This window comes from Sapajus apella, unplaced genomic scaffold (genome assembly GCF_009761245.1).
Source record: "Sapajus apella isolate SASKATOON/1434 unplaced genomic scaffold, GSC_monkey_1.0 scaffold67, whole genome shotgun sequence".
Classification (NCBI taxonomy): domain Eukaryota; kingdom Metazoa; phylum Chordata; class Mammalia; order Primates; family Cebidae; genus Sapajus; species Sapajus apella.
Window position 1 is genome coordinate 9,157,181 of NW_022437007.1, and position 72,089 is coordinate 9,229,269.

At 38.4% G+C, this 72,089-nt stretch overlaps 2 protein-coding genes and 1 pseudogene across 3 annotated transcripts; 2 read left to right on the forward strand and 1 right to left on the reverse strand.

The window, feature by feature from the left end:
* Positions 1–16,240: 16,240 nt before the first annotated feature.
* On the forward strand, positions 16,241–46,555 carry CTSO (cathepsin O). The gene is made up of 8 exons (XM_032248591.1): positions 16,241–16,426; positions 29,213–29,321; positions 29,919–30,058; positions 32,751–32,918; positions 34,733–34,854; positions 42,533–42,696; positions 43,565–43,657; positions 45,913–46,555. The coding sequence occupies exons 1-8, from the start codon at positions 16,301–16,303 to the stop codon at positions 45,945–45,947; spliced, it is 957 nt and encodes a 318-aa protein (XP_032104482.1). The 5' UTR covers positions 16,241–16,300; the 3' UTR covers positions 45,948–46,555.
* LOC116530496 lies at positions 24,755–26,122 on the forward strand (annotated as a pseudogene). The gene has a single exon (XR_004260030.1). The product of XR_004260030.1 is annotated as a probable ribosome biogenesis protein RLP24 pseudogene (transcript).
* Positions 46,556–52,752: 6,197 nt separating the features above from the next.
* On the reverse strand, positions 52,753–69,902 carry TDO2 (tryptophan 2,3-dioxygenase). Its single transcript, XM_032248590.1, has 12 exons — positions 69,791–69,902; positions 69,461–69,566; positions 68,134–68,224; positions 65,510–65,580; positions 64,092–64,219; positions 62,997–63,183; positions 61,445–61,552; positions 58,483–58,594; positions 56,871–56,928; positions 55,649–55,728; positions 54,902–54,992; positions 52,753–53,318 (listed from the first exon to the last, which is right to left on the reverse strand). Exons 1-12 carry the CDS (start codon positions 69,823–69,825, stop codon positions 53,165–53,167), a joined length of 1,221 nt encoding a protein of 406 aa, XP_032104481.1. The 5' UTR covers positions 69,826–69,902; the 3' UTR covers positions 52,753–53,164.
* Between the last annotated feature and the right edge of the window lie 2,187 nt (positions 69,903–72,089).

Consider the following 72,089-nt stretch of genomic DNA (forward strand, 5'->3'; position numbering starts at 1 on the left):
AACTGGAAACAAAGACAGGATTCATTTAAACAAAAAGTCTTTGGCCAGGTCTGTAATAGCAAAGTGGAGAAGAGAGGCAATCAGCAACAATGACTTAATACTTAACTTTCCACAAACCTTTCTAACATGTCCCATGGATAACTTTAAAGAGAACAACAGTCTCTGCCTTTATAATATTGAAAATTAAATAGAAAATTTAAAGAAAAGCATCAAGACACATGAATAAAATGCCAGCAATTTGAAAACATAGGCAAATGCAGCTAACCTAGCCTTTATTTGTAGCACACATGCTTCCTTTTCCTTTTTTTTTTTGAGGCAGAGTCTCATTCTGTAGCCCAGGCTGGAATGCAGGGGCACGATCTCGGCTCGCTGCAACCTCCGCCTCCTGGATTCTAGCAATTCTCCTGCCTCAGCCTCCTGAGTAGCTGGGACCACAGGCACCTGCCACCACGCCTGGCTAATTTTTGCATTTTTAGCAGAGACGGGGTTATGCCATGTTGACCAGGCTGGTCTTGAACTCCTGATCTCAGGTGATCCACAGGCCTTGGCCTCCAAAGTGCCAGGAGTTATAGGCATGAGCCACTGCAGCCAGCTAGCACACACGCTTTCAAAGATAAGAATATTGATCTAATTCTGTACCCGTTTAGAAAAGACAAAGTCTAATAAAGAAGAATTTAGCACAAAAAAATCATAGAATCTATTTTTTATAATACAGAGGAATAACGAGAGGCTTTCCACATTAGAAGAATCAACAGTTTCACACCTAACTTTGTACATGGGACATGTGCTGTTCTAAAGAGCTCACTGGAAAAATCCAATTCTGTGATCACACTGTTAAGGTACCAGTGTCCTGGTATGTTTTACTTATCTACCCTTTCCTAAAACAGAATCTTGCCGCAGAATTGCTTTCTGACATTAAAAATAGTAATAATAATAATACAGCAGGCGAAAGACCAGAGTCGCCCCCATCCAACCTGTTTGTTTTTAGACATTGCCACCGGTAATTCTTAGAGTCATCCTGTAGGGCTCTAGCAGGTTATTTAAATAAACACGTAATCATTATATCACTTTTGTCAATAATATTCGACATTATTTTCAATTCCTATAAGCACTCTTTCTATTAGTCATTTCATCCTTTCTTCAATAAATTCACTATGTTATTCATGGTACTTGATAGGTTGGTGAATTAATAAGGTTTCTTCTGAATTAACCAGGTTTCTTCTGTGATCAGGTTTTTCCGGGGATTACATCAGGTAACATCCATGGGTTATGGTAAAAACAATCCTTTCTCCACACTCCAGTATCAGGGATCTGCTACCGGGCTTGCCTAGGCTCAGCCCTAGCCTGGGTCACAGGCCTCAGATGGGCTTGGGTTTTCATTTCAGCACCCACGCTGAGAAAACAATAATTCCCTGAGACTTGCTTCTCTTACGGCAAAGGGCGGATATCACAGGAGCGTTGGGGGTAACTTGATGTGTCTCTCAAGGCATCAGTTTGGTACAAGCACATAGTCATTTCTGGTCACTATTTCGTTAACTAAAGGAGGTATCGCTTGGCCAAGCCCAAAGTCAATGGGGTGAGGAAATAGACTCCACCCATAGGGAAGCTATGGAAGACAGGGGAGAGAAGGGAAAATCAGGGACTCATAATTCCACGTACCCCAGGTATGTAAGGAAAGAGAGGGAGAATAAAACCTAGTCTCTCGTAATAACTTATAAACACTACGCTTAGAAAATCATGATTGCAAAAGCGGTCACAATGTAGCAATTTAAATTGCTTAATAAGGATGACTCAAGCTCATCTGATCCAGGCCGGGGAAGCCCCATGACTGTTCCGTGACTTCTTTCAGGCACGGAAAGGGATGCTTCCACGACTCGATTACGTGGCACACCCTCTTGGCCTTCATTTGATTCAGTATTCTGGCGATGATTTACCAAACAGCAGCTTTTCCCCTGGGTTTAGCTCTGGCTCTCCCTCACATATTCACTCTTACCAAACGCTTTATTTTCACCCACTCGGCCTGGGTCAGGTGCTTCCAATAGCCAAGCTCTCACCGTCGGCATCTGGCACTGAGAACCTGGCAATCATGACTCCAGAGTGTTTTCTGCCTTTAAATTATCCAGCTTCTTATGGAGGATAATATTTATTCTCAAAATAGGAAAGCCATAAATCAGCAAAAATGTTATGAATCTAGACTACTTACCCAGTATACTTAAAAGTATATAATCTGCTTTTATATATTACATTTTTATTTAAGACAAAGGGTTAGTATAAGCTGTGGGCTGTGTAAATACCAGAGAAGTCATGAAATATTGTAGAATAAGACAGGTTATGCTCTTATCGTGGCCTCTGTCATTAAGATTTACAGTGACTTTTCACATGACATACACCCCTGTATTTGATACCTGGGTATCCTCACTCAAATGATGGCAAATATGAGCTTTAAGGATTTTTTATAGTCCTATTCAACTGATATTAAATATTTGAGACTTTATAAAATAATCTTTTCAAATTAAACACATGCATATATTTTATTCATAAGGAATCCCAGTACCATATACATATAACTCTTCTCATTTGAAAGTGCAGAAATTCCATAAAAATTTAGCCAACAAATTTAAATAAGAGCAGTACCTGATGTGTTAGGCATTGAGTAGTCAAAACGTAAAGGTCAGCAGTAGAGACAGCTTCTGTCATTATGGACAATATAGTTTGCAGATATTGCCTGCCAGTGATATAGACAGAAAGAGCAAACCAAATGAAAAAGAAAGGCTGGGTGCAGTGTCTCATGCTTGCAATCCCAGCACGGGAGGCTGAGATGGATGGATCACTTGAGCCCAGGAGCTGGAGACCAGCCTGGGCAACATGGCAAAACCCAGGCTTTACAAGAAATACAAAAATTAGCTGAGGGTGGTGGCACATGCCTGTAGTCCTAGCAACCCAGGAGGCTGAGGTGGGAGGATAATCTGAGCCGAGGGAGGCTGGGGCTGCAGTGAGCCTTAATCACACCACTGCTCTCCATCCTGGGTGACAGAGTGAGGCCCTGTCTCAAAAAATAAAATATATTTTTAGGTAAAGTTTTAAGAATAATATAAACACGGAAACAGGATAGAAAATGACTCGCAGGTTGTGCACCACTTGAAACAGGAAGGCGAAGGAAGACATCTGGGTGAAATCTACAGGAAAAATAACAGAAGAAGCCAGCAATGTGGGGTACTGCGAAGAGATTTCTAGGTACTGTGGAAAAGAGGAAAGAGGCCGTCATGTATAAATGAGCCTGTGGTGTTCAAGAGACATGGGGAAATAAAAGGCAAGACACTGACACCTACTGAGCAAGGGTGACCGTCGTACTTGGGGTTCAGGGGAGTGAGCAGGGGCCGGGTCCCTGAGGGAGTGTTGACATAGATGAGGGCAACTTCCAGGGGGTGGTGTGTGCAGGCCGTGAAAGAGAAGCAGTGTGCCCACGAAGAAATAGCAAACACTGGGCTTCTGAGGACCACTCCGCCATTCACTAACTATGCATACTGGGACGAGTAAACCACTCTTTGGGTCTCATTTTTATAAGCTGTAAGATATGGGCATCTTTACTGTCATGGTACCAATATAGATTTTAATACATTTATTTGAACAAAAATCTCAAGATCTAACATACTAACTGAAAACCAACATTATTTTATGTTTATCAGACCTGGAAGTTGTGTTGTCCTTTGTCCTGAAACTGTCATCTGCATAGCTCTGTGGCTGGACAAAGCGGTTTCCTGGCAACAAAATGGTAAGCGCTTTGTTTGCAAGAAACTAATCACCTTAATATAGATGGAAGGAAAAACACAGGCACTCCAGGAGAAACAAAAATTCTTTCACAAGGTAACTGATGGAATGTAGGTATTCACCCATTCAACACATACTCACTGAAAGCCTACTAACCTCCAAACACGATGACGGCTGTTGAGAAGGAAAGGTAGCTCCCAGCGTAATGTAGGGGCTACATATTTTATAGATTATTTGTTGAATTAGTATATAATCCTAATTCATAAATCATTGTACAAATGGCATTCTAGTTTCAAATGAAAATATATTGAAAACAGTGTAACAGTCCCTATTAGGGTTCCCCAGAGAAACAGAACCAATAAGATATTTACATATAGGTAGAGAAAGAGATTAAAAGGAATGGCCTCATATAATTATGAAGATCTGGAGGGTAGGTCAGCAAGCCTGAGGCCCAGGGGAGCAGAGGGTTTAGTTCCAATCTCAGTCAGGAGGCCTGACAACCAGGACAGCCCATGGTAAAGTTCTAGTCCAAAGGCCAACAGGCTAGAGACTGAAAAAGAACTAACGTGTCAGTTGGAGTGGGAAAGCAGGAAGAAAGCTGGTATCCCAGTTAGAAGGCAGTCAAGGGAAGGTCAGTTTTTTGTCAGAGTCAAGCCTTCAACTGATTAGATGAGGCTGACCATATCATCCAGGGCTATCATCTTTGATTCAAATGTCCCATTCAAACCCACCCTCACAGAAACACCTGGAATAATGTGTTGTCAACTCTCTAAGCATCCGATGGCCCAGTCAAGTTGACATAGAAACTACCCATTACAGCATCCGATTTCTGAGGCTGATGGAATAGTACAGATGAGTGAATAATTATGGTAGTAATAAGGGAAGATCTGGGCCAGGCACAGTGGCTCATGCCTGTAATCCCAGCACTTTGGGAGGCCAAGGTGGGCACATCATGAGGTCAAGAGATAAGATCCTCCTGGCCAACATGGTGAAACCCTGTCTCTACTAAAAATACAAAAATTAGCTGGACATGGTGGTGTGCACCTGTGGTCCCAGCTACTCAGGAGTCTGAGACAGGAGAATTGCTTGAACGTGGGAGGCGGAAGTTGCAGTGAGCTGAGATCACACCACTGCACTCCAGCTTGGGTGACAGAGTGAGACTCCATCTCAAAAAAAAGAAGGAAGGAAGGAAGGAAGGGAGGGAGGGAGGGAAAGAGAGAGAGAGAAAGGAAGGAAGGAAGGGAGGGAGGGAGGGAGGGAAAGAAAGAAAGAAAGAAAGAAAGAAAGAAAGAAAGAAAGAAAGAAAGAAAGAAAGAGAAAAAGAAAGAAAGAAAGAAAAAGAAAAAGAAAGAAAGAAAGAGAGAGAGAGAGAGGGAGGGAGGGAGGGAAAGCAAGCAAGCAAGCAAGCAAGCAAGAAAGAAAGAAAGAAAGAAAGAAAAAGAAAAAGAAAAAGAAAGAAAGAAAGAGAAAGAAAAAGAGAAAGAAAGAGAAAGAAAGTCAGACAAAGAAAAGGAAGGAAGGAAGGAAAGATCTACAAAGAATGAAAAGACATTAAGGAGGTAGAGAGAGATGGAGAGAGTGGTATTGCAGAGTAAGCATATTCTGTTTATCCAGATCTTCTGTTTATTTGAACTTTGAAAAGGGTTATGTATGAGAAAGACTGCAGTTGCAAAGTTAAAGCATCCCTCCCTACAAGGCACTCCCACTGTGGTGCTGCCAGGGGAGAGTATGGATTTGTTTGCATGATTCTGGCGAATATGTGTATGGATTTGCTTGACTATGGAACTGGTGTGGGAATGATGAGAAAAAGTAAGTTTAAAAAAGCTGGAAGATTTCTAGCCAAAACCAGTAGGTGCATCCTTCTCTTGATTGCCGCGACTTCTTGGAGACAGTGTTGCAGTTTCAAGGCAACTCACAAACGCACGGTTGTGAGCAAAATGTTGGTAACCTTGAAAAGTCATTCCGTTCATGATTCTGCCTTCAAGAACATACTTAAGTCCTTTCTAGAAATAAGATTCTATCTTTTAATTTTTCTCTTTCTTCAGAAAGGAACGTTCCCCTGGCTAATTCATTATCAGAAATATTCAACTGCTCTAAAGTATTGTCACACAGAATATTAGTGCTTAATAAAAAGTCTCTTAAAGTAACTAGGTGCTCCAATAATGCAATTATTATTGCTACTATTAATGCTGTTGAATGGTTCTTTGCTCCACCATCAAAAGACATCAGTTGTGTGATTGGACTTGCTAATTGGCCTCCTTAGTCCTCAATTCTTTCAATTGTAAAATTAAAGTTTGAATAAGAAGATCATTATGGAGACTTCTAGTTTTAATTTTGTACCCATGATTTTTACAGTTTTAATACTAGATTTTTTTTTCCTCCGCTCAGGCTATGCTATTTGTCTTAAAAGGTACCATGCTGCCCTCATGTGGCCAGGCTTGAAATAACACACAAATGATTACTGCAACCAGTAAACGCATTTTTAAATTTTGTTTTAATGAATGATGAATGAAATCTTATATTTGAGCCCAAAATTTACAAACAGTCAGCACTCAAATCAATTTGAATCATCTACTTATAAAAATGCCAAGTTTATACTCACAGTGATGCAAATTTTTCATGTAGAAATAATATTACAAATATAAACACCAATATTAGTTAATTTTAATGAGCACTACTATGTGTTAGGCACCATACATATTTTACATATTTCATCACATTTGATTTTTCTAAATTAGGTTTTCTTTTAATCTATTATTTTTCAGATGAAGAAATTAAGCCCCTTTTGGGGAATGTGCCAAGACATGACGATAAATAAATGGTAAGGCCATCATGAAACTCAAGTTGTGTGACCCCATAGCCCAGACTTTGTCCTCACTAGCTTCTCACTCAAGCATTTTCTATTTATAAGAGCTTGTTCTCTAACAGGACACGTTCCTGTTTCCCGGACACATTCACAGGAAATGCATATAAAAAACTTGAAAGTGTGATGAGGTAATTCATGTGAAAACTACTTTAACATAGTGTCTGATATAGAATTAGGAGCTCACAGAATGTTCACTTATTTTTTAATTATGCACAATACTCTTTCATTTAACAATTAATATTCACCATGTTTTCAGGCTGGTCTCAAACTCCTGACCTCAGGTGATCCACCCACCTAGGCCTCCCAAAGTGCTAGGATGACAGGCGTGAGCCACCGCACCTGGCCCTATATTCACTCTTAATCATGGCATGAATAAAAAGATAAAACATGTTGTGAAAGAAGTGAGTCCCAGTTTTCTAAGCAGTTCTAATCTTATCACTGGTGAATGTGAATAGATCTATTGGAAGTTTTGTAATTCAGGAAAATGTTTTCAGGTTTATTACTTTATGGATGACTTCCTGGGACAGATGAGCAATGGCTGTGTTTTAAATTCCAGAAAGGAAAATACATGGAGTCAACTCTAGTTTTAAAAGTGAGACGGGCTTATCCACTCAAAAAGCTACCGTAGGATATCAGAAGGAGGTGAATGGTAGGAGGTGGGATACCATGTCAACCCCTGACTTTCCAAGTGCCAGCTCCGTGACTGAGTATGTCCATCTTATTAGGAAACTTCACATCTTCAAATTAAAGAGACGGACTATAGGATTTGTGCATGCTCTGCTAGCTTCCACATTCCATATTTCTAGTAATCCTAAAAGTCTCAGATTCTGAGCCTCGTTCTTTCCTTGGCCAACTTTGTTGAATTATACCACAGTCACTCCCTGGCTGTGTGGATTAAGTTTCAGAAAGCCCCCATGGGAAGAGGACTCATGCTTGGGTAGGCTTTATTTAACTTACTTTGCTATTTCTTAACCACCTCTGTAAGACTTGAGGTTAATGGTCTTACCTCTGCCCATTATAACAACGCCAGAGCGTGTGCCATTAGACCCTCTTCTTCACGCACTGCACAGATACGGGGAGCTAGCAATTCCACTCATTAGCATTCTCTCTCCCCAAATTCCATGGCAGAAATCATACTTCCCTCTCTGCCATCCACAAAACCTGTCTTTTCTATTCCAAATCCCCAAACCTTGTTTCCCTAAACATCTTTAACCTTAGAAACATAACCTTAAACCAGAATTCTCTGAGTTTTCTGGATCAGCGAGAATATCTAAAAAGAAATTATGGCTAGTGAGGAATTACTGTATTTATAAAACCTGAACAAGTAAAGCCCTTAGAAAATTACCATATTCCTCCAGTAATAATGATAGCTACGTCTAATAGGATATAATTATTAATGCTATGTTGAGGTTAGTAAAGAAAATCATTAGGAAGCAGAAAAGACATGGAAGGGTTACGATCCTCAAACAGAAAATTATTTTGTCCAAGGACTTATCAATGAAGAGAGTAAAGTCTAATAATGTTGGTCCTAAATCTTTCCCACAAAAGGAAACTTTATCACCAAACAATTGTAGCTGTCATTATGAATGAATGAACTATGATCCAAGCATTCTGTATTCATTGTCTCTGATCTTCATAACACTGCCAGAACCAGAAATTATTATTTCCAATTTACAAGTAATTAAATAGAAGCTCAAGAAGGATAATTAACATTACTGGCTTTGGCCAGTAAATGACCAAGCAGAAGAACCCATGTTAACTGGACTCCAAAAATGTGTTGTATCTACCATATTATGTCATTGGACATTACCTAGAGTCTTAGCCTGAAGATTACCTTAGAGGCTATCAGGTAGACCTATATGATATTTAAAAATGATGATAAAATAAAAGTCATTTAAACCAAATAATTCTTCAAAGCAATAAAACAAAATTTGTCTTTTTTTTTTTTTTTTTAACAGTGTCTCATTCTGTTGCCAGGACTAGAATGCAGGGGCGCAATCTTGGGTCACTGCAGCCTTGATCTCTTGGGTTTAAGAGATCCTTCCACCTCAGGCTCCTGAGTAGCTGGGACTGGAGGTGTGCACCACCATGCCCTACAGCGCACTGCCTCTGTAGCTCTCTTTCTTATATACTGCCTGAGCTGTGGGGCTTTCTGTAATCATTAGTTGGAAGTGAGGATTTACAATTAGGATGGGTCACCTTCTTTTATATGAATTCCATCTAAAGACAGTTTTTTCTGTGTTTATGTCTTCCTGTGAGTCTTGCTTTCTCTTGCATCCCTCCTTTGGGATAAGGTGATTTTTGCTCAGGCAATAGAAATCAAAAAGTATAATTCAGGCAGGCTCCATCTAACTTAAGGGAAGTGGAGAGCTGTTAAAGCAGAATGGAGAATTAGCATTAATGACATGCATTAGTGTTAATGACACATTAAAGATACTGGAGTTATTTTCTTAGATCATGAACATGACACAATTTTGCTCTTTACAATTTTTACATGAGTAGGAAAGGAAGTTTCTGGAGCCTACAAAACAGTAGAGTCATGGCAAAGGTGTTTTTGCCTAGTGATTCCAGATTTTTCAGAAGTACTTCAGACTGTGGAATAGTGTAAGTCGATGAGGAGAGAACTGATATGATTTGGCTGCCAGTAGTTAATAATGGTTCTAAGATAAACCCATTAGTGCTGTCTCCACCGTGTGTGTAAAGCGACCGAGCTAAAGCATGCGTCGGCTCACATTTATTCAAATGTCAGCAGGATAGAAATGGATTGAGGTTTCCATAGAAACTGCTCTTGAGTTCAGGTGTTTCTTGGGGCTTTTTGTTCCATTACCTGTTTGGAGAAAGAGGTATGCATTATGGCTTTTCATTTATGCTATTTGCTTTGTCATTAGAAGTTGGTTGGTGGAGTTACCACATCCTTCTCTGTTTCATGGCATTCTTGCCCACCCCTCTTACAGCCTTTCCCCTCCAGGTGAGAAACGAAACGGGAATGAGCAATTTCTACGACCTGACAAATTCTGCCCGTTAGCAGTGGCTGTTCAGACAACACGTCTTAAATTTCAGCCAGAAAGGAAGTTTGAACATTTCTTACCCAGAAATTCATGTAACTCATTTTCTTAATAAAGATTTACATTATACTTATGGAATGTCACCATTATAAGAAGTTAAAAACAAAGCAATGACTATGAACTTAATTAACAACCACAATACAAAAAGGATTTTCTGGCATTAGTAAAATTTTCAAGTGTAAAATCTAAGATTAAAGATAATCAATTTTTTCAACCCACACACAAGTCAATTTGTTTCCTGGAGAAATAATATCCCTTCCCATAGTACAGGAAAAAAATTAAAAAGGAAAAAACAAAAAAAGAAACCCGAACAATCCAACTCAGAGGGAATGCAATGACTCATGTCTATTACCGAATGCCACGCTTGCCTGTAAGTTAAACTAGAATGTGAAAAGCTCACAGTGTACTACCAAAGGTATGTAAATAAAGAAAAGCCAGTATAAAATAGAATAGTAATGACAAGATAGCAAGGAGTTCCTGAGAGCAGTCTGGCGTATAAGAAAATGCAAGCCCGCCCAGGCGCTGTGACTCACACCTGTAATCCCAACACTGGGAAGCTGAGGTGGGTGGATGGCCGGAGGTTGGGAGTCTGAGGCCAGCCTGACCAACATGGAGAAACCTCGTCTCTGTTAAAAATACAAAATTAGTTGGGCATGGTGGCGCGTGCCTGTAATCCCAGCTACTCTGGAGGCTGAGGCAGGAGAATTGCTTGAACCCAGGAAGCGGAGGTTGCAGTGAGCCTAGATCGCGCCATTGTACTCTAGCCTGGGCAACAAGAGCGAAACTGTCTTAAAGAAAAAAAAAAAAAAAAAAGGAAGAAAGAAAAGAAAAGAAGAAAAAAAGAAAACGCAAGCCTGAGCTCTGAAGTCTGACAGCTCAATTTATATCTCACTGTGGCCACTTACTACTTAGGATCTTAAATAACTGAACATGTCAGTTCCTTCACATATAAAGTGAGAATAATAATTTCTACCTTGCTGGGTTGTTTTAAGGGTTAACAACCTTAAAGGCAAAAGACATGGTTCCTTCTTATCAGTGCATTAAATATCTGAAACTCTGCAGTCATGAGGTTATGCAGGGAGGCAAAATTCTTCATAGCATGAAAACCTCTCTAAAGACCTAATCTCTTATACAATTAGTATTCATTTCAATATTTTCCCCAGATTAACCCTAGCATTTTTTTCAGTTTATGTTTCCAATTATTTAATAATCTCTAGCTGATTATATGAGGTTTTCAGTATCTCATGCAATTAGTCCCTAACTTTTCTCTGCCTCAGTTTTCTCGTCTATAAAACAGAAATGATGATAATGCTACCTTCTGCAAGGGGGAATTAAGGTTGATATTTGCAAAATGCTTAACACAGTGGTAAGTCATAATAAACATATGAATGTGTAGCAAGTAAAAATAAAAACAAGGCTGGATGCAGTAACTCACGCCTGTAATCCCAGCACTTTGGGAGGCCGAGGCAGGGGGATCACCTGAGGTCAGAGGTTGGAGGCCAGCCTGGCCAACATGGTGAAACCCTGTCTCTACTAAAATACAAAAAATTAGCCAAGCGTGGTGGTGCCTGCCTGTAACCCCAGCTACCTGGAGGCTGAGGCTGCAGTGAGCTGAGATCGTGCCACTGCACTCCAGCCTGGACAAGAGAGAGAATCTTTCTCAAAAAAAGAAAAAGTGGTAACAAAAACAAAATAACTTCATAGCAAAGTCATTGAAACATGAAATAGTATGATTAAAAATGGAAGAAATCCCAGAAGGTTCAGAACGGGATGAAAACAACAGTACATAATTATTTTTGTATCATAAAGGTTGAGAGGCATTTGTGAAAATGGATAGTCCAGGAGTATTTCTGCACACAAAGAAATGACCGTGTTTGTTACTGGGCTGATAGTGTCCAACATGATGTTGTGGTAACTGGCCTCTAAGATGGCACCTGATGGCCCCCACCTCATGTCAGCTCCATCGCACCAGACTGGCACTGTGTAACCAACGGCAGAGGGGTGATATCTTTCAAGGTAAGGTTATAAGAAGACACTGCTGCTCCCACCTCAGTCATTCCCTGATCCACTCTCTCCGTCTGTCTAGTCACTCATTCTGCAGAAACAAAGCAGTCTGGAAAAGCCCAGCCCCCTCATAAGGGTTCTGAGGATTTTGTCCAAAGGCCTAGAGGAACTGAGGACTCTTTCTAACAGCCACATGAGCTCGGAATCAAATCCTTTAACCTTAGGAAACCTTCAGAGGACTGCAGCCACGTGCATCAGCTTGTCTGCAACCTCATGAGACACTCTGAGCCGGAACCACTCAGATAAGCTGCTCCCAGGTGCCTGGCTCACAGAAAATGTATTAAATAAGAAAAAAAAATTTTTTTTGAGACGGAGTCTCGCTCTGTTGCCCAGGCTGGAGTGCAACGGTGCGATCTTGGCTTACTGCAACCTCCGCCTCCCAGGTTCAAGTGATATTCCTGCCTCAACCTCCTGAGTAGCTGGGATTGCAGGCATGCACCACCACGCCTGGCTAAGTTTTGTATTTTTAGTAAAGACGGGTTTTCACCATGTTAGTCAGGCTGGTCTTAATCGCCTCAGCCTCCCAAAGTGCTGGGATAACAGGTGTCAGTCACCGCGCCCAGCCAAAAGAAATCGATTTTTTAAGATTCTAAGTTTGAGGGTTGTATTTTATGTGGCAGTAGATAGGTAATAAAGAGTTAAGGGAAATTTCATGTACTATTTTGCAGATTTTATGAAAAAATACATCTCCACATGTGCAGGTAATTAATTTATAGTGTTTATTCTAAGAATTAGCAGATACTTTCACCTTCACTTTTCAAGACACTTTTCAAAAACTTTGTTTTACAACTTAACTGATCTCCCTTTTAACTGACCCAAAATTCTTCACAACCTGTGTGCTTCTTACTATCTCATATTCTACTCTCCCCCACCCTCTTCTTTTTTTCCTTTCCTCCATCCATAGTGACTTCTTTTATGTTTCTGGGGCATGCCAAGCAAACTTCCATCTCAAGGCCTTAGTGTTGACAATTCTTTCTATCTTAGCTTCTCCTTCCCTGGATATCTGAATACCCATGTTGCTCACTTTCTTCTCCTTAAAATGTTTGCTCAAAATCCTACTCATCAGTGAGGACAGTATTGAACACTTTACTTAAAAGAGCAATACTATCCCTCACACTCCTGACTCTCCTTATCTGTGGGCGACGGAAGATCCACCGGGGAGTCTTGGCCAGCAAGAAGGTCCCGACCTGAAAGGGGGGTTCGTGGAAATAAAGAGAGGCAGGAAAGCTGGGGTCTGGAGGACTGAGAAGGCAATGCCTAAACAGCAAATTTATTTTTGTCCAGGGTCTCAATATATACCTTAAGATCATAGGTGTTTAGGTGTTTACACATTCAACAATGGAAAGTTACAAAATATAAGATCACAAAAACAATCTTAAGCATGACATTCAAGGATCATAAAAGTGGGCAGGTGGTATGCTTTATCTGTTTTTACCAAAACACACTTTTGTAAATAACAATACCTAAGAGTCACAAGCTAAGCCATAAAGTCATTATCTAGGGTTCAAGGCAGTCATGCGGATAAGGTTAAACTTCTTGAAAGACAAAGTCATAAAAGTCATGCAGAGGCCTAGTGGAGACATAATGTCTGACAAAACCACACGACCCTTGCCCAAGTGTCATTGCAGTCAGAAGTAGAAACCTTTGCAACATCAGTCATTTCTCAGTTCCTTCTTTCCCATAGCTCGACTGCCTCCAGCAGGAAACTGTGTTTGGGCTCAAGCTCACGGTCTGGTGAGGCCCATACATTAGGGGGGCCTCTCACGGGAGTGTTCCCTACACTTATCCAGATTGATTGTCCTTTAACACATGTACAGTTGAGCACCTCTAACCCAACACCCAAAATGCTCCAAAATCTAAAACTATTTGAGTGTTGACATAGTGCCACACCTAGTAAATTTCACACCTGACTTCACATGGTGGGTCACAGTCAAAATGCATTCAAAACTTTGTTTCATGCATAAAATTATCTAAAATAGTAAAATTACCTTCAGGAAATGTGCATAAGGTGTACATGAAACACAAATGAATTTCGTGTTTAGACTTCGTTCTCATCCCCAAGAGATCTCATTATGTATATGCAAATATTCCAAAATCTGGGGGAAAGAAATCTGAAATCTGAAACACTTCCAGTCCGAGGCATTGTGGATAAGGGATCCTCAACCTGTAGTAATTTATTTTTTTTAGACGAAGTCTCGCTCTGTTGCCAGGCTGGAATGCAGTGGCACAATCTTGGCTCACTGCAGCCTCCACCTTCCAGGTTCAAGCGATTCTCCTGCCTCAGCCTCTGGGATAGCTGGGACTACAGGCACACACCACCGCATCCAGCTCATTTTTTATTTATTTTTAGTAGAGACAGGGTTTCACCATGTTGAGCAGTGTGGTCGCAATCTCTTGACCTCATGATCAGCCCTCTTGACTTTGTGATCCGCCCTTTTGACCTCATGATCCGCCTGCCTCAGCCTCCCAAAGTCCTGGCATTGCAGGGAGCCACCCTGCCAGGCCAACCTGTAATAATGTTATTGCGTCTCTCTCCCCTCACTGAAATACCACCTCCATTAGGATGGGGATTTTCATATCTTGAGTCGCTTACGCACTTGATACACTCAATAAATATTTGTTGATGTAAATCAATTGAAATATCAGCTTCATGAGGATGGGGATTTTCACCTCTTTAGTCACTTATGCACTTGCTTGATATACCCTCATTACCTAGAACAATGCCTGACACTTAGCAAGTACTCAATAAATACTTGATGCAAGCTCATGAAGTGAGTTTAATTCAAGTGGCATTTTTACAATACCAGTTTTCCTAGAGTAGGGATGATTGCCTATATTTAAGTTTCTTGACTCAGTAGGTTGTCAATAAACAGGAACTATGATCTGAAATCAAACCTCAGTTTAAAAAGAAAAGTATGTGCTTGTAAGGGTTACAAGAAAGGGCTAAGCACAAAAGAACTGCTGAGGTTAACATGAACATTGTTCTGTGAACCTATGATTTAAATAAAATCTGTATCACCATACTTTCCAAGAGCAATATATCTCATCATGGATGTACCTTAAAAAAATCGATGTCTGCAGGGCGCAGTGGCTCACGCCTGCAGTCCCAGCACTTTGGGAGGCCGAGGGGGGCAGATCATGAGGTCAAGAGATCGAGACCATCCTGGCCAACATGGTGAAATCCTGTCTCTACTAAAGATACAAAAAGAAAAAAATTAGCCTGGCATGGTGGGGGGTACCTGTAGTCCCAGCTACTCGGGAGGCTGAGGCAGGAGAATTGCTTGAATCTGGAAAACGGAAGTTGCAGTGAGCCGTGATAGGGCCACTGCACTCCAGCCTGGCGATAGAGCCAGGCTCTGTCAAACAAAACAAAACAAAACAAAACAAAAAAACTCTGATGTCTTTCCTCTTAATAACCAGAACATTATTTTTATTTTTATTACCAATTTTGCATCAGAGAATATTGTAACTCACTGCATCTAGGTAAAAACTAAAGGCATAAATCTGATAAACCTAAAAATCTACGAGGGTAATGATAGGAATTTCAGAGACATGGAAGCCTTGTTCACAATAGATTATAATAGAAAGGCTCAGTAGAGCCAGCTTCATGAGCGTGTGACCTGTGCAGAAGTGGGTGCTTAGAAGGCCCATAGCTTGGGTTAATGCTCTGCTGCTGCCGTCCTGAAACTCTTAACAATTTGTGAACACAGGAACTTCATTTTCAGTTTACACGGGGCCCTGCAAATCATGTAGCTGGCTCTATCTTCCTTTGCAAATGGAGAAACAGGCTTCAAGAATTTTGAAACTGCCATAATAGACCCAAAAATTGTGTATGCTTTTCACAACTGTACAATTTTGTTACGTATTTATAAACATCTGCTGAATGGATGCCTCTATGTATTGACCCACATCATTTCAGAAGGAGGTCTTGAACTTAGGGAGCATGGCAAGAAGGAACAAGGCAGGTTTCGGTGGCTCACAAGGCAGGCCAGGTGGCTTACACTTGTAATCCCAACACTTTGGGAGGCCAATGCGAGCAGAGCACTTGAGGCCAGGAGTTCAAGACTGGCCTGGGCCATATGGTAAGATACCATCCCTACTAAAAATACAAAAACAGCCTGGCGTGGTGGCATGTGCCTGTAGTTCCAGCTATTCTAGAGGCTGAGGCAGGAGGATCACTTGAACCTGGGAGGTCGAGGCTGCAGTGAGCCCTGATCTCACCACACACAAAAAAAAGAATGCCTCTCAGGGTTCTTTTTTTCTAATAGACAGAGGTGAAACCTCGAAAGCACGTGCCTGACTCTTCCAAAAACAAGAAAAAAAAAAAAATCCAAAATACTAGCCCCAGCGAGAAGTTTCATAGCCTCCAGCTGACCAGATTTTCAAGCACAGGGAACCGGGGACCTAACGCAGGGTCAGTCTCGGCACCGTGCACTCCACTGGCAGCTTCTTCCGCCCCTCGAGTCCGGGAGGGGAGGAGCCGAGGAACCGAAAGAGAAAACAGGCCGCGCGGGTGGCGGAGGAGCCGCGCGCCGCGATGGAGCTGCGAGAGCTGGCGTGGCTGCTGGGGCTGCTGTGCTGGGGCGGCGGCGACGCGGACTCCCACGCCCCCTTCACTCCGACCTGGCTGCGGAGCCGCCAGCGAGAGGCCGCCGCCTTGCGGGTACCGAGCGCGCGCCTTCCGGGTCTGTCCCCGCTCCCCCACTTCCTGTCCTGGGTCTGGGCTGCGGAAGAGGGTTCCGGAGAGCTGACCCTGCTGGTGGGCACCCCAGATGCGTCCGGGGCCCTGAGCTGCGGGTGCAAAAGCCAGCTCTGTCTCCCCTCTCCTCATGCCACGGTGTGGCTCCATGCCTTTCCTAACCAAAAGATTAGATTTTCCAGAAAAGTTGTGTCGCTATGGATTTGGGGGACGCACCCAAAGGCATCAGTAGATCCGTCCAAAGTGTTCTTGGTGGGAAGAAGAGCCTTTTTTTAGCAATCCCCCCGCTCGTCGCCACTGACTTCCAAAGCTCTGTTTCACATTTATGAGAACCAGAAACAGTCGTTTTTCTTCCCGAGGAGGGCGCCAGTGATCAGAGGTTAGAGACAAAGAGCCTGCCTTTAGCCCGCTTACAGAATCCTGATGGTTAATGATTCTCCTTAAACTAACGCATCGCCTTAAAAGTTCTTCCTGCCTTGGAGACTGAGCTGGAGAAAAGAGTAACATTTAATTTCCTTTTCATAGCATTATGAAAAAGTCTTTATAATAAATGCTTAGATTTGAGTCTAGCATGAAAACGCTGTAAAGAGACCAGTTCGCCGAGCACAAATTATTTTTCTGAAACCAAGGAAAGGCAAGGAATGCGGATTTAGTGTTTGCCTCGCTGTGCTCTAGATATCTGATGCTATTTAACACATTTTTTAAATTCATGAAGGATGTCATGATCATGATTTAATTTATTAGAAAAGAAAATTCATTCATTCTGCATCAAACGTGAGTCTGAGTTCAGTAATATTACCCAAGGAAGTGTATCTTTTCCCCTGGTGTTTGTTGGAATTTCTCACAGGATTTTATAGCTATGCTCTTCTCTTCCCCTTTCTCTCCTGGAAATCTCCAGTGTTTAGGAAGGCCAGCTTTCCCCGATTCTGTCCGCTCCTAACGTTTTGTCCAAACCGAGACGTGTACTGTTATCTCCACTTTATTATTCTTGAGTTCAGTTCAAGCTTTCAAAACCAGACGCCCTCTTACACTCTTTGAAGAACAAAATTCTCGCCTGTATTCTACCACTAGCCTAAACTTAGTTTCATTTTCCTGGTAAACCAAACCCCTTAGGGGAAAAGTCAGTCCCACCTTTAAAAATCCTATTTCAGGACAAAGGTCAAAGGGCCAGACTTGCAAATATATTTTTAACATTTATTTAGATAATTTATAAATATATATATCTATATATATATATATACAATTTATGTAGTGATTCATATTGGTCCTGTGAAGAGGCCATACCCAGAAGATTAATATCTAGAAAATAAAACTTTTCTCAGGAGAAATACAAAGACCCAGGTTGAACGATGGAAGATTGGAAGTGGAGGAGGATAGAATTATGAAGACTCTTAGTACATTTCAAAAACCTTGAGTTAAGAAAAACCTAAAAAGTTGTCAAAGCAATTGCTGCCAGTAGGAGTTTTCTTCATGAGGTGGATAACCAGAAAGGTTTGAGGCTTCAAAGCACAGTTGCTGGAAACTGAACACCTCTTGGTGCTTAGCTGGACTTTATCCAAGAATGCTTTGACACCGATTTTCTACCTTAGTGGTCCCCAATATTTTTGGCACCAGGGACCCGTTTCATGGAAGACAGTTTTTCCATGGACAGTGAGGGTGGGAGGGAATGGGGGGATGGATGGTTTTGGAATGGAACTCTTCCACCTCGGATCATTAGACAATAGTTAGATTAATTAGCTGGAGATTGCAGTTTGTACTAGGGATACAGAGCTTTCCACAGGGAAGGGTGGAAGGGCCTTGGCTCCTTGGTAACCATGAAACTTCTTGTTGAAATCAAGTGAATTCATTGTTGAATTGATGATTCAGGGGTTTGCAGCTAAAGATCCAGTTAAGTTCCTTATTAATTAGTAATGTCTTTCATGGTTGTGGGTTTAGAGAATGGTGAAGGTTTTTCAAATTTGTTTTAATCTTAGCCTTAGTTTTGTAAGTTCCCCCGGAATGTTCCTTGAATGAAAGGTAGGGTAGCTCTATGACTTTCCCACAAACTATTATATTATTGTTCAGTGAAAGCTAGCCTCCTCTATGGTTTATTATGGGATGTCTCACAAGATATCTGATGGGATGGCTTATGTCTGCTCCTTCACTCCTTTGGAAACTTCCGGTGCGCAGGAAGCTCTTAACTATTGAATTCAGCCTACTCTCCTTTGTGCCAAAGCCTAGGTATGCCTTCTTATTTACTGATGCTCATTATTTTACCACAGAACATTTGATATTCTTATCCTTTTGGGAGGCACGGACCAATATTGGATCCAATAAAAGTTTTTTGAGGCCGGGCGCGGTGGCTCAAGCCTGTAATCCCAGCACTTTGGGAGGCCGAGGCAGGTGGATCACGAGGTCAAGAGATCGAGACCATCCTGGTCAACATGGTGAAACCCCGTCTCTACTAAAAATACAAAAAATTAGCTGGGCATGGTGGTGCGTGCCTGTAATCCCAGCTACTCAGGAGGCTGAGGCAGGAGAATTGCCTGAACCCAGGAGACGGAGGTTGCGGTGAGCCGAGATCGCGCCATTGCACTCCAGCCTGGGTAACAAGAGCGAGACTCCGTCTCAAAAAAAAAAAAAAAAAAAAAGTTGTTTGATACTCTCACTTTACAATAATACCTACGCCAAAGCGCATGTGATTGATTGATTGATTGATTTTTTGGAGGCTCATTTTGTCACCAGGCTGGAGTGCAGTGGCGCAATCTCAGCTCACTGCAACCTCCGCGTCCCGAGTTCAAGCGATGATCCTGCCTCACCCTCCCAAGTAACTGTGACTACGTGTGCGCACCACCACGCCCAGCTAATTTTTTGTACTTTTAGTAGAGATGGGATTTCACCATGTTGTCCAGGAAGTTCTCGATCTCTTGACCTCATGATCCACCCACCTGGGCCTCCCAAAGTGCTGGGATTACAGGCGTGAGCCACTGCGCCCGGCCGTGCATGTGATTTTACATAAAATTTCAGAAGCTTCACCTTAAGAGCAGTTGCCATAATAATACAGGTTATATTATTATAAGATGATTTATATATTTAGAAATATTTATGTACGAATAGATAGCTATAGTATTTTTATAACAAATGATCCTAACTAATGAGCCACTTACGTATATATACTTGCCATAATCAGCCCCTTGAAATCTGGAATTAGATCCTCCAAATAGACTTTCTCCAAGAAAGCTTTAAAACCCCTTTCCTTTCCTTTTTCCTTTCCTTTTTTTTCCTTTCCTTTCCTTTCCTTCCTCTTTTCCTTCCTTCCTTCCTTCTTCCTTCCTTCTTGCTTGCTTGCTTCTTGACAGAGTCTCACTCTGTCACCCAGGCTGGAGTGCAGTGGCACGGTATCAGCTCACTGCAACCTCTGCCTCCCAGGTTCAAGCAATTCTCCTGCGTCGGCCTCCTGAGTAGCTGGGACTACAGGTGCATGCCACCTCGCCCTGCCAAGTGTTGTAATTGTAGTAGAAACAGGTTTCACCATGTTGGCCAGGATGGTCTCAGTCTCGTGATGTGCCTGCTTCGGCCTCCCAAAGTGCTGAGATTACAGGTGTGAGCCACCCCACCCAGCCTAAAACCTATTTTAAACCTCAGTGGTCCCCAGACTTTTTGGCACCAGGAATTGGTTTCATGGAAGACAATTTTCCCATAGACTGAGGTGTGGGGTGGGCTAGAGAGGATGCGGATGATTTCAGGATGAAGCTGTTCCACCCTAGATCATCAAGCGTTAGATTCACATAAGGACTGTGCAACATAGAACCCTCTCATGCCCAGTTGACAGTAGGGTGTGTGTTCCTATGATAATCTAATGCTGCTACTGATCTGACAGCAGGTGGTGCTCAGGTGATAATGCTCGCTCACCGCCCCTCACCACCTGCTCTGCGGCCTGGTCCTTAACAGGCCACAGACTGGCACTAGTCCATGGCCCAGCGGTTTGGTACACCTGTTCTACCTTGTATAAAAATAAAGACATGAATTTGATGTTAGATAACGTTGTTCAGTAGACTTTTTCTGTTGATTGTTACTTAAAGCATACATTGACTAAATGGAAATATATCATAAACTTAAAATTGTAGATCATAATTTCTTCAGTCATTCATTCATTCATCTTTCCATACATTCATCCAATAATACTTTATTTAATTTCTACTGTGTCTAAGGAACTGGTCTGGGTTTTCTGAGGGATACAGTGGAGAATAAGATATGTGCTGTGCTCTAAGACATTTATTCAAAAAATGAATATTGTTATGTTTAAAGATTGTGTTATAATCCATTTTCCTGTAAACAAAAAGAAGAATGGAAAGACTTATACACTGGAGAAACAGATTCTCCCAAGTAGACATTCACAAAGGAATGTATTTTTAATTTAATTTTTTGTGTACATGCTCACACACATACTCCGCATTTCTTATCATACATAGTAAACAAATCTGCATTATGTTTGCACAGATTTCAGTGCACTGTATATAAAATACTTTGTCTAATAAACTTTTCAAAAGTAGGAATTTATAAAAGTGTATCCTATAAAAAGTTGTTACTGTTCTAATCCAGGGCTTCTTAACAGTGGCACTGTTGACGTTTGAGAATGGATAGTGATTTGTTTGGGGGGACGTTCCTCTTCGTTGTAGGGCATGCATGGGCTCTATGCACTAGATGCCAGTGGCATCCCACCAGTATGACAATCCCCAGTGTGACAAATGACAGACAAAATTATCCTCAGTTGAGAATCACTGATCTAATGTTTACAGCTCCCAAGTCTTCCAAGAAATTCTCAGCAATGCTGTAATATCGTATACAAATATTTTACCTTTTTTGCTCATCCTCAGGTTCACTGCAATTTCCAGAAATGAAAGCACTCCCAAGGAGAACATTTTAAATCTATGTGTACAATGTATGATTTATCCTATGAAACTTCAAAAATCTGCAAATGAAAGTTGTTAGAAGTCTGAGTAATGGAACTGCAAGACAATCAATGAGTTTAAAGTGCTGAAGAGAAAGGGATCTTACAAAGCACCTTAGGCTTCTCTCGTAATTTCGATATAAAACTTATCCCATGGATACATGGGACTCATTGTAAGGGAATACACACATCATTGCATATATTGATACGTACAAATAAATCATCATTAGTGGAAGGAAACCTAGATATCAATGGGGAAAAAAATAAATGTTCACTGGCTTTTCAGCTGATAAAACAGATGTGAAATCCCTTAAAGTTTATATTCCTTCTGTGGATTCCTTTCAGGCTAAATAACTATACCCCTCCACCAAATACTAGTTGTGTGACCTTCAGCAAATTATGTATCTGTTTCTCAATTTATTCATCTGTGAAGAAGGTGTAATGTTAGCAATTACCTTTATACAGGCCTAAGTTAATTCATATACAGCACTTAGAATGAATTCTTGCATTCAATTTAACAATCCCCTCAACCCTTTGTATTTAGGGTACTCGATGGCTGAGAACTTTCTTTATAGAGAAGTGAAAATTCAACAGTTTGCTCTTAAAGGATTTGCTTACTCCTTTAGAAACAGTTGAGTACATGCAAGAATAAAACACATTATTTCATTTATTCTTAATTAGTGGCAGTCGGTAAGAAAGCTCACAGATTTTTCTCCTCAAGGAATTAGATTAAGGTAATATCTGAGAACCCCTCAAGCCGCCCTCCATGGGTTTCTACTCTTAGATCATTTTGAACAGGACCATTTTCCTCTTAATTTCCCCTAACCAGGGCATCGTTACCTACAGCTGGAAAGGTAAGAGGATCAAGATGCCTGAGACAGCTGGAAGGGCTTTCTGATCCTGTAAGAAAAATACTGATTTCCAAGGAATTTTAAGACTGCAGCCTAATCTCCTCATGAAACTGGGTCAAGTCTCTTGTCAAATAGTTATCTTGTTTTATGGTCAGACTGAAACCATCCTGTTTCTTGTTCGGCCTTGCTAGCACGTTTCATGACTACTCTGCAGTTCTTATCAACTTCCTTTAGAGTAGTTATGAAGCATCCTAGCTAGGCCAACAGGCAGGAAATTAGAATATGGAAGACACTGCTTAGAAACATGTTACATTTAAGTCGCAGTTCAAATATGTGATCACCTCCAGCGCATGTGTGCACACACACACAAAGGCAGCTTTAGGAGATTCTACTTCTTAAAAGGACGGCTGCTAGAAGTCATAATAAGTAGGGACAGAGTCTTACAGGGACAGGGTCCTACGTATAATGTTGAGAGATTACAGGTATTGATCGACTTAACGACCTATGCAACTTACGACCATTCGACTTTACAACCACAATCGCTAGCCATGACTGCCCCGCGTCTGGCAGCGCAAACGTTGCCCAGCTGGGCCTACGACAGTGCGGACCAGCTTCCGGCAGCACTACCATCTCCACATGCACCATTTCAACTGTACATATAGCCTACTCAACTTACGACCAAATCGTGTTACGACCAGTCTGCTGGGCCCAATCGTGGTTGTAAGTCGAGCACTAGCTGTATACCTATAATAAAGAGAGATTTAGGGTGCACAAGATCTACTAATGCCAAGGGGACATGTTTTTCTAGTTTTAAAATTAGGATAATTTCCTCAAGCTCTTAGGTTTTGAGTTACCCTCCTTTGCAGGAATCTGGTATCTCCCTTTGTAAGTCATTCAATTAAACTCAAAAAAAAAAAAAAAAAAAAAAACAGGTGGGCCGGGCACGGTGGCTCACGCCTGTAATCCCAGCACTTTGGGAGGCCCAGGTGGGTGAATCATGAGGTCAAGAGATCAAAACCATCCTGACCAACATGGCGAAACCCCATCTCTACTAAAAATACAAAAATTAGCTGGATGTGGTGGTGTGCACCTGTAGTCCCAGCTACTTGGGAGGCTAAGGCAGGAGAATTGCTTGAACCCAGAAGGCAGAGGTTGCAGTGAGTCGAGATCGCACCACTGCACTCCAGTCCAGCAACAGATTTTTCACCAAATCTGTTCAAAGGATGTTCAGATTTATGAGCTCTAATTTTTCCCATGTAAGATTCAATTTTTAAAGTTCTGCACTTTTCAAAAGTATTAATTAGAAGTTTCCTATATGTTCATCAAAACTTTACATCTTTCCTCTCATAAATGAAGTTAAGGTTCAGGTTTTTTCTTTAATATTTTACATGGCTTTAGAGATGGCTACTCTAAATTTGCTCACTATCACTCTGTTGCCCTCTGGTAAGAACACGCGCTCACTGATCCTTTACCTACCAGAGGTTGTTGAGGTAATGAGCAGCAAGGGCCCCATACAGACTCCCAGTTTGAGATTCTCCTAGAAGTCTTTAATAGCCAGAATCAAGGTACACCAGAAAAGTCACTTAGAAGAATTGGTAATCCAAGAAATTAAATACAGGGCTTTATAAATTTTAAATGCTGAGAAACTCGTGTTGGGTGAACTTGATAAGTATATAGCAAATAAGAGAATAAATATTCTTGGATATACTGATAGTATTACCTTACTATGAAAGCAACTGATTGCTTTCAATGGATAATTGAACCTCATTTCTAATGACATGAAAAAATGCTTGCTCCAACTGAATCTGAAATTATGATCTTTGAATGCCATTTCTATAATCCAATTAGTCTATGTTTAAAGGAAAAGGAAGATATAGGATGAGAACATTTTAACTGAGCATTTATTTTGCCAGTCCCTGTAATATGTGTTTTCCAATTATTATTTTATTTAATCCTTACATTCTGCCAAATAAGTATTACTCCATTTGTTGATGGAAATAAAGCTCAGAGAGGTTGAGAATATAGCCAAAAATTGCACAGCAATGGTAAGACTTTTTAGATTGTTGCAAAGTTAAAAAGAGATTAGAGAAATTCATCCGTTTAGTGTGTGTGGATATTTGTGTGTGTGTGTGGATGGGTAAAATAATTATCCAGTGTTCAGAAGCCTCCTGGGAAGTACTTTTAAGGTTATTAGTGGTTTTGCAAAATCAAAACAAGTGGGTAGGGATCAGTGGTATGGAGAGGACAAAGCAGAGCACTAAGTGGTTTAGAGTATTTTGCTCTTGGCAAGAAGTCAACAATTTATATAAAGACTGAGTGGTCCTGACATGAGCTATGGAGAGCTATGAAATGACAGGAGTCATTACACCAGAATAGCAGATGCAATTCTCTTAGAAGTTGGCTCCTGGTTGAACAAGTGGTAGAGAGCAACATTTTCAAAAGCCCGGCAGATACTCGTGCTGCTGACACAAATCAAAGAACAGTATATCGACTTCCTCCAAAGCCTGGCGTTTTGTCAGTGGGGACCCATGCGGGTTCAACATGCGTATAGAGAAGTGTTATTTCTGTTCCGGGCCCATCTACCCTGGCCACGGCATGATGTTCGTACGCAATGATTGCAAGATGTTCAGATTTTGTAAATCTAAATGTCATAAATACTTTAAAAATAAGCCCAATCCTCGCAAAGTTAGGTGGACCAAAGCATTCCGGAAAGCAGATGGTAAAGAGCTTACAGTGGATAATTCATTTGAATTTGAAAAGCGTAGAGATGAACCTATCAAATACCAGCGAGAGCTATGGAATAAAACTATTGATGCAATGAAGAGAGTTGAAGAGATCAAACAGAAACGCCAAGCTAAATTTATAATGAACAGACTGAAAAAAAATAAAGAGCTACATAAAGTTCAGGATATCAAAGAAGTCCAGCAAAACATCCATCTTATCCAAGCCCCTCTTGCAGGCAAAGGGAAGCATTTGGAAGAGAAAATGGTACAGCAGTTGCAAGAGGATGTGGATATGGAAGACGCTTCTTAAAAATCTCTGTAACCATTTCTTTTATGTGCATTTGAAAATGCCCTTTGGACACTTGGAACTGCTAAATTATTAGTTTATTTTTTACATAAGTTCACTTAAATGAAAAGTGATTAAAATATATCTTTTCTACATTGCCATCTATAAAACATCAGATATTACTGATGTTACATTGCATCTCAGTGTTAAATCTTCACTGACAGATGTATTTATGTAAATCAGGAAAATTCTGCTTATAACTATAGAAGTTAATTGTGGATGTAAAATGCTTATTCCATTTGGATAATGTCACAGGGAAGTCTTTGTATAATAAGTAATGGCAAAAATTCATGGTTAGTGATGTATAAAATAAAATATTCTTTGCAGTAAAATATTCCCTTTATTAATCTTATAGAAAGGGGGATACAACAAGGAAATAGCAATTTGTATGACAGTGTCAAATACTATTTTAATTTTAGTATTTCCTGTTTTGGTTTATTGGCATCTCAGAGGAGCATAATGTATTGTTTGATGAAGCCTAATTGTTCTGGACTGTTTTGACCTGGTTTAACCCTTCTGATAGGTAGTTTCAGATATTGGGGATAAGAACTGAATAATCTTTGCCTGGAGTGACACTACACTCTAGAATTTCCACTTTGGAGAATACTCAGTTCCAACTTGTGATTCCTGGTAGAACAAACTTTATTTTTCTAGCCTACCAATGATCTAGAAGCAGAGGAATCCCAATGCCTTTTAAAAGTTATGTGGTTTTCTTTTAAAAAGCTCCTGTTTTTGGAAAGTAGAATTTATGGGTACAACATCTGTTCATTATTTGCACATAAAATAAAGCCATTTAAAAAGTAAAAAAAAAAAAAAAAAAAACAATGTCAAGTGGTAACAAATAGAAAATATATGTGGAGATATTTGTCGTTTCAAACACATGGCACATGACCAAAACCAAGTAACTGTTATTGGAATCATCATTGAAAATTAGGGACATAAATATTGAAAACAAATAAATAACACGTTCATTTTTTTCATTATTAAACTGGTGTTATTATAACTACTTCACAACCAGAACACGTAAACTCTGGATGGTGAAATGACATTCATAAGGCAACACAAAAATTAAGAGAAAGACATGGGAGCTCCCTGACAGTGATGTACAAGTTTGTTTCATCTGGTATTTGCCAACTTGAGTTCTTCTCAAGGAAGTAGATTAAGTAAATATCTGAGGACTCCTCAAGCTGTTCTCCATGGGTTTCTACTCTTAGATTGTTTTGAACATGACGTCTCTCCTCTTAACTTACCCTAACCAGAACATTGTCTAAGATTATTGTTAGCCACAACTGGAAAGGTTAAGAGAGTCAAGATGCCTGAGACGTATTGTTTTTCTCATAGATGTCACAAACAATCTAGTAAAATAAACTTGCATTAGCTCTCCAACTAAATAGAGTGTGTGGCTCAACTACTGCCTCCCCTCCCAGACACACATGTGTAGAACCCACATGTACACACACAATGCTTAGGGCTATGGAATTGCCTACACGCATGAGTCTAAAATACATTCCTAGAATTAGATTTTCTTAGTTAAACAATTTTGTCATTTTAAAAATCTTGAAAGGGTATACCAGTTTATACCTCGTGTGTGTGTGTGTGGGGGGGTATATTCCTGTTTTGTTCTGTTCATATGATGTATAAACATGATGATTGATTTTGAATACTTAAACCAACCTAGCGTTTCTGAGTAAATTTTACATGGTCACAATGTATTGTGCTTTACATATATTGTTAGATTTGATTTGCTATTTTGTTAAGGATTTTGCATCTACAGCGTATTTATGAGGGATATCGGTATGTAGCTCTATGTTATTTAGATATATTTTTCTGGTTTAGAATCAGGATAACCCTGGTCTTATTGAAGTTGCGGTGTGTTCTCTTCTTCTTGATTTTCTCAAAGGATGATATTGGTATTACTTCATTCTTCATTGTATAAAGTTTACCAAAAAGCCATCTGGTCTGCAGTTTTCTTTGTGAATCAGTTTTCACTTACAAATGTAATGCTTTTAGTTGATAAAAGGCTGCTCAGGTTTTCTATTTCTCCTTCCAGCTTTGGCAATCTGTGCCTTTCCAAAAGTTTGTCCATTTTGTACAGTTTGCCAAGTTATTGTCATAAAGTTGTCAAAATATTATTCTTCTAATCCCTGAAGCATCTGTAATCATGGCTCTTCTTTCATTCCTAATATTGGTAAATTGGTCATTCATGACTTCTTGTTCTTTTTCTTTTTTTTTTTTTTTTTTAGCCAATCCTAGGAACAATTCCTATGAGTGAACAGGAAGAGGGCCAGGTAGAGCTATCTGATTGCAGTGTAATTCAGACCCTGAAAGAAGGAAAAAGGAAAAGAAAGCTGGGGAAGTTTCACAGTCCAAGGAAAGTTTGAAAAGTTTGAAAGTTTAGCAAAGCCATCAGGGACTCATTAATCAAAAATCAACTGGCAGAAGAGACCCATTTGTCCCCCAAGTAGCGAGTCTTGGCGATCAGTCATGACCTGGGTGCAGCCCACAGGAACTGTGGCTTCCCTTGGTGTGATCATGGAGATTCAACTAGCAGCAACTAAGCTCCCTGTAGAAAGAAGGCGGGAGGCACATTCTTACAGCTGCCACATTCTCTCCTGTGTGTTCTTAACATCCTACATTCTCAGTGCCTTCCTGACTCCTCCAGCTCACAGAGATGGCCAGGCAGTACTTACTGATTGAGTGAATCCACTGCATTCCTTAGCAATAGTCTCTGGCTTACATTTGTCATTTGCCATAGAAAGAATTACCTTGTATTCTACTTCTATTTTTACGTTTATATATCCAGGTCATATTGAAAGCCCTGCTTCATCAAGATTATTTTTGACTACCTCAGAAACTTTATTTTTGTTGGTTAGCAGTCTTCTTAGGTATGCACAAAAGGAAAATAAAAATAAGATTATGGTAACTTCCAGCATTAATTTACTTAAAAATAAACAGTTTAAAGTTATTGAGGGCATGACATGAAAAATGTCACTTATCTATTTATTAAACAACAAATACTTATTGAGGATCTGTTGTGTGCCAGGCATATGCTCAGTGACGGTATCATGGTAACGAATAAGACCTGTAAGTCAGTTGTCATTTTGCTTATTGGTTTTTAAGACAGGCACACAATAAACACGTAAGTACATAAACAAATATGTAGAAGCAGTAGGGTTGGAAATGTACCAAATGATAGCCCCCTGAAATTCTATTTGTTCTGTGTAATTGGTTAGTATTGGGAAATTGAAGCATGCTCATATAAAAGATAAGCTTAAGATAAATTATCACAAAATTCTAAGTTGAGAAATCAATAAATAATGGTCACATTTTCCTTCCAGATAGAGAAACCAGGCTGTCTTCTTCGAACGTTTCCAGAATTGCATCTGTCACAGGGCCTTTGCACCCTACATGAGATAGAGAGATCTATAAAGCTTTAATAGAATCAGATTGACTTATTAATTTATTTACTCAGTCTGTTTTTCATGTTTCATTACTTAGTTCCTGGAAACACAAAGGTGAAGAAGACGTGTTCTGTATTCATCATTGTTTAACCACGAGTGAATCTAGTAGCTCGTGTTTATTTGCAGTATATTACCTTTTTCCCACTATGTCAGTACTTTAACAGCTGTATCTACAATGCTGGCAACAAGCCTGGTGATGGGGAATTATAAATGAATAAACTACACTTTTCTCAGCCTCAAAAACTGTCTGAAATTAGGTAACAGTTCTAACAGAAAATGTTTATGAATCTCCTGTAGATATCTTACACAACTTTACATTGTAGTCTGAAGAAAATAAAGCTTTCAGTTTATAATTGAAAAATATCTCCAAGTTAGTTATACACAGTTTACTTTGGAAAACCGATATAGTAGATATGAAATAGTTTTTGCTTTCTTTTAGGAAAGTCTTAATAGACATCGATACTTGAATTCTTTATATCCCAGTGAAAACTCGACCGCCTTCTACGGAATAAATCAGTTTTCTTATTTGTTTCCTGAAGAGTTTAAAGGTATGGTCCGATGGTGCTATTGGGTGATTTCCTGATTTTGACTTGCTTGTTAAACTTTTGATAAATATTTAATTATAAATCTAATAAATTGAGTAATAGTTAACATTTATGAAATATTTACCTACTAAGTGTCAGGCATGTACTATGTGCTCACATAAGAAAATAAATTCGTGGACACTCTCTTCTAATTATTGCTTAAGAAACAAATATTATAATCATGAACATTTCCATGTAGCTATAAAGGACAACTGTCTAATCACTTCTGCAGTTTTCTAGTGCTGTTTCTGTTCAGGACACACACGGTTCCATGGGTTATAATAGAACCAATGATATCATTTCTACTCATTTTTATTACTGACCTGGTTCTATCAAACAAGTCATTTTATGTATCAGCTCCAGCCTTATTGTAGGAATTCTCTTTTGTAGTCATCAGTGAATGCATTTTATGTTATACAAAAGCACAAAGGCAAATCTAAAATGGCAGGTCTAGTAGAAGGCTACCATTTCCTCTTGAAAAGTTTCTCCCAAAGAATCCCAAGAGTCCCCCACCCCCATAATGTAATAATGGTGGTCTTTTCATTTTATGTTTTTACTCAGCCATTTATTTAAGAAGCAAACCTTCCAAGTATCCCAGATACTCAGAAGAAGTACATATGTCCATCCCCAATGTGTCTTTGCCATTAAGATTTGACTGGAGGGACAAGCATGTTGTGACACAAGTGAGAAACCAGCAGATGGTAAGTTTAAATCCCTTTTCTTTTTTAATCATCTAAGCATTGAAAGGCACCTCTGAGATCAAGTTTAATCAAACTTATAATGGAACCCATAATTTCTCTAGGAAAATCACAGCTCGGTCATCCAAAAATGACAATGAAAGGAGAATCTCTGGAGGAATGGGAGGCAAATGTCAAAGCCCTGACTTTTATTGCTGAAGATAAACCTTCCTTGCTGTATTCTCTTACTAACTGCCATTGCCACCAACACACTAACTCAGGGATACTTCCCAGTAGCTGTATCACAGATACCAAGCTCTCTGTACAATAGCAGACAGAAGGCTGGAGAAGGTAAACATGAGCACTAAAGGCTTAAATGGTTCAAGGAAAAAAAAGGTGAAAAAGTAAAATGAAAATGGATAAATTTACCAACAGTGTGGCCAAATCTCCTGGGTTCTCAAGTCTGATCTTGCAAACTCTGTCAGAAAACCTGCCCCACCTTCACAGGATCATATATCTTTTAATCTGTAGGCCTTAAAAGTATAGTCAGTAGTCAGTTCAGCTATAACGTGACACATTCATTCCAGAAAATCACCGCCTATGCAGAATTGAGCAGTAGCATGACAGGGATTATGGGAGAAATACGGTTAGGTCACACTGTCTAGGAACGTAGTCAATGACATGTTTCTTAAAAGACAGAAAATGAATAAAGACAGTAGAACAGTTTTACACATGTATACTGATTAAGAAATATGTAAGTACTGCAATAAATATAGCAGTTTACCTTGAAAAAGGGCTCAAAATGTGCTGAGGACATGGGAGTTGGAAGGGCTGCGGCTTGTGAGTTATTTTGGAGTGATCAAAGGAGGGATCTTTAGAATAGAAAGGAAAGTGGTAAGAACAGATTGGAGGTGTATGACCCTTAATGCATGTAGTGAATCCACCTAGCTGGCAGATGTTTGAGGGGTGCGTGCATGCTTTGCTGACATCCCCTACCTGTCTGCACCCTCCGCTGTCGGCATAGGGAATGCCTGCCGACTAGAGAAAGTCAAACTCCTAAGCAGAGGTGGCTAGTCTCAATTTGTCTGCAGTGGAAATCTCAACAGGTCATTCAGCCTTCCCTTCTGTGGAAAGTGTTTTGGTCCCGGCAGTTTCTTAGTCAATGTCTACTTAGAATGATTTTTGCTTCTCAGATTCTATATTTATTTTTGTGCATTAAGTTTTACCACCAAATCATTGGTTTATTATTGGATTTGTAATAACGTGAATTAGCCATAAATCCAATCCTGCCAAAAATTATCCACCATGTATTAAAGAGTGGACTTTTTAAAATATATATTTTATATATTTATTTATTTATTTATTTATTATTATTATACTTTAAGTTCCAGGGTACATGCGCAGAATGTGCAGGTTTGTTACGTAGTTTTACACATCCCACGGTGGTTTGCTGCATCCATCCCCCCGTCATCTACATTAGGTATTCTCCTAATGTTATCCCTCCCCAATCCCCTTGCTATCCTTCCCCTAGCCCCCCCCCCCCCCCTAAAGAGGGAAATTTTAATTAGGCATCTTTAACTAAAGGAATATATGAGAGACTTTTTTCTTTGCATGCAGAAACTGCCCTTGTGGCTTGACTAGAGCTGGCTATAGGGGTGGTGTCAGCCACCTGTATTCAACTTGGTCCAGGTTTGGAGACCCTGCTATAGTAGGGTCTTAGTAAAACCCTTAGTGAGTGTTTTTACTATGCCATAGGCACTAGAGATATAGATAGACCTTTAAAAGAGTACTTAAAGCCATAAAGTTGCCCAGAACTTAACTCTGCAAAGATGCCCAGTTGTCCTTATTCCTTTTTTGGTCTAACTCTGCCACACATGACCCTCTGGTTAAGTCTGTTTCATCCAATCTCAAATCCTCCTCTCCTCTGCCTTTTCTGTGGAACCTTCTTTTTTTTTTTTTTTGTGATCTTGTGATCCCTAATTTCATTTCCTCTGTCTCCTCTCTTTCTTTCAGGACTAGTCCTTTTATTCTTTTGTTCTAGTTTGTCAAGTAAAAGCAAGTTCACAGATCCACAGTCAGCATAATTGGCAGCCAGTACTGGAGTCAGGACTAATACGGGTTTATGTCCTTAGGACACTTCACATGCAGCCACTATAAGCATTCTTAATAGGTACATGTGGCATCTTTATAGCCTAAAAAGTAATTCATTATTCTCTTATCTCCATCAAATAATGAGCACAAGTTACATCTTTCCCCTCCTCACCCTTAGGCTGGAAGTGATATATGACCATTGAAGCAGAGTCTCCTAAGAAAAGCAAGGGGCATTGAAGGATGGGGTGGGAGTCAGCACATGCTCACCAGCAGAAAAGCCCCTTACAAGGAGAAGTCACATATTCACTGAACTGAATAGTCTTTTAAAAGAGCATCAGTTAGCCCAAGTATTTCCTCAGTCTCTAAATACTCACTTTTATCTTGCATTGCCAAATTTAGAATAGTAATAATGCTAACAACATGGACTAATAATTAAATGATGCTCAGAAGAAACTTTTGGTTTTCTTTTTTTTTTTGCTTTAAAAATCTAGAGGATAGGCATATATATTTTGCAGGTTTCCAGATTCTGGAAACCATACTTGATTTGATAACTTGTTATATTGAGATACGTTGGTAAGTTGATTTAAACCCTATATATACTACCCCTTGTTCTATTTTTAAACAGTGTGGAGGATGCTGGGCCTTCAGCGTGGTGGGGGCGGTGGAATCTGCATGTGCGATAAAAGGGAAGCCGCTGGAAGACCTCAGTGTACAGCAGGTCATTGACTGTTCGTATAATAACTATGGCTGCAATGGAGGCTCTACTCTCAATGCTTTGAACTGGTTAAACAAGGTGACTAGTCTCTCAGCCTTTTAAACTCTGTATTTCCCTTTTTGCTTGTTTACTGTGTGTTCAAAATTCAAACAATTTGCTCGCATATATTAAATAATGTTTCCACATTCAGAAATGTAGATGATCAAAGCTTGAAGTAATCAGAATATTTAAAAATGAATCACTTCCAGGCGAACCAGTTGTCAAGAAATCAAAAAAGGAGAAATCTGAAGTCTGTCTCCAGAGAAATATTTCTATTTATTTCTTAACTTTTAAAATATGTAAGTGCTTTTTTGCAACTCTGAATTATCTCGTGACGCCCCAGAAACATGAAAATATATGATTTTTTTAATTTTCATAGAATTTCTGAATGTTAAGGTTAAAAGGGGCATTAGAGACTAATTTTGCAGCTTTTTTTTTTTTTTTTTTGAGATGGAGTCTCACTCTGTCGCCCAGGCTGGAGTCCAGTGGTGCTATCTCAGCTCACTGTAACCTCCACCTCTTGGGTTCAAGTGATTCTCCTGCTTCACACCCGGCTAATATATATGTATATATATATATATATATATATATTTAGTACAGATGGGGTTTCACCATATTGGCCAGGCTGCTCCTGAACTCCTGACCTTGGGATCCACCTACCTCAGCCTCCCAAAGTGCTGTGGATTACACCACACCCAGCCTATAGCTCTCTTTATAGATGAAGAAATGAGGCCTGGGAGGTGAGATCAGGTTGCTAAGTCAGTTGCACCTTCATTCCCCAGCTTCCCACAGTAGGGCTTTGCTCAATATACCACAGTGTCCCTCAGTGTTCCTAGGACTTACCCTGACAGTGTCCCAGATCCGAAATCAACGGCATGAAATTTGCCAATGAGGGTGCTGTTAGGTTCTGTAAAATATCATCAAGCCAGAGCTCCCCAAACCTGAATCTCTTCCATTATCCATTGATTGCATTTTTAATCACATGTTCCAGGAGCTATACACTATAGACAACAATGGATTGTGAATCTCCTCCCTTTTATTAGCCTAGCATTCAAAAAGGGAGGATTCTGTACGGACAACTATAAAGTATTTGACACATGCTATATGAATGGCATGAAAGTGAAGTGATAGAAAGAATGCTTGGCTTAACCATTGCCTGTGTATAAACCACTGGATGGGGTCTGGTTGACAGAACCAGAATCCCTGGGAGGAAAGTGAGCTGTCCTATTTCACCATCAGGAGAATGATGATATGACTGTTATCAGATCCATGGGGGCGGGGGTCTACAAAAGAATGCTATAAGATAAATAGAAGTAAGGGAGAAGGAAAGATATTGACTCTAAATGTCTAGGATATCCAGAACAAGCACCTAAAGATTTAGTTTATAATATTAAAAACTCAAAGTATAGTCTTGGGCACAATGCCTAACACCTGTAATCCCAGTATTTTGGGAGGCCAAGACAGGTAGATTTCTTGAGTCCAGGAGTTTAAGGCCCGCCTGGGCAACATAGTGAGACTACCGTCTTTACAAAAAATACCAGAAATCAGTCTGGCATGGTGGCACATACCTGTAGTCACAGATACTGGGGAGATGGAGCTGGGAGGATCACTGGAGCCCAGGAGGTGGAGATTGCAGGGAACCGAGATAGAGCCATTACACTCCAGCCTGAGTAACAGAACAAGACTCTGTCTCGAAAGAAAAAACAAATAGAAAAAGAAAAAGAGAAGAATGCAAAGTATATCCACATGATGAAGGTGTGTGAAACTGAACCTGTTTTGACACAGTGAAGTAAGTTCTATTTGATTTATAAAACAATTGACGGTAAACATTTTTGGTGATTGTTTTCTTTTAGATGCAAGTAAAACTGGTGAAAGATTCAGAATATCCTTTTAAAGCACAAAATGGTCTGTGCCATTACTTTTCTGGTTCACATTCTGGATTTTCAATCAAAGGTTATTCTGCATATGACTTCAGGTAAAGATCTTATTGTATTGTGCTTCTCTTTATATATTTTAAATTATGACCTATTGACTATTTAATTAATAATTTGATTGAAGGCATCACTGCATACTCTTAATCATTATAAAACCTGCTTTTTCCTAGAGAGACTAGCGATTACAATGGAGCGTTGTAAATGTTGTTTCTTAATTATAATCTACTTACTTTTCCAAGTGTCATTATAGTAGAAATAACACATTTAAATTCTGTTTAAGGTATAATGTATATGTGTATTTATTTGTTATATTTTATTTATTACATTTATATTATAAATTATAATTAGTGCATAATTTATATTTATATATAACACCTTCATCTTATCAAATTTAGGTGTTATAATACTATCAGCATATTTCAATCTTAACAGTGAGTTTATCCAGAATTGCTTTGTATAGACTCTGCAGCCAATATCAAGCAGGCTACATATCAGGAAGCATATTTTGAACACCCTCTATGTTCTTTGCATTTTTCAAGACATCAGCCATTTGAAAACTATAACACAAAACTTCAGATTAGAAACAAGAGGGAAGCGTATACTACTGAGGATAAATTATGTGGCACACACTAGAAGCATGATGGGAATGCAGGAGTAGATAAAGACAGACCGAGGAAAAGGACTTGTGTTGGAATGGAAGAGCAGGGTAACTTTGGATAGTTCCAGGGGAAACAATCATTAAACATGCTTTCAAAATACATAAAAAACACAAAGCTGGCTGGAGAATCAACATGACCATTCGATAGAGTGCAAAATAGATGTTCATGGGTGAAAAGGACCAAGGGAGGCCCAACCGACTCCTGGCTTCATTAAGAAAATATGTGATGGGAACTTTGCAGTCTTTTGAAACAGAGAAAACAGAGGAACTACATTAAATTTGGTTAAGGTAACAGAATGCCCTATGAATTACTGGTCCCAAATATAAAGGAATCCCTTGATCCAGATGGTATCTACCCATGGGATATGAAAGAAGTCAAGAGTGAAATTGCCTCCTTGAACAAAATGTACCTGTTTAAATGAGCCTAAGTGTGCCAGAGAACTGGCAGGTTGTCAACACAGCTCTGGTCTGCAACAAGGGTTCTCAGGGTGACCCTAGGAACCATATACCAGACAGCCTTAATTCCACAGCTTGGAGGCTACACAGGATTTATAATAAAATGTGCAGGGTCACTGAGCACCCTGATCAACATCTCCTTTGGGGGTAAAGGTAATGTGCTTTCTAAAATGAGAAAGTATGCTCTATAAACTGTGAGTTCCTTGAGAGTATAAAGGAAGGATGTGTACAAGAAATACCTAGATTTTCAAAATATCATTAAAAGGGATTAAGGGAATCCCATTTCATGGTAGGAAATTGAAAAACAAATTAAGAAGAAGCAAAAGAATAATAGGCATTAGTCTGAATTAAGGGAAAGAGAGAATGCAGGAGTTATGGGCAGAGGCCCCAATCAAACTCTCTTGTTTGTATTGAAGATTACCTCTAACAGTACATTGCTAAGCGGACAACATTTGACTGCAAGAAGATCTTTCTTTGATTCATTTATTCATTCAAAATATTTACCGACTTTTTTTTTAAGTTCTGGGGATTTGGCATAAAACAAAATAGACAAAAATGTTGCCCCCATTAGTGATTGAGACAATCAACAACAAAAAAATAAAAATATGTATGGCATTTTAGCTGTGATAATTTCCAAAGAGAACAAAAGAAAACAGCGTGAAGAAGAGGAAAGACCTGGTAATAGGGGGAGTATACAATTTGAGAAATAGTGGCCAGGCAAGGCCTCCGTCACTGAAAATGTTGTGTTCAAGTAAAGACTTGAGGAAGTGTGTGGACTTAACCATGCATCTGGGGGAACAGTGTTCCCAGCAGAGAGACTTTAAATGTAAAGATAGTGAGGCAGAAACATGTCTGGCATGTTAGAACAATGATGGAGTCACTGTGGCTGTAGTGTGGAGACGAAAGACAAGACTAGTAGGAGATGAGCTCATACTATCCTTGTGTTAGTCTGTTTTCATGCTGCTGATAAAGACATACCCAAGACTGGGAAGAAGAAGAGGTTTAATTGGACTTATAGTTCCACATGGCTGGGGAGGCCTGAGAATCATGGTGGGAGGCAAAAGGCACTTCTTACTTGGTGGCATCAAGAGAAAATGAGGGAAAAGCTAAAGCTGAATCCCCTGATAAACCCATCAGATCTTGTGAGACTTACTCACTATCATGTCAATAGCACAAGAAAGACTGGCTCCCATGATTCATTACCTCCCCCTGGGTCCCTCCCACAACATGTGGGAATTCTGGGAGATATATTTAAAGTTGAGACTTGGGAGGGGGCACAGCCAAACCATACCCTTCCATCCCTGGTCCCTCCAAATCTCATGTCCTCACATTTCAGAACCAATCATGCCTTCCCAGTAGTCCCCCAAAGTTTTAACTCATTTCAGCATTAACCCAAAAATCCACAGTCCAAAGTCTCATCTGAGACAAGCCAAGTCCCTTCTACTTATTAGCCTGTAAAATCAAAAGCAAGCTAGTTACTTCCTAGATACACAGGGAGTACAGGTATTGGGTAAATACAGCCATTCCTAATGGGAGAAATTGGCTAAAGCAAAGAGGTTACAGGGCCCATTTAACTCCAAAATCCAGCAGGGCAGTCAAGTTTTAAAACTCCAAAAGGGTCTCCTTTGACTCCAGATCTCACATCCAGGCCATGCTGCTGCAAGAAGTGAGCTCCCATGGTCTTGGGCAGCTCTACCTCTGTCCTTTGCAGAGTACAGCCTCCCTCTTGGCTGCTTTCATGATCTGGCATTAAGTGCCTGTGGCTTTTCCAGGCACATGGTGCAAGCTGTCCGTGGATCTACCATTCTGGGGTCTGGAGGACAGTGGCCCTCTTCTCATAGCTCCTCTAGGCAGTGACCCAGTAGGCACTCTGTGTGGGGGTTCTGACATTTTTCTTCTGTACTGCACTAGCAGAGGTTCTCCAAGAGGGCCCCACCCCTGCAGCAAACTTTTGCCTGGGTATCCAGGCATTTCCATTTATCTTATGAAACCTAAGTGGAGGTTCCCAAACTTTAGTCCTTAACTTCTGTGCACCCACAAGCTCAACCCCATGTGGAAGTTGCCAAGGCCACAGCCTGAGCTCTATGTTGGCCCCTTTCAGCCATGGCTGGAGCATATGGGACAAAGGTCACTAAGTTCCTAGGCTGCACACAGCACAAGGACCCTGGGCCTGGCCTATGAAACCACTTTTTCCTCCTGGACCTCTGGGCCTGTGATGGGAGGGGCTGCTGTGAAGGTGTCAGATGTAACCTAGGGACATTTTCCCCATGGTTTTGGGGATTAACATTCGGCTCCTTGCTACTTAGCAAATTTCTGCAGCCGGCTCAAATTTCTCCTCAAAATATTTGTTTTTGTTTTCTACTGCATCATCAGGATGAAAATTTTCTGAACTTTTATACTCTGTTTCTCTTTTAAAATGGAATGCTTTTAACAGCACCCAGGTCACCTTTTGAATGCTTTGCTGCTTAGAAATGTCCTCTGCCAGATACCCTAAATCATCTCAAGTTCAAAGTTCCATCAATCTCTAGGGCAGTGCAAAATGCCACCAGTCCCTGCTAAAACATAACAAGAGTCACCTTTGCTCCAGTTCCCACAAATTCCTCATCTCCATCTGAAACCACCTCAGCCTGGACTTTACTGTTCATATCACTATCAGTATTTTGGGCAAAGCCATTCAACAAGTCTCTAGGAGGTTTCAAACTTTCCCACATTTTCTTGTCTTCTCCTGAGCCCTGGAAACTGTTCCAGCCTCTGCCTGTTACCCAGTTCCAAAGTCACTTCCACATTTTCAGATATCTTCTAAGCAACACACCACTCTACTAGTACCAATTTACTGTATTAGTCAATTTTCATGCTGCTGATAAAGACATACCCAAGACTGGGAAGAAAAAGAGGTTTCATTGGACTTACAGTTCCACATGGCTGGGAAGGCCTCAGAATCATGATGGGAGGCAAAAGGCATTTCTTATATGGCAGCGGCAAGAGAAACTGAGGAAGAAGCAAAAGGGGAAACCCCTGATAAAACTATAGATCTCATGAGACTTACTCACTATCATGAGACTAGCATGGCAGAGACTGGCCCCCATAATTTAATTACCACTCTCCCCGCCCCCCGCAGGTTCCTCCCTCAACACATGGGAATTCTGGGAGATTCAATTTGAGACTTGGATGGGGCCACAGCCAAACCATATCAGTCCCCAGGCCGTAGCCTCAGAGCAGGGTGTTAGAAGAATGGCCTTGGAGATGAGAGATGAGGGGTAAATATAGATTAATACTGCTCACAGAGTGAAGAACCCTACACAGTTTTTTACTGGAGAGGAGATAAGAGATAAGGGAGTCTAGGAGGATTCCAGGCCTTTTGATCTGAGTAACTGAAAAATAGAACCACCATTAATTAAACACGAAAGTCTAAGACAGGAACAGATTTAGAAGGAAATAGCAAGAGTTCAGTTGGAACATATAGGAAGTGATCCCAGGAAAGACTGGTAGTTGGGTGGGGAAATGAGAGAACTGGGGCAGTAGGGTTTCTTGATTAAGCCAATTATTGCTGTGGCTAACCTTGTGCTTAGTCCTACTAGGGAATTCTGGTGACCAGGGACAAATGCGCACTTCAGTGCCATCCCGCCCAAGTTGATGATTGCTGTCTTCCCTGATTCATTAGTTGAGGGTGCAGCTGGGGATAGAGATGGGGACAGGGCTTGCTTTCACGGTTCTATGAGGGAAAGTCCTCAGGGAAAGAGCTACAGGATCTCATTGTTGCAAGTTGGGTGAGTGTGCATTGCAGTGGTGACAGAGGATATGGGAGGGTCTTCCAAAGCATTTGCTACGACTGGTCACAAGACCTGGTCCTTTGTACTTCAATAATATTATTTCCATGTAAGGTGGATGCCTGAGACTCAGAGAGAGTCATACAGCTAGTAAACGGTGAAGTCAGATCAGAACTCATATCTGTTGAACTCCAAAGCTTGTGCTTTTACGCTTTTACTCCTAACACTATTAGTAAGGTCATGAGGTCTTAGGTTTCCAGCCAAGTACTCCTTAATACATTGTACAGAACCTGAAAATATCTAAGAAAAGGAAAATCCTCTGAAGCATAAAAACATAACCTAATTTTAAAGCAAAATGACCATTCCCACCCAGGGTTCTTCATGAATTTTTATCAGGCCCCAGAAATTTCAGAACTCAAACTGGAGTATGAGAATGACTATGTAAATAAATAAAAAAGGTAGGAACCTATTACACATAACAATAGTAAGAAAAATTGAGACACAGTGTGTAACACATTGAATTCTAGGGAAGATGAGATGGATTTAAATGTCCATCTTCAAGTGTCAGTAACAGATCAGACTTACCTTAATCACTGCATCTTGATGACAATAAAATTTAGGAAAATTCTTCAAAGACTGTAGGTTTTGGAAATTATTAATCTATGAAATGAATAGTAAGCTCATGAAATCAATGTTTGACAATATAACCATTAACAATATACATGTTGATAATAGTTCTATATTTGGGCTAATAATTGAAATTAAAATGCTGTCTGGAGTGTATTTGAACTCCCTAAAAGCTGACATCGTTCTGAAAGACAAATGATAGCAATGCCACTCAATTCTGCTTATGAATGAGGCTTGTCATTCTGTTTCTTACTTCTAATTTTGATATCTTTTCTTCAGCTCTGGCTCAAATCAGGGATTACTACTAAATTTGTTTTTTTTTTTTTTTATTCTGCAGTGTCAGTTACTCTTTGCATTCTAAAAATAGGGGAGGGACAGCAGGGGGTGGGGAGGTGGGGAGAGATAGCATGGGGGGAAATGCTAGATATAGGTAATGGGGAGGAAGGCAGCAAATCACACTGCCATGTGTGTACCTATGCAACAATCTTGCATGTTCTTCACATGTACCCCAAAACCTAAAATGCAGCAACAAAAAAAAATATTTCTTCTTCTTGATCTTTCTGCTGTTGTCCTGGTTTCACTGTAACTGGCTCTTTGATGGGATGAACTTCCAGTAATCCTTTGGTTATCTTAAATTGATAGAGACAGCTGTGTTCTGGTTGCTACAGAGATTATTATATGTGTCATACTTAAATCATGAAAGAGTTAAAGAATTTTGATACAATAAGATATACTTTATACACTAAATCCTATGGGGAACAAAATTAGTTATTAGATGAGTTAGAAGTTAGGGAAATAAATGACCTATTGTAAAATTTGGAGTATAACTTATTTATGTGCCGGGTGTGCTACATAATTTATGTTTCGCAAAATTATATCCCACAATTTTATCCTAGTATGATAAAATTATATCCATATGATTCTGCGTGGAAGGTTGAATGGCTGCAGTACATAGTTGGAATTTGAACCCAGGTGTGAGATAATCAAAAATCTATAACTTATCATGATGTCTTTTAAAAATTTTATAATGTGACGTGTCTAATGTTAGTTAATATGAAGTTTTACACCAGCAAAAATTAGAAATATCTACTTATAAATCTCAAAGAGCAGATATTCATGTTACTATGTAACATGAATAAATGTATAAAATCAATATGTAGTTTCTATTTCAATAAATTACATTATTATGCATTCAACGTTTTCCTCCTCCATGGACAAAATATTCCCTCTCTATAAACTGGTCTCCAGCTGGTCATCATGAAAGATTATTTACTCTTTCAAGCCAGTAATTCACCACTGACTTAACTATAGCAGTAAACTACCAAACGCTATCTTAATGGCTTGAACTATTAGGAACTTGGTTTCAGTATCCTTTACCCACAAAGCTGACCTTTGAAAAATGTAAATAATGATTTGGTCACTCACTTGTAAGATCGATGAAGGACAAATGTTGTGTAATATGAGACTTCCTGTCCATGTGTGAAAGCAATAACTGTATTTTGCAACCTTTACAGCTAACACCTAGCTCTCCTGGCATCTTAACATTTCTTCTCTTTTTAAAATATTTTGCTTAACATGTTTTCTATTGTAGAATTATATTAGCCTCTTTTGAATAGCCCTTCCCTGAAATTTCTATATTTGACAGTCACTAACGTAAGTTAGTCTCTTGATTCTCACGGTATGGCAAGATGTCTCCAAATATCCAGTCTTTCCACTTTCATTATTAGAAGAAGCCCTGTATCTTAACTACTTTCCAGCCAGCTACAGAACTCATTCCCCATCGTTTAAGCTAGACTTAGCCATATGACTGAGTTCTGGCCAGTGAGATCCACGAAGATATATGTGGAAGTGTTGTGTGTTATTTCTGGGAGTCTTCTCAACAGAGATGTAGCACTTCTCCTGTCTATTTCCTGCTGTCTTAAGTATGTGTTAAATGCCTGGAATCCCAGCAGCCATCTTGGACCAGGAATGGACCTTGAAAATGGAAACCTTTGTATAGCAGCACAATGATAGAGAAAGAGCTTGGGTTCTTGACATCCTGAAACCCTATCACAGTCCTAGACTGCCAGTCTCTCAGACTTAGCTTCCATTGTTTAGGTCCTTTGTAACTGCAACCAAACCTACTCAGAGTCATACACAGATTATATAGATCATTTTTATTTTTGCCTTAAAAACTAAATTTTCTAACCAAATATTTCTCTTTTTTCGTAGTAACCAAGAAGATGAAATGGCAAAAGCCCTTCTTACCTTTGGCCCTTTGGTAGTCATAGTAGATGCAGTGAGCTGGCAAGATTACCTGGGAGGCATTATACAGCATCACTGCTCTAGTGGAGAAGCAAATCATGCAGTTCTCGTAACTGGATTTGATAAAACAGGTAAGTGCTGATAACACTCAGTTGATTGCTTTCCAGCTTGGACGCTGATTGAAAAATGATCACCTTCCTGTAGAATGTTGAAAATTGGTTCTGCTATGGCTAAGTCCTTATAAGACCTTCAGAACTTCTCAACAATCGTATAGGTATAAATGTCTTGTCAGATTTTACCTATCAGTTTTTGGGTGGATATCTTGTTAAAATGATGATAATTTTGTCATTATAAAACTGTATGTGGAATATTTAGAATAATTGTTGGAAAAAATAAGTGCATATTATTTTATCATAGGTACCTAACAATTCTTTGTTTCTTTTTCTGACTCCTTGGAAATGAATGTTTCTTTTCATTTTATGCAGTCCGTGCGTTAAGGGAAATGAATTTAAACATCTATTTCTACTGATTGGCGTGTGTCCCTAAGTACTGCTTTGGTTTATTTAGTTAAAATAAAGTAGGCTAGGCTGGGCACGTAATCCCAGCACTGGAAGGCCAAGACCAGTGCATCACTTGAAGTCAGGAGTTCAGGACTAGCCTGGCAAACATGATGAAACCCCGTCTCTACTAAAAATACAAAAAATTAGCCAGGCGTAGTGGTGGGCGCCTGTAACCCCAGCTACTCAGGAGGCTGAGGCAGGAGAATCGCTTGAACCAGGAGGCAGAGGTTGCAGTGAGCTGAGATCATGCTCCAGCCTGGGTGACAGAGTAAGACTTCTTCTCAAAATAAATAAAGAATAAAGTAGTTTAAGTTATCATTACATTTCTAATCTTTTTCTTAGAGCTACTATCCTTGTCAAGAATCCAACTTAAAGAAACTTAAACTTTCATAATAAATTTGAGTTTTCAGGGCTTATCACCATTTATGTTTCCTTGTAGGAAGTACTCCGTATTGGATTGTGCGGAATTCCTGGGGAAGTTCATGGGGAGTAGATGGTTATGCCCATGTCAAAATGGGAAGTAATGTTTGTGGTAAGTCATGAATTCGTGTTTAAAATCTCAAGATAAATATTAAGGAGCTTATTCGAATACATTACTCAAACCACTTTAGCAGTAATAATTTTTGTCCTTTAATCAAATGATAAAAAACAGTGTTTTACAAACAGAACTGTTGCACATATTCATATTTGAAAAAGGAAGAGGGGCCTCAGTAAAAAATGTATATTAGATATATATCTCAAAACGTAAGGTAATAATTTACCAAGGTTACTTTAAAAAATAAACACACAGCTTAGGAGACAACTCCTGAAGTAATGTCTTCTTGTTCCAAATTTACATTTCATAACTATGCATTTTTCTTAATTTGTATATTATAATATCTGTTCAATGATTATTGAGAATTTTTCTTTATTTTAAAATATACGAAAACTGAGCATTAGTATTGTCTGTGACTTCATACGCCCCTTGCCACCTACAAAATTCTGGCAAAACACCCACCAGAATTGAGAGGCTTAGGCAAATTCCAAACATGCTTTTTTTATTGAATGACCACTTTTTAAATTAACCACCAACCAAACTAAAATAGCTAGTTAAGAATTGTAACCGTATTATAAAACCTTTATTCAAACCTATATTCTAGAACTTTGGTCTAGAAAGTAACACATATTCTGAATCAAGCTAGACCCAAACTAAATTACATATTAGAGCAATCATGTCATTTCTCATTACAACATATAAATATATATTTTTAATATATTTAAATATATTTATATATTTAAATTAATATATATAAATATATATATAATTAATATATATTTATATATATTTAAATATATATATGTTCTATATAATATAGATATAATATATGTTCTAACATATATATAATTTTTAAAAAATGCAGAATCTTCTGGATATAATGTGACTATGTATGTCGTTATAGAAAAATTTGAAAGTTAATGTTGAATGACTATTATCCAATCATTCCAAAGGCAGAATCCATGAAAGTTAATGAATGGTCTATTCTATCACCTTGATGAGACAGTTTTAATAAGTTATCCATTGAAAAAAGTCAGCATCACAGAAATGTGTTAGCCAGAGCACTAGCAACCTCATCAGACCTCCACTTTTCAGCATCACTGGGGGCTTGTACATCTTTGGAACTTGCAGATAAATTACTGTTGCTAATCATTGAACCCTTGCTGCTGGACATATATTATCTCAGACTGCAGGAGTGGTGGATCCTGGATTTGGGCTGAGGGGTGACTGTTTTCAAAAGTCTGACAGGAGAGCTGAAATAACATAATTTAAATATTGGTTCATAATTGCCTCAATTATAACTGCATCCTTCTCACAACCTTCCTCCATCCCTCAGCTACTAACGGTGAGTGGAGATAATTTCTGCTCTCTCCCTGCATTCATAATGTCAATCTTAAAGGGCATGCCTGGTTATTAATCACACAGGGATTGAAATTCTTCCTGAAACTGAGTATTGCCTGAAAGTTACAATGATGTCATATTACTCTTATGAACAGTGGTATAAGGCAGATAGTATTTCATAGCTTCAAGGAATTTCAGAGATATGGTTAGTTACAATGAAAGCCAGTCTTCAGAAAGGCTGTTTATTGCTTTTGCCATGATGTTGCAATCTGTGTTCTTGTGTGTTAAGAAAGCATAGCCCACTTGTGATTTATTAAAGTTTTGTCCAAATTCAAATTTTAGAATTTGAGTTATGAAATTTGTATTTAAAATAATTCCTGGCCAAGTGCGGTGGCTCACATCAGTAGTACCAGCACTCTGGGGGGCCGAGGTGGGCAGATCAAAAGGTCAGGAGTTCAAGACCAGCCTGACCAACATGATGAAACCCCGTCTCTACTAAAAATACAAAAAATTAGCCAGGCATGGTGGTGTGCGCCTGTAATCTCAGCTACTCAGGAGGCTGAAGGAGGAGAATCGCTTGAACCCGGGAGGCAGAGGTTGCAGTGAGCTGAGATTATGCCACTGCACTCCAGCCTGGGCAACAGCAAGACTCTGTCTCAAAATAATAATAATAATAATTCCTTAAGTTATTTTGCCTCAAGAAATACTGTATTAGTTCAATACAGATTCCAAATGCATTCATTTATTCAGTTAACCAGGAGTTTTTGTTGTGGATTTTTTAAATCTTTAAAATTACTTTAGTGTCTTAGTAGATACTTTTCTGAATCCAAATGAAAAAATGCTTTAATTAACAATTTTAAAAAGCATCTAATGAGGAAATAGACTAATAATTCCCTTTTTTTTCCCGTCAGGTATTGCAGATTCAGTTTCTTCTATATTTGTGTGACATGTTGCGCAGATCAAGAGACAACCACAGAAATGAAGGTTTTCATGATGCGGTGTAACATAGCACTTCCAAGCATTACTCAGCTTCAAGTTTTAGCAGCTACCTACAAAAGAGTCTAAGGCCTAGTAGGATTTAACCTAAGTTGCAGAATGTTCCATTCTTGTAGAGAGGTGGACACCCAAAGGCAGCTGGACAGACTCCGGCACAGAAGCCTGCAAGGAAGTCTATGGAACAGTTTCTTGCCCTGAGAAGAAATTCAGATTACGAGATATTTTAGGCCCCTGCAATTGGGGGAGGCTGTTGTTTGTTTTTGTTTGCTTATTATTTATTTGTTTGTTTGTTTTGAGATATTTCAAGTGGGACCAAAGAGGTCAGAAGAATTTATTTTCTTTTGTGGCATGTAATCACTAGCTTTAGATTACCCCTACACACAAGAAGGGCCAACCTAAAATTATGTGTGCCTTGTATAGTTAGTTATATTAGCAGCCCTCTGAGATGGTGTATTTGAAAAATTTGAAACACCAATTGCTTTACCTTAATAAATGGTGCTTACCCTTTGAACAGCATAGAGACCGTGTAGAAGGAAGGAAAAAGGCAAAATCTCTTTAGTTAAACTAAAATTAAATGAACCGAAGGCAACTACATAAGTTACTTCTAGTAGCATTGCCTGAGAGACAAATTATTATTTGAAATTTTTATTGTGAATAGGAATCTAATAGATTGGATTTCTTTGTTCTTTTTATACTAGAGAACAAAATATTATCTCACATTTTCTCCCTCTCTTTCTCTTAATCTTTATCAAGTTTTCCTGGCAGTTTGGCTCCCCTCTTCCCTGACTAAAGAAATAAGTCTCATTTTTACTTTCCATTTCTATTTTCTTTCTTTTTTTTTAGAGGGAGTCTCACTCTCTCACCAAGGCTGGAGTGCCATGGTGCGAAATTGGCTCACTGCAACCTCTGTCTTTCGGGTTCAGCCTCCCAAGTAGCTGGGACTACAGGTGCGCACCACCACACCCAGCTAATTTTAGTATTTTTAATAGAGACAGAATTTTGCCATATTGGCCAGGATGGTCTCAAACTCCTGACATTATGATCTGCCTGCCTCAGCCTCCCAAAGTGCTGGGATTACAGGCGTGAGCCACGGCGCCTGACCTCCATTTCTATTTTCTAACCACTTACTTGGCTCCCTTTGTCTCTATACCTTTACCAACATTAGGATCTCACCTCTTTCTTACCCCCCTAATTCATAAACACCACTTCTATCAAAGTCGCATCTCTTAACCCTGGGTATCTGCCAGAATATGAGTTTTGCAGACTCTCTGTTTTCCAGTTTTCCCCTTAGTTTTCCGGATCTCCCATCCAAACTGCTTCTTTTTGCACCTCTTTTCCTTTCCCTTGGCTCCCAGTCTTGATCCCTGTGATCACTCTTGCAACACTAATTGCATAAGTGATTTCAGGTGCAATTCTCAGTAGCCTGCCTCTGTGCAGTGATCAGCGATCCTTGTGCGTAGAGGGAACACTGTGTGCTGCTCGTGACATGCAACTCCCGGAAAACAAGCCATGTCTTGTTAGCAGTGTACGAACCTTAGAGCAAAGGAGTTGATCTTCTGATTGAATATAAGTACAACCATATTAAATGAGTCAATGCAAGAAAATTATTTCTAATACTATGTAGGTACATATTTCTTTTCTAAAATTTATCATACTTTTCTAATGTATATGATCTAACAGAAATGAAATATTAAATGCAGCAGCAACCACAGAAAAACAAGGACATCTTATTTTTTCTCTCACTTTTGCCCTTTGTTCATCCTTCTCCATGATTAAACAAAATAAAAAACAAAATGCTGTATTTCTCTTATTACACCAATCAGAACCAATCCGAAAAGCATGTGTGTTGACACAGGTTAGAGTTATTCCAGGAAGACAGATATTGACATTTTCTTTGATAAATATTCTTATTATCCAGGCATGCCAGAAAAGAACTATGTCCTGTTTGTTCTAGTTTGTGTTCGCTACTGACTTTCTATGTGTTATAAATGCATTGCTAATACTCTTTTTCAAGTGCTAAAGGATTTTTAACATTTCAGAATGATTAATATGTTTCTGCTGTTCTGGATTTTGAAGACATTTACAATAAAACAACCTACATTTGACTTTGGTTTAAAAAGAACCTCTTCTTAAGTGTATGGCTTACATTTCATCAACACAGTATTAAAGTGATTTATATTTACACAGTTTTCTCAGCTCTAAATATAGCCAGCTTTTGGTTTTCTCCCTAGGCACTTTAACTTCAATGTTTCCAAAACTCCATTCATCATCCTCCCTAAGTTCTCCCACCGCCCCCAACAAAAAGCTCCTTTAGGCTGGGCACGGTGGCTCACGCCTGTAATCCCAGTACTTTGGGAGGCCAAGGCGGGTGGATCACGAGGTCAAGAGATCGAGACCATCCTGGTCAACATGGTGAAACCCTGTCTCTACTAAAACTACAAAAAATTAGCTGGGCATGGTGGCGCGTGCCTGTAATCCCAGCTACTCAGGAGGCTGAGGCAGGAGAATTGCCTGAACCCAGGACGTGGAGGTTGCGGTGAGCCAAGATTGCACCATTGCACCCCAGCCTGGGTAACGAGTGAAATTCCGTCTCAAAAAAAAAAAAAAAAAAAAAAAAGCTCCTTTACCTCTTAGAACCTCTGTTTTGGTTAACAGAATCAACATTATGGAATCACCCAATCAGTAAAATTAAGACAAATCCTAAATATTTAAGCAGGTCATCCAGACCTTGGTAACCCATCACCGAATCACCTACCTCCTGTGGCAACTGTTGTTTCTCAGTTGCACGTTCTCTAGTGTCATTTATCTCTATTATTCAGTAGCCTACTCATTATACTCTACGTCCCTAAATCCAGACCGGAAGTCTGGTGACTCAGATCGATGTTCTTATAGTCAGTCCATCTACTGTATTTCCCCTGCATAAACGGTTCAAGGGCTCCCAATGCCTGTATGATAGCATGCAAGCTCTTTTCAGTGAGCTATCGTGAAGAAGCCTCTCTACCTTTTTAACTGTGATCGCTACTATGTTGCATAGGTTGATTGCTGTTATGCTGTTGCCCAGCCATAACAAACTACTTGAAGTCCAAGCAATGAAATCTTCACATAATAATTAGAAGTCATAATAAAAGTCATCAATATGTTTCTGGATGTGGTTTCCCAAAGACCTCAAAGTTCATACTAAATTAGCCAACTTTACAGTGATTTTCTAACCCATTTAAAAATTATAAAGTGGCTCATCAGCATTAGAGGCAAATGTGGCTGGCAAGGGTGAGAACTTGCAGTCTAAATTATTTTGAAATTTACATTAAGAATGACTGATACAAGCTTTGATAAACTCTTGCAACTTCTAACGTAGTCACACCAAAAAATACAGGTGTAAAGAACTAAATATAACCATATAGTCTATGAGATGGTTTAGCTGTGTCTCCCCACCACGTCTCACCTTGAATTGTAATGTGATATTGTGCTGGCCTAGAGCCAGAACCGGAGCAAAACTATTTTATAAAATGCAAAACTGTTTTTAGATAAGTTGAAATGGCTGCCCCATTCTCCTTACAATAACTACTGTCCTTGGCCTCTGTAAATAGAACTGTTGTTTGTTCTTCAAAACTATGTAAAGCTGCTTACCTTTTCTTATCAGTAACTGCCAGAATTGCTAGCCTTTGCTTACCGGCAATTGCCAGACTAAGCAGCCCAAGCTAGTTCCATCCTGGCTCCTGTGACTTGTAATAAGTAACGAAGGTCTGTGATTTCCACCTTAACCAGATAATGTGTAAACAAATGTTTATCTTGACTTCTGTAAACCACTTAAGTAACAAACGGAATGACAAAAGTCCCCTTGGCCCTTGGAATGTCCGGAGACCCCCACCCTCATCTCTGCCCAGGAGGTAATTTACAGAATCCACTAGCCCTCGGAATGTCTGAAGCCTTTTCATCCCCATCCCTGCCCCTCACCCCCACTCCCAAGGTGGTTTTTCGGGTATAAAAAATCGTGGCACCCTCCTGTTGCCACCACAGGTTGGAGAGACGTGAGTCCTCTGTGGTCGCCGGCGTAATAAATGACCCTACAATCTGGCATACTTTTGTCTTGTGATAACTTTCTACATTCGGTCAAATACAACAGAAATAACCCCCACATGTCAAGGGCAGGGCCAGGTGGAGATTTGAATCATGAGGGTAGTTTCCCCCATACTATTCTCATGGTAGAGAACAAGTCACATGAGATCTGATGGTTTTATAAATGGGAGTTCCCCATGCACAAGCTCTCTTGCCTGCTGCCATGTAAGAGGTGCTTTTGCTTCTCCTTTTCCTTCCACCATGATTGTGAGGCCTCCCCAACCATGTAGAACTGTGAGTCCATTAAGCCTCTTTCCTTTATGAATTATCCAGTCTGGGATATGTCTTTATTAGCAGCATAAAAACAGACTAATATAACAGGCTAAGAAGGGAGTTATGGTGTTGGCTCGGGTGACTGACCCGGACTGTCAAGATGAAATCAGTCTACTACTCCACAGTAGAGGTAAGGAAGAGTATGCATGGAACACAGGAGATCCTTTAGGGTGTCTCTTAGTATTGCCATGCCTGTGATAAATGACAATAGGAAACTGTAACAGCCCTATCCTGGCAGGACTACAAATGGCTCAGACCCTTCAGGAATAAAGGTTTGGGCCATTTCACCAGGTAAAAAATTGTTACCTCCTGAGGTGCTTGCTGAAGGCAAAGATAATAAGGAATGGGTAGTAGACTAAAGTAGTCATTGATAGCAGCTTCAGCTATGTGACCAGTTGCAGAAACAAGGACTGTAATTGTCACGAGTATTTCCTCCTTATTTTGTTGAGAACGTGTTTGCGCATATAAAAACTTGTGCTAAGAAAATATATTCAATTTATTTCCTTTTGTTTTCCTTTCTGATGCGATATAAAATTCATTGACTTCCTATCATCATTTAAGCATTGTTAACTTCATGCAATAGCATTTGGGTTGGGGATTGGTGCACTGTCATTTGTACAAAGATAGCTGTATTGTGTTAGGTATAATTATGACCCTATTGTCTTTATTTGAAGATTATGTATGATTTCAGGAGATGTGTATGGGTTCAAGTTGACAAAGAATGGACTTGTGATGGTTAATATTGAGTGTTAACTTGACTGGATTGAAGGATGCAGAGTATTGTTCCTGGATGTGTTTGTGAGGGTGTTGCCAAAGGAGATTAGCATTTGAGTCAGTGGACTGGGAGAGGCAGACCCACCCTTAGCCTGGGTGGGCACCGTCTAATCCCTGCCAGCGTAAAAGCAAGCATGGAAAGAACAGACCTGCTGAGTCGTGTGTCCTCCGTCTTTCTTCCATGCTGGATGCTTCCTGCCCTGCAACATCAGACTCTAAGTTCTTCAGCTTTTGGACGCTTGGAATTATACCAGTGATTCACCAGGGGCTCTGGGGCATTCAGCCACAGACTGAAGAATACACTATTGGCTTCCCTACTTTTGAGGTTTTGGGACTCAGACTGGCTCCATGGCTTCTCAGCTTGCAGATTTGCCATGGGACTTCACCTTGTGATTGTGTGAGTCAATCTTCCTTAACAAACTCCCCTTCATATATACATTTATCCTATTAGTTCTGTCCCTTTGGAGAATCCTGGCTAATACAGTCTATTAAAAGAATGATAAACATTGACAAATGCCATTTACACCAATATTCTAAGGAACTTTGGTGATAAAACATCTATTAACATATTTTTTCCTGAGAAATATCAAAGTTTATAAAATAAGTACTTTTATCCCCAGAAAGATAGGAAACTAACCTTCAACTGGTGATTGTACCAGATAGTTAATAAGTTTGCAGGGCCAGAATTTGCCCTCGAACTTGTTAATTTCAAAGCTAGTACGTTTTAGCCACCATGCGATTTGCCTCTGTATAATGTCAGCTTAGCCACCATCAGATACTGTGAATATACACATACGTGAACACACAACAGTCATGAAGGTAAAGGCAATGATATGTAATTTTGAGACAAACTAGATCATATGATCCTTATTAAAAAAAAAAAAAAAAACTTGCTGCATGCTAGTGATAATCACTCTAGATCAAGGTTGACATACAGTTTAGATTTTTTAAATAATATTATGTACTTCTTCCTGAAACAAAAATTTAAGTTTGCCAATAACCTGGCCAAGCTAGAAAAAGAAGACTAAAACTCATGTCTAATCTAAACTCTTAGTCTAATTAATATGTTTTATTAGAAATGAAGTGGGTCACTGTTTAGTCTGTGTCGTTTCTTCTGGAAAGCACGTCTTCTTTGAGGGAACTGCTACTTGTGCCAACCTCAGTTCTACATGCATTGGAGTTCACTCCACCTCCCAGAACACAGGCACGGGAGCTGGGAGAAGGAGAAGCTTCTCCCTGTGTGAGTTCAATGATGCTGGAAACTGGGACCCAGCCTGAGACAGGAGCCATTCTACTACAGGGAAGAATAAAGCCAACACCTACAGTGGAGAGGAGATGAGACAGAAAAGATCCTCCGAGCATTCCAGGAATATAACGTTCCAGGAATATAGCACTCCAGGAACTGAGCCCAGTCCTTGTGACGTCAGAGCTTCCAGGATCCTCTTTTAAGGCTTTCTGGCTAGCGTTCATTTGAATTCTCCAAGCTAATAATTCATCACTATATCTCCTCTAGCCAAACTTCAGATAGATTTCTGTCTTTGGTCATTAAGACTCCAAACAAATACTATTACTGTTTCAAAAACAATACAGGGAGAAAGGCGAATGCTTTATTATTTTTTTAATTTTGTTTGAAAGTCTTTGTACAGAATGACACAGTTTACTGCATAAAATATTTGAAATAGCTGAACTTTATAAGTTTATAAAGTATGAAACAATGAGATAATAATTACATTAAGGAGTGACATTAGGTCTCAGGGGAAATGGAATTTTTAATAAGAAAACACTCTATGTACAATGTTACTGTTTAAATGAATTATTTCTCTACTTAATGCTTAGTTTCATCACAAACAAGAGGTAATTAAATTATTTCCAGAATTAAATGAGAGCACTGTGGTGCTGAACAATATTTACATACATTTATTAAAACTACGTATTTATGTAAGTTCGCAGAAAATAAAAAATAGGCTGAGCGACTGGTATTCTTCATCGATTTTGCGGATGATTTTAATCTGATTCATCACTGCTGAAGTAGGAGCTATCACAGTATTCCGCTGTATATAGAAATTTGTGAATTATTGGGTTCATCTTCGGTAACCAGTGTCGGGGAACCAGGTACGTTGAGAGATTAAATAAATCTACAAATACCTTGTACCTATCACTGGAAAAACACATACATGAAGATGTGTGACATTGGTTGACATGAAATATTTAAAATTTTCAATTAGAAAATGTATTTCTCAGCTATTTTCCATAATTAATTAGTATTCAATATAATATACATTGCATGTTGTATATATCTTACATTATATTAGGTGTTATGTAGTACTAGCTTTATTCCATTTGCAAAGTTTATGCCCATAAAACAGTACTGTGTTTTAGGCCAGTGGGGTTCATATGAAATCTGAGAGCCGTACTGCTGATACCTTCATAAAGACAAGGGTGTGTTCTCATTTCCTACTTCTAAAGGATGGTGTACAAGGTAATAAATTTAAAGCAGGTAAAGTTCTTAGATACCCATTTGGAAATATTTCCAACTGAAAAGTAGCTGCCAAATAACTGCTCTGAAGGGATTAATACATTGCAGTGCCATCTTAGACTAGTAATAAATGTCTATAGAGTGCTTTTAACACTGAAATTGCTTTTGTGTTGTTAGTTACCAATCTTAACGGTTGTAGTTTTATGGAGGAAGAACATTTGCATTTGAAGTCAAATAAATCTGGGTTCAAATTCTGTATCTGTCACCTACAATTCAAGGACCTCTGACAAGCTGTTTAAACTTCAATGCCCCAGTTTGTAACTCTGTAAAATGAAAACTTCAGTCCTTCCTTTCAGTCAGTCTTTTTAAAAATGAGACAACACGCTGGAAATGCTGTCTGTGTTTATTATTCCCACAACCCACTGATGTGTGTGCTCACGTGGTACAGGCCGCTATTGACTGTTTTGTGCTTACAGAATTTATTTCCAGGGAAAGTGGAAATGTATAAAAATAATGAAAATTTGAACCTGTATATTTTACAAATCAGCCAATCTGGTAATAACAGTAGAGATGAAGGCAATGTACTGTAAAGATTTGGGGGAGGGACTAAAGTTAAACATCTAATTTATTCTTGAATTGATTCTTCCTTTTCAAGGGGCCACAGAAGTTTCCCAGTTTCCAGATATATCCATATGTCCATTTATCTATGATATTGTGAGTATCAAAATAAGAATGTACATGCCTTAGAAACCTCTCTAGCAGATTTTAACTCCTCAATAAATGTTATCTCTTTCCTTCTAAACACTCTAAAAAGGGCACTCTTTGGAGTAGATGGAAATGGTTTTCTAATTCAAAATACAGTCATGTCAGAAAACAAGCTATTTGAACTGCGTCGTTTATCTAGCCAGGAAGACATTAGCAGAATTAATAATAAATGTTTTACTCTAGTCAAAACTTGAACCAGAATGGGTTGAAGACTTTCTGCCTGGATGTAAGCACTGTTAAACCCTTTGTGTCCTCACGTATCATGCAGTCGTTGGTACCATACCCCTTTACATACAGGATCAAAACGGTGACGGTTCATAATTAAGAATTTTATAAAATTACCTCCAAAAGACTGCAATGGAATATAATCTAACTACAAACTTGTTGTTAGTTTCAGACAGGAGCAAATAAATTGGCTTTTTTTTGGTAATAAATGTATAGATGGAGAAACAAACTGTTGGTGACTGTCACCAGGGAGAAAGGAGGATTTCCCCACCTACCTCACGGTTGAGCGCAGGTAGTGATAGCCTGAGGAGCCACCGGTGCCAGCTTTGCTGCCCAGCATTCTGTGCACCATGCACACATGGCTATCTAGGCAAACACACAAATTCCCTCCATGGATATTTTCCCTCCATTAGTTTCACAATGTTCTAACAACAAGGGGTTGGTAATGATCATTGTTTCTGAGAAAATGCTGACAACTAACACTTGGCCATATGGAAGGCTCATACGTGAGAGCCAGATGAGACTGTGAGGTTGCCTAGCACTCCACTTGCCTCAGGCTACATGCATTTCACTCCATCCTTCATTGCATTTAGCCCATGCACCCAATATTAGAGATCAGGACCATAATATGACTCATAACCCTGTGCCACCTTTGCCTTTATGGGGTCTTTCATTTAAAAAAAAAAAAACTATTAAAATTAAATATTTTAAACTGCATTGGCATAATGTCAAACATCTTACTCTCATAAAACATTTGTTTTGATCTAAAGTTTATTTTTTTACTTCAGATTTTAAAATAAAACATTTTCACGAGTCCCCAAAAGTTCTGTGGGCCTAGTGTGCACATGGATAAGTGGCCCCTGGGAGAGAGTGATGGCCAAGCTGATTTGTAAGAAAGAGCACAACCACACACAAAGGAGGGAGGAAGAGGGAAGGCAGGCAAGAGGACATGCAAAAGACCAAGATAAAGAGCACAGAGCAGCATGTGTGGCAGCAGCATGGGGTGAGCAGAAAGGACTTACATCTCCATTTGGTCATGAGTGAGTCTATGTCCATAAGATAAGTCAGCAACTGAAAAGGCACCTGGAATCTAGGCTCTTCCCTACAGGAAGAAAAGAAGAAAATATTCGAGTAAATCGAATGTGTTAGGAGGAGCATGAGCGTTGCAATCAGTTGGCCCTGGAAACAAATGCCAACTTTGCTACCGAGGAGCTGTGGCACCTTTGGCTTATTCTCTCAGTCTCAGTTTCTTCATCTCAAAGATGAAATAATATTACTCAACTTGCAGTGTGTATTCGAAGTCTAGAAAATTCCATGTAATATACTTGAAGGAATCCCCCAGAGTCACACCTAACACTTCTTATTAAAAGAGAGACAGGTACACTATCACAGCTTTCCCAGAAAACAGTAGTCAAACTCTCTAGGAAAAGATATTAAAACACAAAAGGAAAGACCCCTTTTTATTTCTTTTCATCTCTGTTTTTCTTTTTACATCTATTTCTTCAACTTTTTCAGTATATTTTCTAGTTAGGACACATAAGCTTGACTAGCATTTACTCTAATTTAGGCAAAGAATCAAAGATTTTATTTATGTTGCCATTTTGAAGAAAGACTTAAGATTTTAAAAATTAAATAAATACAGAGCAGTAAGACAGAATGTAAATAGAAGTATTTTTTACTAGTGTGATATTTATTGTTCTGACACATTTAATTCATGAACCCTGAGGATGAAACCTTTATACAATATAGTAGGATTGAGTCAATATTTAAGGAATACTTGAAACATTTTAGACACTGAAAGCAATTTAATTGAAACTGCAAGTAGTACAGTTTACAAGTTATTTTCACTTCATGAGTTTTTTATTTTATTAAACAGGAATAACCTTACAACATTGTTTAATGATAGAACACATTTCATGAGTGAATCTCTGAGAGACAGTAAACTTTGGCCATTTAAGTCACTTAGGGTTACATAATGTTTCGCAGAATTCAGTTAAAAGGGTTATTTGATTAATTTGTGGGGTGTTTAACCCCATCTAACCCTGTTTAGGGAAAAAGTTATGCCTTTACTATTTAAAAGGGAAAAAAAAGGGCTCATAAAACTTCATTATTATTTTTCAAGTTTTCTTCAAAAACTAAATTACTGCATTAAACTATGATTGTAAGTTTTAGGCTTTATACTGGATATGTAATTCATATCCACTCCTCAATTTTAACTTTAGACTCTCTTCCGATTTGCTTTACCTGTAAAAATATATCATCAATGCTCCCTGAAGTGCTCTGTATGACAGCCGTCTTTCACCTGCACGATACATAGCAAATGATAATTTGTTAGGTCCCTTAAGGCAAATTTATATTAATTTGGCATCGTCGTCTTAAAAAAAATTAATGGAGTACATGTATTTAGAAAACAATATAAGTTTTAGTTTACATTTTTTATCCTTCAGCTTGAATTTGTAAACCTATCACTTGAAATACAATTTTAACATTGGATTTTAAAAAACAAATTAAAAATGTACATATTTTAAATTCTCAAAACCTTCAATGAGCATCTTAAGAAAACCTGATTTTTCTAGAAAATATTTAACTTTCATAATAAAATGCATTTTCTAAGTAAAACAGTATGTGTCTTTCATTTCAAAAAAGCAGTGATGCGTTATAAGCATCATTTGAAAGTAGCTTTCATTAATTCACTTGAAATTAGTTTGCTTGGTTTTAATGAGCACAATTATGTAAAATCATATATGTGTGCTCTAATGAAAGGCTGTCTCCTCGCCACAGGAAAACAAGATTTTGCTGTTCTTTACTGAGGGTCTGTTTGTTTGTTTGTTCGTTTGTTTTAAAAGAAAACCGAAGCTAACAACCTTTAAGCTTATAAAATTTAATACAATTTCATATGTTGGTATGTTTTGTATTTTTGTTATAAAAGTGAACTTTTACTTTTATTCTGCCCATTTCCAGAAAGGTTTGGGATGCTTTACAGTAAAAGTTCTAAGTCAAAATGAACACAAAAGTTTAGAAATGAAATTACTGCTTTTACTGTTCAATAAGTTTCAGGAACTAATGGCTCAGTAACAATTGTGCCAAAAGTCTAAATGTATGCTTTTCCTGGTCTCCTGATCAACCAAGCAGATTTGGATGAAAGAACTCACCCACACACAAAAGAGCGAGGAAGAGAGAAAGAGGGCAGGAACATTCCACGTAACTGGAATGTAAGAACATTCCAAATTCAGAGAAGAACACATAAAAAGACTCCTTGGTGATAAATCCAAACAACTAAATTTAGCTAATAGAAGAAAATTAGTATGACTGGACCACATGAATATGAGATCGTAAAAGGCCTTATAGACCACATTAAAGATGTTATTTTAATCCTAAAACAATAGGGCGACATCAACACTTGCTCTCACAGTAGCTATTCCTTCCTTATCTTACCTCTACCACAGTGTTTATTATTACAGCAATTGTCTTCATTCTGTCCCTATTAGGCTGTGAACTACTTGAGAAACTACATGCAATTGATCTTGATATCCTTATACCTGGCATAGACTATACATGTTTTTTCTAATGTTTTTGAAATAATCTGAGCATAGAAACCTGTTAAAACAGGTTTATTATCAAAAAATTTACTCAATTTTTGTTCCTATCAGTAGAATATCAATTTTCTTTCTTTTTCTTTGAATTATACTTTAATTAAAAGTTCTGGAGTACATGTGCAGATGGTGCAGGATTGTTACACAGGTACACAATTTTCATTCTATTTCCCCCAATTAAGGCTTGATAGTCTTATAAAATTAAATCTTGATCTCATATTCACACATTCCAGGGAAAAGATTCATAAATTAAAAATACCTACCTCTACTAAGAAGATATTCATGACGTTTCTCATCAAATAAGGACAGTAGCACCTCTTTGTGCTTCTGAAATTCAGCCACCTGTTCCTCTTTTTCTTCAGACTCTTCCTTAGCCTTCAGGAAAAATATGGCATTAATAATCCCGAGAGAGAATAGATCGATATTTTAGAAAACTTTGCTTATAAGAAAGAGACTTGTGGTTGTAGGAATGATGTCCTTTCAATATTTACTGTGTCATCTAACATTACTATTTGGAAATTATGTCTTATGAGAAGGAATCTTTCACACACTCAATGATTCTACCCTTTTATTTGAGTTTAAATTATTTCTATCCTTTTATTTAAGTTTAAATGATAGAGATGAAACTGTGAGCAAAAATTGAGTGTCCTGATATTATACAGGTATTATCTGGTAGGAATAAGACATTGAACAATTAATCACCCAGGCATTAAATTGCAACCATAGACTATACTATGCAGAAGCAGCATTGGTGTCATAACTTTAAGTAATAAGAAGTCTAGGAAAGACCTTCCTAAAGAAATTTTCCCTGAGCCAAGATCTTAAGAATGGAAAGGAGTTAGTTGGGGAAGAACATTCCAAGCCCAGAGAAAAACACATAAAAAGACTCCTTGATGATAAATCCAAAGAACTAAACTTAGCTAATAAAGAAACAGTATGGCTTTGACCACATGAATATGAGATCATAAAAGGCCTTATAGACCACATTAATGCTATAATCTTAATTCTAAAAACAATGGGGTGACATCAAAGGCTTTACACAAATGGGAGATGTGATCAGATTTGCATTCTGAAAAGATTATTCAGACTGCAATGTGAAGACTAAATTGAAGTAGAGGCATATTGGGAAGACAGTTCAGAGATTATTGTAGTCCAGGTGAAAGGCGATAGCAGGTTGTACTTAAGTGGTAGTCGTAGATTAAAGGATAATACTTGAGATCTGAATAGGTAACATTGGTAGGACTTGATGATAGCTTGAAGAAGTGGTGAAAAAAGAGGGCGGAGCCAAGGATCACTGATTGATAGGAGTCTGAGGACAGCCTAGATGGACTACAGGAGAAAAAATTCTTTTTGCAGAGAAGACAATGTTGGTACAAAAGTGGATGGAAAGGGAAATGTTCAAGTTTGGTTCTATTGGTGTGTTTTTGAGAGGACCAGGAGGAAATATCAAGTAAGGTATTATATACATGTTCTGAAATCTAAGGGGATATATAAACCAGAGATAAATGTTTGAGAATTATAGTGGCTAAGTAGATATTCAAGCAGTGGGTGTAAATAACCTCATCTAATGAAAGAATGTGGAGAGGCCAGACTCAGTGGCTCATGCCTGTAATCGCAACACTTTGGGAGGCTGAGGTGGGCGGATCACAAGGTCAGGAGATCGAGACCATCCTAGCTAACATGGTAAAACCCCATCTCTACTAAAAATACAAAAAACTAGCCAGGCATGGTGGCACGTGCCTGTAGTCCCAGCTACCCGGGAGGCTGTCAGGAGAATTGCTTGAGCCCAGCAGGCAGAGGTTGTAGGGAGCCGAGATCATGCTATTGCACTCCAGCCTGGGGATGACAGAGCAAGACTCTGTCTCAAAAAAAAAAAAAAAAAAAAGTGTAGAGATAGAACAAAAAGGATCTAAGCCAATGCACTACAAAACTCTATCGTTTATTGGTCTGAGTGAGAAATAAGAGCAAATAAAAGAGATAGAGAGATAAGGGCCACAGAATTAGAAGCAAACTTGATGGTGTGTGCTAAATCCAAGAGAAAAGAATGTTCAAGAAAGAATAAGTGTAGTCATTAGCAATGAATGATTCTGTGAGGTCAACTAAGTTAAGATTAAAAATGGCCATGGGGCCAGGCGTGGTGGCTCACACCTGTAATCCCAGCACAATGGGAGTCCCAGGTGGGTGGATCACCAGGGGTCAGGAGTTCAAGACCAGACTGACCAACATGGCAAAACCCCGACTTTACTAAAAACACAAAAATTGGCTGGACATGGTGGCAGGGTCCTGTTATTCCAGCTACTTGGGAGGCTAAGGCAGGAGAAGTACTTGAACCCGGTAGGCAGAAGTTGCGGTGAGCCGAGATTTGACCACTGCACTCCAGCCTGGGCAACAGAGTGAGACTCCATTTCAAAATGAATAAATAAATAAATAAATAAATAAAATGGCCATTGGATTTATGTACATGATGGCACTTGAGAATGATGGTACAGGAGGACAGCTTGAAGTAAGCTGAGGGAGATAAGTAACTATTCTGACTCCGTTCTCAACACTTTACAAATATTTAATTTCCTGTTCATCGTAGTCTTAAAAGTTAGATATTCTTATTTTTCTATTTTGCCAATGCTGAAAGATAGGCAAAGACAGGCGCAGTCACTTGTTACCTGTCACATAGTTGTTAAGGAGTGCAAGTACTGTGACTTTGAAGTCTATGCTTTAAGCACTACCTGATGCAGCCTCCCAAGACGTAGAATATAAACAACTCTTCCTGGAAATTTAGTCATGCAAAGAGGATGAGAGATCTGTAAGATTAGGGCAATGGGCAATCAATAGCATCTTTTAAGTAGGAGAAAACTGACATTGTCTGAGAACTGCCAGAAAGCACCCAGAAAATATACAAAAGCGAAAGCAAAGTTACAGGGCCGAAGAGATTTGGTTGGTTGGTCCATTGTGGGCCTAGTTCTGTTTAGAATTGGTCCTAATATAGAATTTTCAATGGAAATGAAAAAGTAATTAATTTCAGCTACTTATCATAGACAAAATCTCCCTTCCAACAAAGGTCTTATTTTAGTATAACATTTATCCCACATAAAGAAAGTTAAATCAATCGTGTAATATGGTCCAAGAAAATACATTTGTGAAAGAAAAAAAATATGAAGAAAACGAAAGGCTAAGGGAAAAGCAAAAAAATAATTAAAATAAAATTCTGAATATTTCTGTATTAAATACCTGAATCCTTATGAATTCCGCTTCTAGGCCTTTGGTGATATTTTTTTCTAACTTTCCCCAGAAGTTAAATCCATCTGGCTCTAAACCTGGGGTTCTTTCCAGCCATGCCTTAAATAAACATTTTTTAAGTGAATACATGACAAAATTTAAACTATGTAAAATGCATTGTAACTGACATATATAAACTTGAAACAAGAAATCTTCATGGTTTCCAGAAACATATGCTACAAGTTTTATTTGTAAATTTTTTTTGTTTCTCTTTGATATCTTCATTTATGAAATAATATATTCAGTTTTCTTAATTTTTATAGCAACGGTTAATAATGTTTATTCTTTACTTCTTAAGAAATATATGATTACAGAAATTCCAATTGTCTTCTAGAAATCTATAAACGTATCTAAACATATGTTCTATCTAAACGTATATAAAGAGTATACTCCTAATAATTATTTTACTGATATCTTCTGATTTATTCTCAATTTACTTTATGTCTTAGGAACTGAAGAAATTATGATTTGTATAAGATATGATCGCTTCTAAATTCGTGGGCTCTGTATACTTAGCAACTTTGAAATTAACCATCCATGCAATTACTTTGAGATTTTAAAATATTTTTAAATCTAGAAATACAACTAAATTTACGTGCCTCTGTGGGTCCTCATTTAACTCATACTTATTATAAATATGAAATTAGTTTTGTAATTATTTTTCTCCCTATTCTTACATGCCATTATTTGGCATTATATTTAATACATTAACCTAAATCCACATTTACAATACCCAGGGGATTAATGAGCAGAATGTAATTCAACACAGTAAAAGTAAATTCACAAAAGAAAAGGTTTTGTAATGAAAACCAGGTCAATACAATCTTTGTTTAACAATCTAGTTTTGGGCTGGGCACGGTGGCTCACCCCTGTAATCCCAGGACTTTGGGAGCTGAGGTGGGCGAAGCACAAGGTCAGGAGATTGAGATCATCCAACCTGACTAATATGATAAAACCCTATCTCTACTAAAAATACAAAAATAATAATAATAGTAATCTATTTTTGAAGAAAAAAATAATAATTCCTGAAGGCTCGTATACACCTTTAGGGAATTTGGATATGAAGGGAAAATTTTCTGTGGTGTATATTCTTAGTAATTTAGTTCAGCTCAGAAAAATACTAAATAACTGGAAATTTTCAATTACAGAATATTTTAAAATAATAACGCTCACTAAATAATCATACTCAGTCTAAAAATCAGCTAATTAAGTGTTACTTAGTAGGGATGTTTAAGGAATTGTTTTATTGAGATGATGAGGTTATTAAATATTTAACATACAATTGATTACATAAGTATTTCTGAAGTTCTCAGCAGGGTCCTTGACATTTTCAATATTTTAGTAACATGAATGAACAGATTCAAGTATTTTTATGAATTCTTTCTATCCTTATATCCAATGAATGTAACTCAATTTTGATACGTTTTTAAAATTCTGACTTAGCAAAAGCTAAATTAAGAAAATGTATTGATTTAAACTTTAGAAATTATATGTGAGCCCATACCTCCACTAATTGCAGAAGCGTCTTTTCTTGCTCAGACTTAAGTAGCAGTTCATTATTTTCTCCTTTGAAGTTATCACGATAATGTCTTCTGTTATAAGGGACTCTCATGTTCTGAAGAACACCTATCTTGTTTTCTAACAGTCGGAATTGCAAACTCTGGAAGCCTGATGCTGGAGATAAGTACTCTCTTTGAGATTAAATGGGGGGAGGTAAGGCAAGGCGAATAGAAGAGAAGAGAGAGGAGAGAGGAGAGGAGGAGAGTGGGGAGGAGGGGAGGGGAGGTGAGGGAAGAGAAGAGAAAAGACTTCAGGTTATCAATCACCATAATGGTTTATTCTACTGTAAGAAACAGTCAGTTTTACTCTCCTGGATATCAAGAGCAAATGCACACAACTGTCTAGTGTTAGACCTGTGATTTGGCTGTTATTGAAATAAGAAAAATGAGCTACTTAAACATCATCGAATATCAAAAAATGTTATTACTCCCACTCCCCATGTTACATCCTTGGGAATGTCTTTCATTTTGTTGCTGCTAAGACTTTAATGTTTTAAATTCACCACGACCTCTACTTTTCCTTTGTCAGCCATATTCAGGACCTTGCTTGTTACATCCTACATCCAATGACAGGTTCTTAAAATTTTTTCTTCTCATATTTTGGTAAGAAAAAAAGCTACCTATATGGTATTACCTTGAAATGTATAGTTAAACGTTATGGTTTAATTCATAACTTCTACTTTGATTGACATGCTTCTGTATATATCATTCCTGTTTTTAGTTTTTGTATTTTTCAAATGTAATTACATGTATTTTAGTCAATGTGCGAAGTTGCCTAAAATTTTTTTTGGAGAAACACAGGACACACAGTGAAGAATTTAAATTAATTAATCATATTATGCTTTCAGGTAAAAATGAATAATAAAATATTTTTAATAACTTCTCAAATGCTTTGTGATTAAAGACCCCTAGGTCCATATAGTGACAAAGTGTTAGTAAGACAGGCTCCTCATGGCACACAACACACACTTGCTCCTTTTACCCCGCTGAAATGAGAAAGTAAACTTCATCACATTTTTTAAAATGCCAGAGGTACACACCTGAAGTCATTGAAGTCCAAGGCTGTCATCGTCTCGAGAATGGAAAACTGCTGCACCAACAGTTTAAGGATCACTGCCACCCGGTGCATCCGAGAAACAACCTTAAGCATGTTCCTTTCATCTCTGACCTGATGGTTAAGAAATGAAACACTGAGTTAGCAATGCTCACCTCTAGAAAATACAAAATGAACAATGACACTGCATTCCCATTCATTTCGTCTCTAATTTTGTTTTAGAAGGGAACTCTGAAACAAAAATTTACCAAGAGGGTATGTTGAACTAATAACAGTTCTGAATTGCGTGCAAGGAATTTCTGCAAAATATGGATTTTTTTTCTTTCTTTGACTATAGAAAATTATATAGAAGCAAGATAAAAGTAAATTCTAGAATACAACCCCCCACTGATTTCAAAACAAGTTTCTCTTTTAGTTTTGTTTCAAAGAAGGGAGGTCAAGATAACACAGGAAATTCTTGGTGAGGATTAAACAACACGTGGACCATCTAATCTTTACTGAGGGCCAAAGTTGCCCCTGACATGGATGGAAAGTGGATTCACACATGCAAGAAAAGTCCCATCTGTATGTGTGTGCTCTTGCCCCTAGGCCTTCTTGGGAGCTTATCCAGTAGACCGCCTGGACACAGACATCCTCCTGGGCGTCACTTGTGGCCTCAAGACCATTCTGACCCTCACCGAAGTAGGGGATGTGAAGAGTAATCAGGAAAATGACTGCGTGTCTAAGAAGAAAATGGTCCCTGACTTCTATGTTGACAGCATAGCTGACCTTTTGCCGCCCTTCAAGGTTAAAGATTGAGTGTCTTTAATCTCAAGAATAAAAAAAAAAACAAAAAGGCAGGATCCTCAGCGGCCATGGCAAGAGGAGGTGGCGTGGGAGATGAAGTGCCGCTCAAACTCCGGAAGCTTTCCCTCCTCTCCTCTCACTCTTTGCCCTCCTGTCCTTTTCTTCCCCATTCTCCCTTTCCCCCTTTTCTTCCTCTTTTTCTTCCTCCCACTGCTCTTTCTCTACTGCCTCTTCCTCTTTCTTTTTCACTTTCTTTATTATTGCTCCCATCTTCCTGCAGCTAATATTCACCAGAAATACAACTCTAGTACCTCTTCATTAAAGGATCCCTATTAGCTTGGGAATCCACCATCATTTATAACATCTTTGTGGGTGGAAATGAGTTCTAAACAAGGGGCTTGAAACTGGAATTTGAGAGGAACCTTAAAGTCACATGTAATTCTGGAGTAGCAATGGGAAAATATGACTGAACTCCTCATTCATTCAGAAAATGTTTGTTTGTTTTTAACATTGAGCAGTAAGGCCACAATTTGGTGTTAATGTTTTTCTCTCATTTATAATACTTTCCAAATCTTCCAAAAATATATATGAAACCAACATTGTGACCTAAGAACTTACATGGCCATTCTGAAAGATCTCTCGAACAGAATCCAATTCCCAGAGGATTTGCTTAAACCAGAGTTCATAAGCTGTAACAAGGAAATTATTTGTCAATTGGAAAGTTATGGGAGCCTTTTTGACCCCTATTATATGAAAAATATGGTTATTATATTGAAAGAGAAATTAAAATATTATCTTAAAATCAGTAAATGTAAATATCCCATTGTATGCCAGAAATCAATGTTAGTGTTAAAGTTGAAATAGCCTCCTTTTATTAAATGTTTTAATATGCTAGGCATGTTACCTAATGCTTCATATTCATTATCAGTAATTACTCTCAGCAAATGCATTTTTTAGGTCTTTGAGGATATAGCATATAGCCTAATTTAGCTTCCTCTATGAAAGCTGGAAGTATGTGAGGAAGCAGAGTGATAATCAACTTCAACCACAAACCACAAACTGAGAAATTAGTATTTCCTAACCTAAATGAAAGACTGTAGGATTTTAAGAACTTGAAAATACAAAGCTAAGTTACTTAAAATTCAGCATTTTGTCTTTTTGTTTCATTTGTGAAAATCCTAGCAACTCATAGACTTAGGACATATAGGGAAGTGGCCAGATGTTTGTAGCGAAATGAAAATGGCAAAGCTTCATATGACTGTCACAGCTAATTCCCAGGGGCAACTTTGTTGCAATTGAGTTCACATTATCCAGCAGATCGGTCTTTCACAATTTCCATGAGTCCAAGGTTTATTTGTTTAAACTCCAATCCTCCCAAAGTTTTTCACTTGAAAGATTAAGTTTGTTCTCTCCTTTTACTAGGGGCTGTCAAACAATGACATTGGCATCAAAGAAAAGTGATATAATAATGACATATTGGAAGAAGCATAGTTGAAATCAATCTATTTGAAGTTAGTGATTATGTCAATTGGGACAAAACCACTTTATTTAACTTCAACTGACTCATTTGTAAAATGATCAGTTACCCATCTACAATTAGAAACCTATGCTTCAAAACCTTAAGACTTAAAGCAGTACGATAGACATGGAGAGACATTTTGACTCCTTGTGTTACCAGATGATTCATAGCAAATATAAACGGTTCTCCCATTGGCTTGTCCTTCCCATAGTATTCCATGCCACTAAAAACTAAGGAATTGCTCATATTCATCCATTTTTCTTCAGTACCTAGCACGCTGTTAGGCAGAAAGTAAACATTGGGTGATTATTTTATGAATAAATTAAATAAACAATGTAATAATTAGATCAGCATAGGAAATCAATCATCTTAGAGATCTTTAGTGCATACTATTTGGCTCTATCATATGGATAAAGGTCTTGTTTCGATGCTAAGAGAATCCAATTATAACTTTAAGTTATGTTTAAGGAGACTTTGGAGGACCTAATTTTTATATTTGAGCAAAGAACAACTAAGTATTTATTGCTCAGTTTATGTGTATCTTTTTAACCCTATGTTAAAAAGTCATAGGTTTTTAACCACTGGATACATATTATAACTAAAGAATAGAAGAAAAGTGTTTTTATAAAATAATGATAGCTACCATTTGTTGCATGTTTATTAAGTACTATACCTCAGGCTAAGTGCTTAATGCAGGTTATCTCATTTATCTTCATAGAAACTCTATAAGTGAGAGCATCAGCAATTCTCTCCATTTTACATATGAGTAAATGGAAGTCCTGTGATCAAGCAACTTGACCAAAGTCACACAATTTAAAATAGAATTGAGATTCCAAACAATTTTGAAATTCCTAATTTATCTAATTTCTACTACCATACAATGATTCTTCTCTTACTGATTTTCGTTGGCATAAGCCACCAATAAAAGTATAAACATAAAAACAGGAGAACTGACACATTAAGCCAATTTTTTTACTTTTAATTTCTTTACTTGAAATAATTTATTAATTTAGTCAATCAGTTTGGAAAGCACCCATTTGGGAAAGAACACAGAGAATTGGTAGATGTGGGGCACTGGCAGTCAGGAGTGACTGGGCTCCAGTCATTCAGAGGACAGTATAGTGGCACTGAAAAGCTAAGAGTCAATGTTACTAATATTTTGGGGTCACAGACCTCTGAAAGATAATATTCATGAAAATTTGTGCATAATTTCAGAATTCAGAGACCTTCTAAACTTGTAAAGTCATGGACACGTGGGCTAAAAAAAACACTGCCCAGAAATTATTATAGAAATCTGGAAATGATAAACATACATTTTTGGACAAAATTCACATTTTTGTTTATTACCAGATTGTTACAGGATTATGTCAATCCACCATAAATTTCAATAATCTTGAAAATAGTTTTTTAGTGTTCCAAGGTGAGAAGGAATAACATCTTCACTTGCGAATTCTTTGTGAAATTCTAAGAGGCAGAAAGTCCCCTTGGAATTAAGAACAAAGCTAAAGTCCTACTTCACCCAGTTAGCAGTGAGATAGCATAAAGATGGCTATGTAAATCCTTACCTAGGTTCTACGAGAATTTATCTGGCAGCAAAATAACATTTCTAACAGTTAATTCCATGATCTTTCATCATTGTATAGTTTAAAAATTGTAACTTTCCTCATTATCAATGAGAAATGCCTGTGGAATAGTTACTGTCCAAACCCTTTGTGCAACTTACCTTGATGAGTTATAATAAAAAGATGTTCATCATGGATTTTATTTCCTTTTATTTCACTTTGCAGTTCTTGTGCATTCAAAACTTTTTCCAACTTGAAATGAAAAATAAAAAGCCTGTCTGAAATTGCAGAACTTTGTTTTTATCAACTTTAGTAAAGAAGTAGAATATGAAAATGAAAAGTGTACCTCCAAACCCAAAATGCTCAGAAACCAATCTATTTTCTTTTAAGCAATGAATCTCATCATAAAGAGTGAATTGAATTTGTGATTTTTTTCTTCTCAGAAAATTTCCTTTTGGTAGGATTTGATCATAATACATCCTATTATGCTCTTTGAGAAGTCACATCCCTTCTCATGAAATGAATATGATGAAAGTTTCAAAACTTGCTGAGCTGACTATGCATTTCCCATACTTTTATTCCCCTGAAGGGCTTATTCAAGGAACATCTTAACATTCTTTATCAGTTCATCCATCAAGGACTCTAATCGTTTTGCTTAAAAAAAAAAAATAGAAGATGAACCAGGCTGAAACTTGGCCCAGAGTAATCCCCAATTACCTTGTTTGTTAACATCCCTCTTTATATGTTAAAGATATCAAGAAAATTATCCATGTGCCTTTAACTACTCTACTATAAGAGAATTAAAAGAGAATTTTTTCAACATGCATTGGCAGTTATCTAGGCTGGCATTTATTAATCGTGTCTTATGTATACAAGTTGCCCAATGCCTGCAAATTATCCACATTGTATCTTATCATGTATACACCTCTGCCCAGATTCTGAATTCTCTGCTTTTACTTCCACTGGAGATGAATTTTCTACTATAAGTCTCTTGAATTATCCTAAAGAATGTTGAAAATGTAAAAATGTTTATGAAGAGGGATATCCTTAGGTCCAGAAAATGATTGGTGACTGAGAAAAAAAAAATCCAATAAACAAAATCATTAAAAAGTCACTTGGCGGCCGGGCGCGGCGGCTCACGCCTGTAATCCCAGCACTTTGGGAGGCCGAGGCGGGTGGATCACGAGGTCAAGAGATTGAGACCATCCTGGTTAACATGGTGAAACCTCGTCTCTACTAAAACTACAAAAAATTAGCTGGGCATGGTGGTGCGTGCCTGTAATCCCAGCTACTCAGGAGGCTGAGGCAGGAGAATTGCCTGAACCCAGGAGGCGGAGGTTGCGGTGAGCCGAGATCGCGCCATTGCACTCCATCCAGCCTGGGTAACAAGAGCGAGACTCCGTCTCAAAAAAAAAAAAAAAAAAGTCACTTGGCAGAATTGAGTGCCTAGCAATGGACACCAAACCCTGTAAGGACCCTGCCACTTACATGCAGGTAGTTCCCATAGATAAGACCTCCTTTGCTGGCTCTATTCACACCAGTTTGTGATTTGTCCTCTTCACTGCCTTCTAAAGGGAGATTTTTTGAAGCATATCTGCAAATTTAATAAATCAAGAAAGAAAAATAGTGCATTAGGAAACACAGCTAACTAATGATATGGATGATTAAAATTCTCGTTGCAAATTTTCTTTAGAGTAGATTGTTAGACAAAGGAATAAAGGTGACCGTTTTCAATGCTTCTTAAATTCAGAAATTAAAATGTTCACACTTGATGCTTCTAAGAGCCTAAACCCACTAAGAATAAAGGTAAATACTCACCCAAAGTTATTTCCTAAAAATGGGCACCCACTCATGGTGAATAGGAACCGTCTGAAGCACCGAGGTTTGACTCTAGGCAGATGTTATCATTGATCTTCCCAAATGTTCTAAAGGTGCCTTTTATGTATCCTGCTTACCCTGCACCAGCCAATCAGCATACTTCTTGTACTCTTAGCTAACTTCTCATTTCCATTGGTACAGAACCGAACCTCTGTCAACTTTAGAGTGGATTTATGTTGGGAACAGTTTGTTTGCTAAGAGTGAGTGATCTGCCAAATTGAGTCATATGACTTGCCAAGTTCTGCTTTTACATTCAAAGTAACAAACATCCAATGAATCAATAGAGACCAAGTTAAAAAAATTACATTTATTCAATCCCAAGAAAACATTTGGCTTAGTATTAGGATACATAAGAAAATGAGCTTGTAAAAAGCAAATAATTTACAGACCAAAAACTGAACTTTAACAACTCTAGGGAAATTAACTATATAATAAACTCTGGGTACATGCTCAAAGCTACCTCCATTCAATCATCAGAGTTCTTCTGACCTAAATATCATCTAATAAACAGCAGCAGTTAAGCTCCCAACACGTTGTATTGGAATTTAAATGGACATTATCAGTTTACTGTTCATCTGTATGTACAATGACATGGTAGGAGTGGTCATCCACATTAGGATACATTGCCTATATAGAATTTTAAAACAGTAATAGCCATGTGCCCATAATTCTAAATAATATCAGTGATAAAAATATTCCTCCTAGAAACATCATTTATTAATCTAGACTCTACACAATTGCCCCAAAAACTATTAAGCCAGGATAGAAGCTTCATGGCCTTGTCCTTAGCACACCACTGCTACTCACTAAGAACTATATGCAGGAACAGCACTTAGCCTTTATTTAACCATTTACCATGATGAATTTTTTTCTAATTAACCAAAGTCATTAGAAGTCAGAAACCTCATTTCTAGTCTTGGCTCTACCACTACATCTGTAATATGAGAAAAATTGACTTACCTTCTGTACATATCAACTTCCTCACCAAAAGAAAAAGTGTTTTAGTTGATGGTAGTCTTTAAAATCCTGAACCACATTAAAGTCTTGATTTTATTACTGAATAATAAATTATATATTTATTACAGAAGGATAGTGTGTAGATAATTTCCAGGATCATGAAAATGCCATGTTATAATTAAACTAGGAAATCATCAAAACTATGTGCTATGCCTTGTCTCATTTCCCTTGAGTTTTTATGAATGATCCTGGATATTATCTACACACTGGATATGGGCCTTGTGTGACAGAGGGGTGGAGTCATTGTTGCTTTTCCTTGTGTCCTGGCTTAGAGCATTTGGAAGCAGAGAATGGTTAACAGCCCCTCTTTCTCTGTATAGTTGTTCAACTGGGTATGTGTTTATAAAAAATAATGCTAAATAATGTATTCCACTCTCTTTAAGTCTTTTGAACTTAGAAGTTTCTTCACATATTGGTCAACATACTAGTGAAGGAAATGAGGAAAAATTTTTCTATGAATTGGAAAAAATAGATATTTTAGAAATAAAAAAAGTTTTTAAGGAAATGACATTTCACTTCTAAGTAGTTTCAATTCAATATTATTTGCTTTTACATCACAAGAACTGATCATTGAAAGAGTTGAGTTTGAGGCATCAGAGAAATTGTAAGCTAATCCAAAAATAACTTTTCTTCATCCATGAGGATAACTACAGTGGATGGCCCCCATACACACACATTCTTATTACTTTTTGCAGTAGAAAGCATTATCAAATGCATTACTGGTTATATTTTGGTCATGATCTTGCCAATATTTAAATTTTGCCACTTCGAACCCAATTTGTCCATCTGATGATAATCTAATTAGGTAACTGTTCTTTATAGTCATATTTGGAATTTATTTCTTATTTTAATTTTTATTTTTAGAGACGGGGTCTTGCTATATTGACAAGGCTGGTCTTAAAACTTCTGGCCTTAAGCAATCCTCCCATCTCAGCCTCCCAAAGTGCTGGGATTATAGGCATGAGCCACTGCTCCGAGGCTTAGATTTCAAATTTCTATTACTATAGTATCTACTGCTCCCAGTTTATTTATATATTGAATATTTTACACTTACTATGTGTTAAAGTATATTTCTGAAAATATACTTTAACTCAAAGAATACAATGTAATGGACAGAACCTCAGACATTTAACAGATTAAGAGAGGAGATTCTATGGGTACAGGCAATGATCCGCAGTAACCTTCTAAACTCATTCTGTTTCCCTACGCACGTAACTGTGCA

Bases quoted from the DNA above. Each gene is read 5' to 3' on its own strand.
- CTSO (XM_032248591.1), top strand. From the start codon at position 16,301: ATGGAGCTGCGAGAGCTGGCGTGGCTGCTGGGGCTGCTGTGCTGGGGC. The intron at 29,322-29,918 runs GTATGGTCCGAT...GTTTTTACTCAG, and splicing joins GTTTCCTGAAGAGTTTAAAG to CCATTTATTTAAGAAGCAAA. The intron at 30,059-32,750 runs GTAAGTTTAAAT...ATTTTTAAACAG, and splicing joins AAGTGAGAAACCAGCAGATG to TGTGGAGGATGCTGGGCCTT.
- TDO2 (XM_032248590.1), bottom strand. From the start codon at position 69,825: ATGAGTGGGTGCCCATTTTTAGGAAATAACTTTGG. The intron at 58,595-61,444 runs GTATTTAATACA...TTTTTCCTGAAG, and splicing joins CGGAATTCATAAGGATTCAG to GCTAAGGAAGAGTCTGAAGA. The intron at 55,729-56,870 runs GTAAAGCAAATC...TTCTTCCTGTAG, and splicing joins TTGATGATATATTTTTACAG to GGAAGAGCCTAGATTCCAGG.